General features: G+C 38.0%; 3 protein-coding genes across 5 annotated transcripts; 2 read left to right on the forward strand and 1 right to left on the reverse strand.

Annotated features, from left to right (window-relative positions):
- The first annotated feature begins 15,250 nt into the window (after window positions 1-15,250).
- LOC131352102 (neprilysin-like) lies at window positions 15,251-49,783 on the forward strand. 3 transcript variants are annotated; one of them, XM_058387999.1, is made up of 25 exons: window positions 15,251-15,392; window positions 18,460-18,785; window positions 18,971-19,045; window positions 21,060-21,239; window positions 23,637-23,672; window positions 24,031-24,192; window positions 30,655-30,738; window positions 31,166-31,261; window positions 31,351-31,469; window positions 31,891-31,956; window positions 35,715-35,849; window positions 37,524-37,625; window positions 38,166-38,302; window positions 38,886-38,979; window positions 39,234-39,362; window positions 41,785-41,883; window positions 42,176-42,253; window positions 43,772-43,875; window positions 44,075-44,133; window positions 44,220-44,339; window positions 44,980-45,113; window positions 45,743-45,808; window positions 46,512-46,607; window positions 47,237-47,313; window positions 47,395-49,783. In XM_058387999.1, exons 4-25 carry the CDS (start codon window positions 21,098-21,100, stop codon window positions 47,492-47,494), a joined length of 2,235 nt encoding a protein of 744 aa, XP_058243982.1. In that variant the 5' UTR covers window positions 15,251-15,392; window positions 18,460-18,785; window positions 18,971-19,045; window positions 21,060-21,097; the 3' UTR covers window positions 47,495-49,783. The 3 variants fall into 3 exon arrangements, with proteins under 3 accessions (XP_058243982.1, XP_058243980.1, XP_058243981.1); XM_058387997.1 differs by lacking the exons at window positions 18,460-18,785; window positions 18,971-19,045 and having other exon boundaries at window positions 15,254-15,392; XM_058387998.1 differs by lacking the exons at window positions 15,251-15,392; window positions 18,460-18,785; window positions 18,971-19,045 and adding an exon at window positions 20,638-20,912.
- Window positions 49,784-57,006: 7,223 nt separating this feature from the next.
- On the forward strand, window positions 57,007-60,717 carry LOC131352250 (extracellular calcium-sensing receptor-like). The gene is made up of 6 exons (XM_058388219.1): window positions 57,007-57,178; window positions 57,263-57,554; window positions 57,636-58,436; window positions 58,556-58,786; window positions 59,236-59,359; window positions 59,819-60,717. Exons 1-6 carry the CDS (start codon window positions 57,141-57,143, stop codon window positions 60,715-60,717), a joined length of 2,385 nt encoding a protein of 794 aa, XP_058244202.1. The 5' UTR covers window positions 57,007-57,140.
- Window positions 60,718-67,269: 6,552 nt separating this feature from the next.
- LOC131351518 (extracellular calcium-sensing receptor) lies at window positions 67,270-71,528 on the reverse strand. The gene is made up of 6 exons (XM_058386933.1): window positions 71,452-71,528; window positions 70,951-71,239; window positions 69,511-70,341; window positions 69,187-69,417; window positions 68,724-68,847; window positions 67,270-68,177 (listed from the first exon to the last, which is right to left on the reverse strand). Exons 1-6 carry the CDS (start codon window positions 71,526-71,528, stop codon window positions 67,270-67,272), a joined length of 2,460 nt encoding a protein of 819 aa, XP_058242916.1.
- Window positions 71,529-72,089: the final 561 nt, after the last annotated feature.

Below are 72,089 nucleotides of genomic sequence, written 5' to 3' on the forward strand. Positions count from 1 at the left end.
AGCTTTAGTGCACTTTAACAAAACTTTAACTAGTCTCTGGGAGTCTTTTGGAGGGAAAGGTGGGTGATTAGTTTGGAGGTGATAAATACCTCCTAAAAAACAAAAGGCTTATATACTACCTTGTGTAATATTGATCTTAAGACATACTTTGAAACCCTTTCCAACATGAGAACACAAAACAAGAAACTTATGAAAATTATTACATTTCTAAAGTTTCTCGAAGCAATTTATCTGTCCATTCAATAATTATTTTAATTTTTAGACAGCGTGTTTTTTTTTCTGTTACTGTTGTTATTCCTTGAACTGTTTAATTAAATGTAATTGACATTTTTTTTCTATCTCACCATGTTTTTGAGAAATCCCCCCATAACACTTTAAGAGACTTATTAATACACTTTATGATGTTTTTCCCCACTAGAGGGCAGCACTTTCACATTGATGATGCTTTTTGATTTATAATTAAAAACAGTATATGGTGTCTAAATAAATAAATAGATAAATAAATAAATAAATAAATAAATAAATAAATAAATAAATAAAAGCTTTATTTTACATCTTGATTTTGGAGATATAATTCTTTCTAGCCGAATAAGGCATCAATTTAACACCAAAAAGTATCCATATCTCTCTCTCTCTCTCTCTCTCTCTCTCTCTCTCTCGCTCTCAGTCACTCAAACCTCATCTTTCTCACTCATACAAGCCCAAGCAAGCAGGATGTAATATTCTGTGGTCAGGCAGCCAGAGTCTCATTCTTGTTCTCTATTCAACATAACATCACTCCCTGTGGATTTGTGGGCTGTGGTTTCCTGCTTCATGGACAACGTCTGCATAAAAAACATTGATTGAAATGACAGTGCCAGCTCTGGCACCGAGCAGAGGTAATAACGCAACTCCAGGCTTCAGGGTGATATAGCTGTCATCCGTCTTTGCTCTTGTTTCACGTCCTCGATAATCATGTTTCTTAGCCTCCGCTGAGGTCTGTGTGTTAATAAACACTTACACATGTGTACAATGTTTACACTCTTCACATACTTAAATGATGCTCACATAGCATGATGGCATGTTTAAATCCTCACACACAGTGTTCCTGGGATAGACTCCAGATTCATGCTAACCCTGCCCAGGATACATCGCTTATTAATGATGAATGATTGGATATCATGCGGGACTGATTTCGGCTTCCAGTTTAACCCACACAACAGCGAAGAGCTGATAACTGTGTTGATATGAACCGCAGTTGAATCTCGATCCTGATTGGTCGAAAGCTGTAGATAAATTTTCTATAACAGCAGCTGGATTCAAATCGCAGGTGTATATATTAATGCACTCATTGTACTATATTATCCTTTCTATAGTGACACTTCATACAGGGGACTTTACTGTAAGAGCCTCCAGTGCTAGCGCTTTAAAAATGTCAGAAGCTATAAATAAAGCTATAAATTTAAGATTTAGTCTGAAAAAGGAAGACTGACTCAAGAATCCAAAAAACATCAAGTCTTTACTTCAGGTCTTGGATCAATTCATACCTTTCACCAAAGATTAGACTGATTTCTAGATGAAGGAATTACTTCTTGTCAAATCTTGTGCATGCAATTAGAAAAGACAACACAAATGTTAGCTTTGCAAACTCTCAGTTAAGACCAAGGCATATTTAGCGAGCCCACTGCCCCAAAGCTGAGACAAGTCCAAATATAAATGCCAATAAATCCAAGTGAGAAAAAAAGTCTGTAAACCAGACAGGAATACACACTCAGATTAAGTCCTACAACCTTACAGAAAAGTCTTTTTTTGTGCATTATTAATATCAAGAGAAAGTCTCATAAAAGAATGACAGTTTACGGCTGCAATCAGGATGGAGCGTGTGATTGACAGACAGACAGATTGGTGCAGCGGAAGCAGTAATGCGGTCTATGTACCGGTCTGTTGTGGTGAAGAAGGAGCTGAGCCGAAAGGCGAAGCTCTCGATTTACCAGTCAGTCTATGTTTCTACTCTCACCTATGGTCATGAGCTTTGGGTCATGACCAAAAGGGCGAGATCCCAGATACAAGCGGCCAAAATGAGTTTCCTTCGTAGGATGGTGGGCGTTCCCTTAGCTCTGTCACCCAGGAGGAGCTTGGAGTAAAGCCACTGCTCTTCCACATCGAGAGGGGCCAGTTGAGGTGGCTCGGGCATCTCCCTCCTGGACTTCTCCTTGGGGGAAGAGACCCTGGGGAAGACCCAGGACACGCTAGAAGGGACTATGTCTCTCAGCTGACCTGGGAACGCCTTGGAAGTGTTGGAGGAAGTGTCTAGGGAGAGGGAAGTCTGGGCATCCCTGTTAGGCTGCTGCCCCCGCGACCCGGCTCCGGATAAGTGGGAGACAATGATGATGATGATGATGATGACGTTTACGGCTGCTATAAAATGGATAGAAACTTCTTGCAATTGAACAAAGCGTAAAATTGCTGTTGTATTTGTAAGATTTTGGTGTAATTCTGGTGTTAATGGAAAATAATAATAATGTCTATGAAGTAACAGTAATTTTGCATCAGGCCACATGACAGCACCATGTCACTGATGATGATCTTACGGCATCATCCAAGACCAAAGGTCTTTCATTCCAAACATATTTAATCATTATAGATGCCATCTGAGTTCTAGCAATTGTGTAAGACATGGCAGATACTTTGGATTTAGGATATTTCTATTTCTATGACATTTGAATGACAAACATTGTCTCATGGTTCTATATAGAACCTAACATGGTTCTGTCCCTTGCTTCCCATATGGAAACTGAAAAAGATTTTTTTTTATATAGAGCAAGTTTAAAGAGTTTATTGTACAGAAAGATTGCAGGTGAAATAGTTCTGTTTAGAATCCCTTGGGGGTTCATTATTACCATAATAATAATAATAATAATAATAATAATAATAATAATAATAATTTAATTTTTTTTATTTAATTTAAAAAACTTAATTTTTAAAATTTTTCTTATTATTATTATTATTATTATTAACAACAAATTTAGCACAGTATAAGTTTAGTTCAACAAACACAAACAACATTGTGTTATGAATAAATTGTCTATATTTTTGAGAACAGTGAAACTCCTCCCTCTTATTGAAGACTTTCATCATTTCACTTTGCATTCTTTCACAAATTTAATCGGCTATTTGACCTTTTCTAAAATTCGTCATCATGAACACGTCATTTCAAAACCTCATTAGAGATTTTGTTTAAATCAATTCAGTTCAATTTTGTTTGTTCAGCGCCTTTAACAATGGACATTGTCTCAGAGGAGCTTTACAGAACATAAGAAACAAAAACATAGTGCAAAAATAGTCCTAGAATTATAAAACTGTTTTAATATAACATCGCTTCATCGCTCTCCAAGGTTTCTACACATTTTTTATCAGGAAAAGGTTCTAATGGCCAAAGCATTCTATAGAAAACCCCAAGGAACCACATTTTTTAAAGAGTTTTCATGAAAGAATCCTAACCCATGTTTTCTAATTCTAGTCTTATAAAATCTATATTTTCTTTGCACCAGTTTGAAATAATCAGATTCCTTCCATCAACAGCGTCGTGGTGTAATGATGTGTAATTAAGAGAAAAGTAGATTCCTTTCTTCACTAACATTTGCAAAAAGAATGAAAAGGTCTGCCAGTGGAAAATTCTTCTCGGTGCATCTTGTTCCAAACTGCCCTTAAGTATGTGTAATTGTAAACGTATCTGAGAGCTCTGCTCCAGGTATGGATCAGAAACGAGTTTTCTCACCATTTAGCAAAATTGAGGTTGAATTAAATCCCGATTAAAATGCTTCAGTATTGTTGTGTTTGTGCCTGCTTTGTGAAAAATGACTTGTAGGGCACAGCTGTTGTTAATGAGTGTTTCTGATTCCTGATCCTGGAGGCCCCGGAGACCTGCAATGATTTAGTGTTTCCTGTGCTGTAACACACCTGATTAAACTCATCATCTAATTAAAGCCCTTATTAGTCCCCAAAGGTCTGACAATGCAAGCTGGGACATAACAAAGCCCTCTCTCTCTCTCTCTCTCTCTCTCAGATGTCACTATTAGTGTGTCTGTATCCATGCCCATTCAGTTCTCTATTTAAAGTGGATCAGCTCACTCATCACAAGAGAGAGAGAGAGAGAGAAAGTGAGAGAGAAAGAGAGACAGCAATGTGACCGGTTGCCAGATCAGCGGTGCAGCCACAGGAATGCACACGGATAGCTTTCATCAGCCACTGGCCATTTAACACACTCAGAGTGATGAGAGAGGAGAGCCGGAAAAATGCCCAGCCTTGCAGTCTGGACCTCTGGGATTGTTAATGTAGAACATTCTTGCAATAACTATTTCAACATCAAAATCCTAAAGCTTTGTTTCCCAGTTCCCGTTTTGTTTTTACACCAGATACAATTGATCGACAAGGCCGTACGACACATGAGCTTCGGATGGATGTGTTAAAGCTCTAGCTCCTATCAGTTTATTGTAATGTTTTTTACTGATCTAACACAACCAGGTCAACTCAGGAATGCTGTAATTAGATGATTAGATGGATGTCACAACCCAGCACCTCACCGACGTGCCACTCCTAAAAAACCGTGAACTGGAGCTTCAGTTTCCTTCTCTCATCCTGGAGCAAGGCTGTTTCAGCTGTTTTCCTCTTCGAACACCACCAGTTGTACTGGGGGTACAAAATCTTCACACAATTAGCACAATATGGATTAAATACAAATCCTTTTTATTATTCTGATACAAGATCATTTAATAATGACTCTACCAAACTGCATTCATTTTCTGACCTCAGTTTTAGAAGATTCTATCAGTAAAATCGGTCATTGGATCAATACATTATGTCATAATGGCTGATGAAAGGGTCGTTGACCAGAAGATCAGGGGTTCAAGCCCCAGCACCACCAAGTTGCCACTGTTGGGCCCTTGAGCAAGGCCCTTAACCCTCTCTGCTCCAGGGGCGCCGTATCATGGCTGACCCTGCGCTCTGACCCCAACCTCCAAGGATGGGATATGCGAAGAAAGAATTTCACTGTGCTGTAATGTATATGTGACAAATAAAGGCTGTTTCATTTCATTTTCATGTTTCACTTCAGCTAACGTTGTTGATTTTAATTTTCTAAGGTGCATCCTGGCCTACAGGCATGGCCAGACAGGACTCAATCACCCACAATACACCTGCTCTCCCACCTTCACAGTCACCAGTTTTCTTCTGTTTAGTATTTAAGAAATGCGTAAGATTCTGAATGAATTTCATAGCACTTAGCTAAGAAGTAAGAAGTCGTATACTGAACTAAATCTAAAGTTTACAAAGTCCCACTGTGAAGTCAGAAAAGATCCACCAGCACCATGTGTTCAGGATTATCATGTCCTGAATCTTAAATCAGCTCATACACCACAGAGAAGCTTATTTTATTTCCAGATGATCGCTATAGAAGGCTCGAGTCTAATGCAGGAGGTGAGAAAACATCCACATTGATAGCAAGCAATTTTAGGCAAACAAGCATTCTCTCTCTCTCTCTCTCTCCCTCCCTCCCTCTCTCTCTCTCTCTCTCTCTCTGAATCAGATGAATCAGATTTTAAAAAATCACACTTAAATCATTAAATCAGATTTCTCCTGCAGATCTAGTCCATTATCAGCCTGCACTCTATATCAGAAACTCGTAGCTGTGTTTGCTTTATGGCCCAAAACATGACACAGAACTTTATTTTGCTGTCAGATGAAAGCTATTGAAAGATTGAGCCTAATGAAACGGATGAGAAAACATCAACACTGGCATTCATCAACCCTTCGTTTCACACCATCCATTCATACATGAGTCACTTTTCCTCCTCCATTATTTACTATTACTTACAGGTTTTTTTTTTAGACACAATTATGACTCATTAGCAAATTTATTTTGTCACAAATTCCTCATACAGTATCTCTGTCTGTACAAACCCCCAGCTTAGCACATCAGTTCATTTCATGACCAAAATGTACTACGACACTAGCTATAAAAAACCCCACAAAACATAAACATATATCAAATAAAGTCTATGTTCTAACAAGAACAAACATCATCACCATTTGTCCTCAAGCAGCTCCCAGCGTCTTTACAGTAGAGTGTAATCGAATGGTCAGTAAGAATGAGTAAATATTCTTCTTAGAAAAGCAAGGAATTAGCAAGAAAGTTATTTTTATATCACATTAACTGTTAACGTGTGTGAAAAGAAGCACAAGAAATGTTTTGTTGGTGCAAAATAACCAAAAATATCTTCTTCTTTTTGTTTTAAGGGTATATAAACTTTTGCACTACACTCGTGATTGATTTCCTGTAAGCATTTTTAGTATCTTTCTCTTCATTAAAGAACGGCATGTCCTACTTCGTTTATCTGTTTACAGTTACATCCATCATTGTGAAACATCTGCAGCCCTTCCCTCAACATTATTTTTCCTTAAGAAAAAAAAAAAAATCCTAATGTCACTCTTTTATCTTGCAGACTTTCTTGTGGTGGAGAGTTCACTGTTAACTGTCTGTTATGGCATACACAGCTTTATTTTTATCCATTTATAGTTGCATTTAATGATGTGGTAAAGCAGCTCTAAACAGTCACCATGGCTTTATTCGTCTCTCTCTTGAAGCTAATAAGACATAAAAACTGCAGCTTGTTAATGAGAATCCATAAATATCTCTCTCCTGTGCCGTGACAGCTGGTACAAAACACTGGGACTGGAGACTCCTTGACTTTCAGTTTATCAATGAGTTTTAAATCAGTTTATTATTTTTATCATCTTTAGAAGTAGAACATCCACATCACAAGTGTTTTGTTAATAAAGCAGAGCTGTGGTGTAAACATGGCTTATATCTAGTTCTTTTATTTCTTTCTCAGGCTTTTAAATGGAAGCTTGAGGGATCATGGGTAATGTTGGGAATCTGGTTAATTCTGATCCGGACTGAGTCATCTGTGGTTTGGTTCAGTTGTCTGTGTATGTGCTTTATACAGTACAGTCCCTGGTTGTTCTTTATACTGTATGTTCTTGTGTCCACTGACCCCAAGAACCTGATGGTTTTATAAATATCAGAGAGTACCGTAGTGCTGGAGTGGGTAAAATAACACAGTGCATCATTACAGCGTGCTCCACACAGCAGACCAGGCACTCAGACAAACACAAACTCCACCTTCATACCGGTTGTTTGGGGTTCTATAAAAAACCCAAGCATACTTTAATATGAAGAGTTCTTTGGGCTAAATGCTGTATAATAATAATATGATTATTATTACTATAATTATAACAAGAACTTATAAATGATTGAACCCAGAAAAAAGTTCTATATAGAAACTTTTCCCAGGTTACAAAAACAATGCGGGGTAAATTTTTAATTTTATGCCTTATGAAGGGTTCTATATAGAACCTTTTACTGGTTCCAAATATGAAGCACCTAATAAATCCCTTTCCAGTTCTATATGGAACCTTTTAGAGCCTACAAATATGACGGACCTGACAGAACCTATTCACCGGGTACAAACATTTTTTTGATCTACATAGAACCCTGTAAAGTTCTATATAGAGCCTTTGCACAGGCTACAAAGGACACTTTAGGGTTCTTTATTAAAACAAAACCCTTAAAAGCGTTCTCTATAGAGCCTTTTAAGGTTTACAAATAGAACCTATTCACAGGCTACAAAGATCCCTGTGGGTTTTCTTTCTTTCTTTCTTTCTTTCTTTCTTTCTTTTACTAAAACTTTTTTTCGATCTCTAGAAACTTTTCTCAGGCTACACAGAACCATGTAGGGTTATTTTTATAATTGATCCAGTAAAATGGTTCCATATGGAACCTTTTATGAGTTCCAGGTATGAAGCAACTAATACAACCTTATGGTTTCTACTGTGTTTCCCTTTTCACAGGCTACATATACCTTTATAAACATAGCCTTTAAAACGGGTTCTATATAGAGCCTTTTAGGGGTTCCAAATATGAAGCACCTAATAGAAATTTTATATACCTATATAACTATATACTGTATATAAAACCTTTTCACAGGCTACAAAGAGAACTTTAGGGTTCTGTTTTTAATGAAACCCTTAAAAATGGTTCTATATAGAGACTTTTAGAGGTTCCATATATAAGACAACTAATAGAACCCTTTACATTATTCATTTACATTATTATTTACGTTATTTTTATTCATTCCCAAAGAATTCCAAATTCCAAATATGAAGCACTGGATAGAATCCTTTATGGCTCTATATAGAAGCATTTCTTTTAAGAGTGTATGGAATTGATATTATTTGTAAGTATTGTATGACTGGAAGAGGTTTATATAATTCCAATGTGAAGCCTAGGCAAAGTGTTATATATGTGCAGGTACAGTATGTGTGAATAAACATGTGTTTTATGACTAAGAAAATAAAAATTGGTAGTAAAACTTTTCCCAGGCCCCTGAGAGCGATTGTGACCTGTGGGTTATAGGTAACTCATGGGACTGTAGACTTCAGGGCAGTGCAGCCAGACGACGTACGTATATACACATGTATGACTTTATATATAAATAATTTATGAGCCTCTATTAATTCCACGCTCTGTTTTGCTTTAAAACAGACCTTGGAAAGGCACATGGTGTTTATCCATGACACTCTGTACCCTATAGGTGGTTGATAAAGCTGTTGGTAGCTGTGAATATGCAGTGTATGTGAAATATACAGCAACCAGATGCTGTAGGCTCATGAGCCCTTCTCCTAAGCCACCAAGACCTCTCAGCTGGGCTGTGAATCCAAGCTTTGTTCAGGCTCTATTTATTAGATTAAACCTCAGATCCCATTTAATTAGCGGGTTCACCACATTGACGCCATCTGGTTTACGAACAAAACAGTGAAAAATTTATACACACGCTATATAAAAGAGCTAATTTTTCATTCATAGTACTTCTGACTTGTGTATTCTCAGGCTGAATTCCCGAGGCATGTTGTTCGGTCAGGTAGCCCACAACAGATCCACTGGCAAATAAGCCATTCACACAGACGAAGCCCATACAGAGAAGTAGGTAATTGTCTCTAAATGGCCTACACACAAACAGCTTAAACACTAGTACTCTCTGATGCTGGCATAGTTTAAGCCTAGTCTTAGACTAAATTACACTGTTTATGGTCATTTTGTATTGGAAAGCCAATTTTAGACGCAATGTGTGTCCAGGCCTGAAGCAAGAACATTGAGCGAGAACTTAAGCAAGAACAAGCAATTTTAGGAAAACAAGCATTCTCTCTCTCTCTCTCTCTCTCTCTCTCTCTTCTAAACAAAAAGACATTGAATCAAATATCTCCTGCATGAGGAAACACACCTTGTGCAATTCCAGCCATGCTACACTTTAAATCACAACCTCATAGCTGTATTACTTTATAGCCCATGGTGCCTGTGTGATAATGGACCTGCTATTACTCCAGCCATAAAAGCTGGACTACATGCAACACACTATATCAAACTTTTATACGGTGGCCGGGAAGTGCCAAACACAGTTAGAAACACAGGAAAAAACATGAAAGCAAAGTAGAAAACATGACAGCAAAATCCAAAACAGCACAACAAATTCCAAACACATTAATCTGAAAGTTGAGTCATGTCACCTGAATGACTGAGAATCTCCTTGTCTTGAGGAAGTGAAATATTCTCCTGAAAATTCTTCTGTATTCTTTTTTTTTTTACTTTCAGGATTTGCTGTTTTTTGGTTCCGTTGATGCATTTCCTGGGAATCAGATTGCCTTTCCTGTGATTCAGTACCTTGCTGTTGTGAAACATGAAGATGAAATGAAGTCAAGATTCATATGTGGATATTTGCTTATTTTCTTGAGTAGCATTAACTCTATTGCGGTGTTGTATGTAGACGCCCAATAAAGTCAGACCACTGATAACACATTTGGAGAATGTATTCCAAAATTTTCAAAAGACACATCAAGAACTTAATTTTGAGACTTTTCCTACATTTACAATATTTGCCAGACATCGTTATCTGGAACTACTTCCATGAATTTTTATACAAGCGAGGGTTAAGGAGTCCAGAGGTAGCAGCCTGGCAGTGGTGGGATTTGATAACACAACCTTCTGATCTGTAGTCTAATGTCCTAAACACTCCCCTTATAGCGCTTATTTTGTTAGATACATTTAAAGGTACACTTTCTCTATGATATAGTATAGTTGCCAGGTAAGGAAAGGCTAAGTTCAGGCGGACAGATACAAAACACATGAGGCAAAATCAAGGTCACGGGCAAGCACAGGTCAGGCAATCAGCAAACAACAATACAGTGGTTAAGATAAAATACAGAAATCAAGAAAGACAGTAACAAGATTACAAGTGGCAATCAAACACAGTAAGAAGGCTTGGTATAAATAACACACTGTGTATACTTTGTAGTAAACAGAGTTTACTGAGATTCCTTACAAACAATGGTGTGAGTGAAGTGTGTGATTGAATGCAGGTGTGTGCAATCAGTGTGTTGGTGACTGTGAAAAGGAAGTGTGTGTGTTTGTCATGGGAGACGCGTTTGGGTTTGTGGTTTTAGGTGACGTTACAATGCCCATGTCTAGAGTTCAGTCATACGCTTCGCAAGGAATTTAAAACGGAAGTTGTGCTCATCAGTATTCCGATCCGAAGTGCTACTCGGACAGCTGTGTGCATGAGGCAGAGTTCTCTGAAAACAGGCTCAGTTCCTGAAAATATTATATCTTGGATAAAAAAAAAAAAACAGTTCCGGTGAAGGTATGAGTTACACAGAGATCAATCTGAAAGAAAAAAAGAAAAAAACCACTCGCTAATAGGCTACTAAAACATTTTTTATTTTATAGTCAACACCTTATCTAGATGACCCTGATCCCATGAAAACCTTGGATGATATCTAAAAAAAAGAAAAAAAAAATGAGGGTTGGATATCATTCAGTCATAAGAGAAAGGTTTGAAGTCTAGCCGCAACAAAAGCCGTAAGCGCACGTGCAAATTGAGTTGTTCTGAATTTGCATGTCTGAGAGCATGTGGCCTGCATGAGTTTCGGTGAATTTATATCGTTGTCATTTTTACCGGGATTGTGGGAATAACAAACGCAAATATTCCCTTGGACATATGCTGTAACTCAGAGGAATGGATAACAGAAGACACACACAATGTTCTTCTTTCAAGACATCCCAGAATTTTCGAAGCCATCAAACCTTTGATCATTCGGCATCTGATTTGTATGTTTGTACTCAGGAGGATTTTTTTTTCCGATAACCGATTTCTAAACAGAGCTGTTTCGACAGGAACTGAAAAAAAAACCACACAACACAAATCAGACGATGTTACCTTAACATTCATACTGTATGATGAAGAATTTCACCCTGTGGTTAGCGTGGCTGTTAATTGATGTTGGCACGACACTTTCTTATTTTATGCAGTAATTTGACAGTGATCGAAAGCCACTCTGAGAAATCTTCCTCTCGGCAACTGCAGAAACAGAAGCACATGCCAGTATACTAATACCAAACAGATCGACAGGACACAGGAACGGAAAGAGTGCTCAGCTTCAGCCAAAGCCTAAATACTCCAGATCCCTAAAGGAATGCCGGAACAATTAGGGCACAAAATGCTCTGAATGGTGGGGTGTATCTGAGTTATAGAGTAGGGTACAGTTGAGTAGAGAGAGTATGGTAGTAGAGTCAAGAATATTAAATTAGAGTAGATTAAAGTAGGGTGGAGTATAAGAATAGAGTATAGTAGAGTATTGTAAATTAAAATAGTGTAGGGTAAAGTAAAATTGGGTATTGTAGTAGAGCAGAGTAAAGTAGTAGAGCAGAAGAGTATAGTAGTAAAGTAGATTAGATTAGAGTATAGTAGAGTAGAATATCGTATAGTAGTAAAGTAGAGCAGAGTTGAGCAGCACACAGTAGAGTAGAGAGTATTTTATTAATCCACAAGAGGAAATTCGGTGTCACTACAGCCACAACACAGTCGCAGCAGGGAGGACTGGGACTTAGAGTAAAGTCTGGTATATTAGTAGAGTAGAGTATAGTATAGAGTATAGTATTGTAATAGAGTAGAATAGATTAGAGAAGAGTAGATTTGAGCAGAGTAGTAGAGTAAAGTAGGGTATAGTAGTAGAGTAGAGTGGATTAGAGTAGAGTAGAATATAGTAGAGCAAAGTAGTGTAGTATAGTAACAGAGTAGAGTTGAGTATTTTATTAATCCACAAGGGGAAATTTGTTGTCACAACAGCCATGGAGATTTCTGTGTAGATTAAACAGAAAAAAATATTACAGGTTTAAAAATCTGGGACTGTGTTTATAAAAAAAAATGTACATTGGCTATAATTAAAGTCCTAAATAAAGCAGTGGCGTGAGTGTGTGTGTAAGAAATTGCAGTGACAGTAAGGAGAAAATCGTAAATCAGTGGCTCCCAATCTCCAGTTCTGGAAGTACAGGAAGTGAGACTGGACTAGTCCATTCTCAAATACCTCAGTTCTACACTGAACTGAAGTGCCACGTCTTCCACCTCACTCTACTGTTGGTGAAGTTTCCCCACAAATGTTTTCAAAAACGAAAAGAGAGAGAGACTGAAGAGAAGAGAGAAGAGCGCTCCGGATCTGCTCTCTGCATGTCCTCATGGCTGCTTTAACCTGTGGCATGTCGCTGACTTTGCATGTTTAAGTCCTGTAATTGTCTCTACCTTCCGCTGGACCCAGCCATCACTCCAAACGGACTCCAAATAGATGGAGCGTGTTATAGACTCCTGCAGAATGAGATCATTAATATTGTATTTGTCATTTGTAACCCATTATCGGACGCAATGCTTGCATTTGGAAGTAGTTTTTATAATAAAAACGCTGAAGGATAAAAAAGTGAAAAAGAATGATGAGTTTGGTTACAAAATCAGACAAAAACCTGCAGGATTTTAGTGGCAAAAAATACAGATGCACATAAAATAGATCATTTAAAAATTCAGCATACAGTACAGGGGAAAGTCCTGTCAGGAAATGTAATATTACAAGAAAATATTCCTAAACCTATTATAATGAAAACAAACACACCTTAATATTTTTTTCTACATATGGGTAATGTAAGATCTGCTTGGTTATGAGTGGGATATGTGTAAAAGTTCATTCTTGGGTACTCTTTGTTTAACACAGTTTGCTTTTTCTCTCCCATTATAAGTTCCTAATGGGAAACACAAAGAGCAAGAAGACATGATCTTATCTATTCACATCTGGTTGCACTGAATATGATGCCAGTGAAGTTAGAGAAAAATCGGAGCGCAGAGTCACAGAATGAAGATCATTAGTATTGTCTCTCTCTCTCTCTCTCTCTCGCTCTGTCCCTGTTTGCATTAGTGAAGTAAAACAATAAGAAATGAATGTTTCTTTAATTAATTTTTTAAAGGTTTATTGTTTTGATTAATGTTTTTTAACAGCTGCTCTGACATTAATGCAGCTCCAAATCGCAGACTTAGATGAATTAATGCCTTATATTTGTAACATATGTTTATTATCTATGTACTATGTTATTGTTACTATAGTAACGAGGGACTTATATGACAGGAATGCCACATAATCAAAAAAATGAGTATGATTTCTGCATGGAAGGAGTCTCCAGTGTCAGTAAGTTGTCCACAACAGGACAGACTTGAGAATAAAGGACTTTCTATTTTCTGCCTAACATGACGTTAAAAAGTGATGAACCTGAGGGGAGATAAGAAGCGCATTAATAAATGTAAAAATGTTAATTATTGGGAACAATTTCTGTTGTATAAGAGGAAAAAAACACTTTGGAATGTGATGTTATAAGGATAGAATCATCACTTTGGTGCTGTCTTGACATTTTGACATATTCATTTGAAACCATATTGTTTAATGACGAAATATTCAGCAAAAGTAATGAAGCATTAAAAAAATAATGACAATATTTGGTAATAAGGAGTTCTAAATTGGAATATAAAATGAATATAAAAAATATAAAATTGAGATCTTAATTTATAACAATAATCTTTTTTTGTGATTTATTTATTTATTTTTATTTATTTTTTTTACACAGAAAGGGTCATATACAATTATATACCATTGCTTCTTCACAATAGATAGCTCAAAACTGACCCTCTGAACCCCTCCAAACACCCCCCACCCCCCAGCGGTTCCCCAAGTCCAGGCCACTTTACAATAAAATTGCAATCGGAAAAAAATGAATACAGAATTCAAAATATACCACAAAGTAAATTCTACCATCTTGAAGTTTTTCTATCAAGCCATCTGCGACAACTTTCCATGCCTCAAGGGCTGAGGCTCTAGCTTTATTTCTTCTGGCTGTTGAAAGTTCTAACATTACTATGTCATGAAACTGAAGTAGCCAGTGTCGCGCAGATAAACATTGTCATCAGTCTTGCAGAAATAAGATATCAGATTTAACGAGACATTAATAATCACAATATATCATAATAGTTAAAAATAATGGCATTGAATCTTGCAACAGCGAGTCGTTTATATGGAGTTATGAAATATTAAGCTGAAATAAGTCGAAATAAGGAACTGTTGAGTTACACTGACTACATCACATATTTAAATACTGGGCTATGAAGTAATAATAAATATGTAATATCCTGGAATAACGAGATATTAGGTCAGAATAACGAGCTGTCTTGTCAGAGTAATGACATCATGTCTTGAAAGGATGAGCTACTGAGTCACAATCACATGATATGATGCATTAATAACAAAATAAAGAACTGAATCCGAAATAGGATCGTTTTGAAGTTAAGGATAACTATTTTGAGTTCAGGAGAAATGAAGTGGGAAGCGTGGTGAAATAATGAGTTGTTCAGCGGAAATTACGACACAGCGATCCTTCAGCATTTTCGCACAACTTGCAGGTTGCGTAATCAGAAAAAAACAAAAAAACAACGCAATACAGGGGGTGAAAAAAAAAGCCAATAAATAAACCTGAGATAGAGATGTGTGTTAATATATGCGCACGCGCGCGCGCGCACGCATAGAGAGAGAGAGAGAGAGAGAGAAGTGTGTACTCCACCTCAGTGCATGCTGAGAGCCACAGCTCAGCTCATTCATCTCACAGGCGGCGGCTTGCAGAAGGACGCAGCGATGCGCGCCGCCACAAGTTGAGCGCGAGCTATGTGCGTGTAGCAGGACACGGTGTGATCGTCAAGCTGCAAGGACGGAATCGTGTAGAGGAGAAACCCCGACTCAGAGCGCGCGCGCCCGTGTGTGTGTGTGTGTGTGTGTGTGTGCGCGCACGCGTGTGTGTTTGTGTGTATGAAGCTGAGCTCCTGAGCTCGTGCATCTCCCGGCTCTGCTCCGCTCCGTCTCGCTTTCTCGCCGGATTTGATGGATGCATGATCGGGAGGTGATGCCCATTTATGTCATCGATCGCAAATTTCCAGACACACCTGGTAAGTCAGAGTGCATGCACGAGTTGTTGTTGTTGTTGTTTTTTTTAAAAACACTTAAAGTTTTGGATCTTCAGGAGCAATTAAAGCAACTGTAGTTGACACCCAATAAGCTCACATCTGCTTATTTACTTTTAAACACTTGGCTTTGGGTTTCACACGTTCCCCCCCCCCCCACTTTTCACGTGCACTACGTGTGTTGTTGTTGTTGTTGTTTTATCTGATTGTCTCATGCTCATTATTCACATGGCTTTCAAATCAGATTTTTCTCACATGAATCATTCATTTCTTTTTTATTATTATTTACGTGTGATTACACGTTGGCGTGAAATCACGTGTCAAGGTGTAAGACATGAACATGAACATCCTTTTCTCACATGGTTAACGGAATGGAAGGTGAAGCTCGGGGGCATCCTTCATGAGGAAGCTAAAGGGTTAGTGATAATAAGAATAATAAGGGTGAAAACAAACAAACAAACAAACATTGACTCTAAATTTGACGTTTGAGAATAGAAGTATGCAGAGTGAAACGTAGACGCTTGATGACTACTACCATAAAGGGCATGAATAGCAGTGTGATTAGTGGTAGAAAACAACAACAACAACAAACGTGATTTTTTCATAATACTGATTTAAAGACTAAATCTATTAATAAACATGTATCTAATTGAAGGAGAACTAAAATCTAAAAAAAGGTTTTATAAGATGGAACTTTGGTCAGATTTTTAGTTTTGGAATCAGTGTGTGTGTGTGTGAGGAGAGGGTTCTGAAGATGTGTGTGACACATGTATGACTTCACACCTCACTGCATGCATGTGGGTGAGTGTGTAAATTCATTCAGAGTATGATGTGTTTCATGGGATAGAAAGAGAATGTGTGTGTGTGTGTGTGTGTGTGTGCGGAGGGGGGGTTATAACATGATTACACATTTGCTTCATGGTGAAGTCTGTGTGTGAGAGCATGAGGGAGACTTTATACATAGCCATGCTGTGTGTGTGTGTGTGTGTGTGTGTGTGTGTGGTGCTTGTAAGTGGTCCTTACAGTGTTACAGTGAGAGGTGAGGAATTCACATTTTTACACATGAATAACTTCCATGGGATTTTTTTTTTCCACCACAGGATTCATCAACTTTCACAAATGATCTTTAAACACATGATTTTTACACAATCCTTTTGTTTTATTTTTCCCACACGATTTTTCTCTTTACACTGAAAAACCAACACACAGACTAAACCCAGAAACCCAAAAGACCTCTAATGTTTTGTCGAGTAACATAAAAATCTATAATTCTTACATAATAATTCATTCCAAACCTTCGTTTTTTTTTTCTTTTAGTTCTGTATGAGATTTCCTTTTCGGTATTAACTGGAGCTACCCCAAAAGCCCTCCAACCACCACCCCCTCCCCAACACACACACACTTCCCCTCGCCTAGGCATGAGGCAGGCCAGTGCTTGCATACTTCAGGTGATATCTTATCCAGGATGATCAGTGTGTGTCAGAATGGTGGCTTGGCACACAGTGACACATCCACCCTCCACACCCACTATCATATCTCGTTACACAGAGCTTTCCCTGCTCACAACGCTCACCCTCGGGTCCCAGCGGCACCTTACTCGAGAGCTCGGATAAAGTCGGAAAACAAAAGAGAATATCCTGACTTTCGAGTCTCACAGAGTTTCGGTATCAAACCATGGAATAGCATTGTGTGCTTTTATCTTGGTATATGACTTTCGAGTATATGCCAACACTCTAGCAGGCAAAACTGTGGAAATGGGTGGTTGGTGCGGATAAAATTCACAAAGTATGAACATTTAACTATACAGTGTTACAAGAAATCTATGAACTCTATCACTTGCATCATAAATGGAGCCCTAAAGTGACTCTTTAAATAGACTTATTTTAAAAGATAGATTGAAAAGAAACCAGTGACTCCATATTCGATGGTTCTTTCTTCATCATCTTCTTCTTCTTCTACTTCTTATCTCATTTTTTATTATTATTCCAACACACAAACAAAAACAATGTGCTATGGATATATTGTATACAGTATAAACAACAAAACTCCTCCCACTTATTGAAGTGTTTCATCATTTCACTTTGAGTTCTTTCCCAGATCAACTATTAGATCCTTTCTAAAACCCATAAACACCAAAATCCCAAAAAAACCCTCTGGCATCGTTATCCACATCGAGATAAAACTCCAAAAAGGAACGGCACCCATTTCACCTTACAATCTGTGTATCATAGAACCATTTTTAATATAAAAGCTTCATCGCTCTCCAATGGCTCAACATTCAACAAATCTTTTTCGAAGGGGTGAAGGTTCTAAGGGCCAAGACCAGAGCCCCAGGGTTCGATAGAGAACATCAAGGAAGCTTTGTTGAAAAGTGGAGGCCTATTAACTGTCTTTAAGATAATTAAAGATGCATATAGATATTTTGGCCCAGGGTTAACTTCTCGTATAAATTTATTTGTTTATTTTAATCTGAAAAATTTTCATTCATTAAAAATACCATGTTATGAAAATAATAAGGATGTCAGAACATGGAGAAATGAGATATTAAGTTGAACTCATGGCTTTTAGATAACAAGGTTTTATTTACATTATCATCAAGTTATCTTCCGCTGTTGTAACTTATCCGTTTCAGAGTTTGAGGTGTTGTGTGTTCTGAGATGCTCACCATGGGAGTTATTATTTGGGTTTAATGTAGCCTTTCCTGCCAGCTCGAACCAGAGCTCTCTCATAAACAAGGTGTTTCTGGATGTTTTTGTGTGCCATTCTGTGGTAAACCTTTGAGGCTATTATGTGTGAAAATCTCAGGAAATCAACAGTTTCTGAAATTCTCATACACACACACACACACACACACACGTATATGTAAGGAGAGAGACAACTCCAGGGAGAAACTGTAGTGTATTTACGTCATTATTGAAGATCCACTTTGTACACAACAGAAGACAGAATGCTGAAGCGTATTATCCGGTATTTACTGGGAAAGGAATTTCGAGGAGTGTTAGTCCGGACCCTGGGAGTTTAAAAGCTTAATCAGTGTTCTCTGCACTTTTAGAACCCGTCCTTCATGTGCTGTACAGCTGCTGACTGAGCGAACTGAAGATACGGGACGCTTCTCCTGCTGCTCCGTTCAGGAACAGAACAAACACCTGATAAAATCCCTCCAAACCCAACGAAGCTTCATCTGCATTTTAGCACTCGATTCACAGTCCTGTAGCGATTTATAAACTTAGAATGAAATCGGGTCATCTTTAATTATAGAGCACAATGAAAGAAAAGCAATCTGGGAAGCAATACAAAATGAGTGAAATGAGAAGAGAGGAGAAAATACGATACTGAAGACTTTAAAAAGACGCACTGAACAGAACACAGCAGCAACAGGTTTGTAGAAGAAAGCAGGCTGTGTGTGTGTGTGTGTGTGTGTGTGGACAGCAGCATCAGTGGCCAAAAAGATAAGCAGCATTCCTGCATAATGGCAGATGGAAGGTGTGTGTGTGTGTGTATGTATTTATATATATATATATATATATAAATTTGAATAATCACATGTGAAATCTGTTTTTTAGAGACTTTGCCATTTCCTTACATGCAGTGGATGTTTTTCACAGCTTGACTTCAATTTTAACCCCTTATTACCTCAGGTGAGACGTAATCACTTATTATTCACCTCATTTACTTTTATATGCTCTCATCCCATATGACATGGATGTGATCTTTCCATAAGCCGAAGCCTATGATGGAAATCTAAAGTAGTTACTGATTAAAAAATATATAAATTCCGCAGATCAGTTTATTTGCACATACCCTGCTTGATTAATTTCCATTGGCTTTTGGATTATTGCAGAAAATCAACTTGGTGATTTGTTCATCATGACAATCTTCAGAAATGATCATCTCCACACAACTTTGATGAATTCTAACGTCCTGAATACCATCACGTAGTCAGGGTATAACCTATAAACTACACCATGGTCACATGACTTCAACATCACCAGCACTGAGTTTAAGACAGATCTACCTGCGTTAAAAAACATCTTCCCGTATCCACTCTGTTCCTTTTCTGGATGAATCTGAATGAATGAAAAGTTGAAATTGTGTAAGAGCGTGTTATTAATATAAACACAACCACAACAATGCTGTACTTGGTGAGTTTTCCTGTTCGGCGTGATGATGTTTAACGTCCTCCACAACATCTGTAGTCCTGTTTAGCCACACTTTATAGCAACCGTATTTTTCAAGACATGTAAAAAGCTTAAAAAATCTCGAGTGGGAAACTACAGATGTATTTTATGTCGTAGAATAAAACGTGACCTTCACCACAGACCTGATTTCAGCCCGTTAACCAAAAACACATTCAAAAATCTCATTGATGGAACAGGAAGCGCTAAAATGTGAGCTGGGTTTAGGACTTGTTCCTGCAGCACTGTATAATTAGAATTAAATATATAAAAAATGTAAACAGAGTTCGGGTTAATTTCGGGTAAATGCTGTGTATCTTGCGCAGACACTTACTGCATAAGATATAGTGTATTTTCACTGGATTTACATTTATTTATGGAGGAAAAAATATAACTTTGCAAACAACCAGCTGCACAATTACACCAGCTCGAATTTCCATTTCATTTACTGAGTAAATAAGCTTAAAAAAGCATATATTAATACTCAACTAATAACTTACAGGATTAACATTGGTCTATTTGTGCAACAATGTAGTTTAGCTCAAATGAGACCATTGAATTCTTTAATCTGATTGGCCAGAAGGTGTTGATTGGTTTTCTGTTAGTGCAGCTGCAAATCATAGGTTTATATTAAAGCGCTCATCCCACACACACACACACACACACACACACACACACACACACACACACACTCTCCTAGTTTAGAACAGGCAGTCGTTGATTGCTCACTTCAGGCTACACTTTGAAGGGGATTAAGAGTGAAGGATTATGGTCTTTCCATATCTTAAGCTTTCACAGGAAATGATAGGGCTTCACGAGAGGGAATCATCTCCATGAGTCTTGATGGAACTCCCTCCCATCTTCCTTCCACACACACACACACACACACACACACACAATAGTTCTGAGTCATTCATTTTTCAGTTTGCTTGTTTGGGCATTTTTACTTTCAGTATATTTAAATATGAAAGAGAGAGAGAGAGAGAGAGAGAGAGGGATACTCCCAGTAGCCTATTTCACTCCTCCTTCAGACTTTAAGAGACTTTGTACCTAAGCCAGAGTTCTCTCATGTCATACCTAACACAGCAGGATCATCCCATCGGCGAAGTTAGATCCCTGCTGGAGCTTGTAACTGTGTGTGTGTGTGAGAGTGTGTGTGTGTGAGTGTGTGTGTGAGTGTGTGTGAGTGCACGCACCTGTCTGAGGGATCAAGGATTAATTGCCTGTTGAGATAAACTTAACAACTTGAAGCAAGAACTTCTCATTTGTCCAAAGGCTGGAAAGGAAACCAGTTGTGTGAAGCAGCAAGATTTCTTTCCTTTTTCCAGAGGTGTGATCTTTCGAACCCAACCGGTTCTACTCAAGAGTGGAATTATTTATTTATTTATTTATTTATTTATTTATTTATTTATTTATTTATTTATTTATTTATTCTTTTATTTATTTATCTCTCTCCCTTCATATCTGCCTGCCTTAGGTGAATTGCCACAGGCTGCTCCAGAAGGACAGCACACAATGGCGGAAAACAACCTTCAAAAGAAGAAATCTCGATGGACGTCGTTGGAGATAGGCCTCCTGACCATCGTCTCGCTGCTTTTCGTAGTCGTCCTAGCCCTCATCATCCTCTTCCTTACACACAGCAGTAGCAGCAAAAGTGGTGAGTACTTATGAGAGTACAGATGCTGACTTATTTACTTCAGAAGAAGCTTGGTGGTGTTCTCTGATGCCTTACTCATTCAGACGAATTTCAAGGATTTACAGGATTAGGGCTGCTTTACGTTCCCACGAAGAACCAAATCCCCTTCAGTGGTGGGAAATTTGCTGTGCATTGTGATTTCCTTGCTTATTTGTTGTGTTTTTCTCACGCATGGAGAAAGTCTCATTGTGTGATGTGTATGAGAGATGTTCTGTAAGGATAGAAGAAGGGAGTAAAGGTCTGAGAGTCTGGATGCCTATATGGCTTAATTATCTGCCCTCACACTCAGGGCTGTAAAGGAGCAAAATTTTACTGAGGTCCATAACACAATACTGAATGTCTGCTACAGCAGACGCTCAGTTTAATTCGATATGCTGTCCTTTTATTCTTCCATAAACTGCTCTGACTCTAGTTTATTATATTAAGCTACATGTTTCGGTTTACAAGACAGACCATGTTACCTGTGGACCTCAGACCCCTGAAATAGGAAAATTCAAAACATCTTAGAGCTTTGTCTGAAGTTTGCTTCCACATTTCGTCAACATTCCTTTTATTTCGTCAATTTGTTGAAACGTAGCTTTTTATCGGCCTCCACATTGAAAACACAATTTCTTAAAAAAAAAAATCATTATTTTTCCTTGCAAATTGTTCCAAATTGTCACAGGAAACATATCACAAAAAGTAATCCTAATAAATATCCTATTTAAAGAAATACACAGTTATGAAGCCTTTTTCTAGATTTATTTGTTTACTGATTTCAAATGAGAAAGTATGCCTTATGTTTGTCATATTATTAAAATGTCCTGATAATACATTTTCCTTTATTCAGGTTATATTCACTGGTTAATATATAGAGTTCTTAGCAATTCAGTGTTTAACACGAGGTTACCAGATCTCCTCAGATAACTTCACAGGCATCTGGTTATGATATTTCTGATATTCACGAAAAGATGTAATTCTTCAGATGGATTTATCAAGTAACCTCACACACTGTTTGTCGAATGTACAGAATCATACACCTAGGTAACAAACCTTCTATTAGGTTGCCAAGTCAGAAGGATTTATATGATTGATGGGATAAAACGGTAAAGGCAGTAATGGCTTGGTCAATAGGAGTGGGATTGGAAGGAAAGGTGCTCCTGTGAGTCAGTAATGATAGGTATGGTTGGATGGTTGGATAAGTAAAGCTCAAAGAGCCCTGAGGCGACGCTTGAGAGTGGAAGGACGAGACGGTTTTATGGTCTGTTAATGGCGTGGAGTATGGCTGGTTCTGGAGCAGGACACTGCAAAGGGAAGCAATTAATGTATGGCTTTAGCTCAGAGGAAGTTTGAATAGACAATCATGGTCACCAGGAAGGTTAATAAAAGTTAATCTTTAGCAAAGATGTTTGTCTGTAATATGCTATGATTCACTAGAGTCATCTGTTAATAATTCATATATGCTAAGACAGTGAAGCAAACTTACAAACCTTACAAACTTTATTAAAATTAGATTAAAATGTAAAGAAATATCAACATGACAGTAAAACATTTATTTATCTTATCTACCATTTTAATGTAGCTGCCTATGTTACACTGTGATTCAAAAAAATCATTTATGAATGAATAAATTTATTATTATTATTATTATTATTATTATTATTATTATTATTATTATTATTATTATTCCCCAGCGCTGTTGAGTTCTCAATTTGTCAGAATATGTAATAGCTCCTTTGCAGAATCTTGAATGTGAAGGGGAAATCTATGGAAGGAGTCTCCAGTCTCAGAGAACAAAACATTTCAGGACATTTTGAGTTGAGACTCATGACTCAACACACTGGGGTTGATTAGTTTGCGACAACTGCATGCACTGACGTGTTTTATCTCCTCTGTAGCCTGAGGGGTTCATATAAAATGCACTTAAAGACTAAAAGTAGGGCTGTAGAGGAAAATAATACGAGGTAATAGTAGGTATAATCTATGGGGTTGGGAATAGAGGGGACGGAATGGTGAAGGGGGGGGGGGGGTTGAGGAGGGTAAGGTAATAGTGGTACTATGGAGGATTTGGTAGATTAATAGTAGAAGCTTTAGACATGCAGAAATTTTAGACATTGAGAACAATAGTTCTGGTTTATTGCTCTATGCTACTGGAAATGTTCCTTCCAGTATATTCCAACTGCTATGGAAACATTATTGTATGGATTTTTACTGGTGTACCACTGAAGAGTCCAATTTCGCTTATTCATCATCATAAGTCATTAGCATTTATGCTAAATTATTAATAGTGTTTTTGTGAACGTTGCCTTTCTCATCATTATACATTAACCCATGTGCTCCCTGGAACAGTGACTTCTTGTGTGTCTTGATCTCTTCTAGATGGAGTTTGCACTACAGCTGACTGCACACGGTCGGGTAAGCACTTTTACAGAGCATCACAAGATGTATGAGACATTCAACATTATGGGATAGAAAGTAAGGTTTAGCAGCTGCCAATTAACAAGCATTCTTCTGGACTTGGTATGGTGTTTCCCTAGTTTGGAAACTCCAAAAGCTAAAACAAGCAAAAAAATGAATTAGAAAAGAACAATTCAGGCTAAATGTAAATATATCACAATGCTGATAGGTAAGATTTAGAATATTTTGGTGGTTGGGCAAATATCTCCTTAATAGCAACTCATTAATAACAAACCTGCTAATGAATCCATTAGCAAGGAATGCTGTGTATGTGACACCCTTCAGATTAGCTTGATACTATTCCTTGGCATTTCAGCATCTCGCCTCATTGAGAACATGGATCCTACAGTAAACCCATGTGAAAACTTCTACCAGTACGCCTGCGGAGGCTGGCTGAAAAAGAACATCATCCCTGAAACCAGCTCACGCTACAGCACCTTCGACATCCTCCGGGACGAACTGGAGGTTGTGCTTAAAGGTACCTGCCTACTGGTTAATTGTTGTTAATGAGCGCTTGCTTGATGATCTTTTTTTTCCGAAATCGTTTTGGTCGATTTTGTTTTCAATGGCTGTTTTTAGTTTATGGGTGAAATTTTAAGTTGTAAGTTTGAATAGTGGTTTAAAAATCTTAGTCTTATTAGTTCTAGCTTCACTCATTTATTAACAGCTGTGAACTATAGCCAGCTGTGGGTTATAGGAATCACAAATAATCCTTTTTTGCCTCCCTTTCTTCAAGTTTAGCTTTTAAATAGCAAAATAAAGCTCACTATCAACTGGACATATAAACAAATACAAATGTATTATTTGTAACAAACAGATAATGTGCCCTAAACAAATATAACTACAGATATAGATAGGTGGCATACAATTCATTTTTCCAGGAAGCTTATCAAAAAGGCAGATATAAAGGTTTAGATTGTCAGATATAAAGCTTGTAGGACAAAGAAAGTCTGATGAATTTACAGCAATGCATCATCAATGGTTATTCATTCATTTATATTATCGATTAATAACCACCTGGTCAGGATTGTAACACCTTTAATATTAACTGTATATTGGTGAAGGTGCAAGTGGAGATCAGACCTGGATAATGCTTATCTCATCAAATTACTGCTTTTGACTAGAACAAGTGCTGTACCTATTTCCTTGAACATGTCTGTCTGTTAAAATAGAGACGAATGTGAAATGGCCAGAAATATACATTACATACAGTACATTGCCAAAAGTTTTGGGACATCTATCTTTACCTGCACATGAATGTAATATGGCGTTGTCCCGCCCTTTGCAGCTATAACAGCTTCAACTCTTCTGGGAAGGCTTTCCACAAGGTTTAGGAGTGTGTTTATGGGAATTTTTGACCATTCCTTTAGAAGCGCAAGTGTCTTGGTATGAAGCTGAAGAATTAAGAGTTCCTTTCACTGGAACTAAGGGGCCGTGTCCAAGCCCTGAAAAACAACACCTGAGTTCAATGATTTGGAGGGGTGTCCCAAAACTTTAGCAATATAATGAAGTATATTATATTTATGATAATCAGATTTGTCAAAATAAGTCAGCATTTCCAGTTGTCCAAACCTAGTTTGGTGATGTGAAGTGTCAGGGTCTTTCGAGGTGTCAAGATACAGGAGCAGATATGAACTGAAAGGCTGAGCTTTGAGATGGTGCTTTTGTCGAACTCATAGAAATGTGATAGCATTTGGGGTGAAGCCCGCCATTGTTCAAAGATAAACAAATATGAATATATGGTTTAATTTTTTTGGTGTCTACTTAATGCCATATAGCCCGAGTCCATCAGCACCACCAATGATGGTAAGAAAGATGGTCTTGTAGAATCGAGGCTGGGGCTGATTTTTTTCTGGACCAAACTGTAGAAGTTATATAAATCACAGGCTGTCACATATTTTGGGATAGAGCAGTGAGAGAATTATGGTTGTTAAATAGTAAAATGAAATTAATTTCTGTCTCAAACTTCCCCTGAACTCTGAAAGGTCAGACATTGCCATTAGGGAGTATGAGAAAATTTCCTTTCTCCCATAACCTCTATCAGCAATCATAATTTACTATGCAAATTTCTTTGTATACAAAGCTTCTGTTGGATGCTGATAAATTACTGCAATTAGCAATATCTTAACGAGGCTGTAATATTCACATAAAACAACAGAGCAACTCTAAAGCTCTGAACTTATAATTAAATAAATGGTGCACTTGGCAACTCGCCTTACCTTAATTTAATTTAAGCGACATTTTTCTTTTTGTGTTCTGGCTAATTGCTAATGTGTCAGTGGAATACATATCGTGTGCATGACAAACAGTGTGAAATGAAAATAATTACTCGGGGCTGGGACTTAACCAAAGGGGTCACGACTTCCTCAGTGAAACAAGTTCTGCAGCCAAATCCCCTCGTTAGCTCTTCCACTGCATTGGTCTTTTGAAGCATTAAAAGGATACTTGATGTTGAAATAAAAGCATATTTAGAGGCTCTGTTCGAGGTTTGGATGTAATTAATGCCTAGGTCTTGGCTGCCTTGGCCACCCTTCATACACTGATCAGCATTTGTTTATAATTACTACAATAACGTCGGGGCGTCATGATAGCTTCGGGCTGCGTGTGGCTTCAAATGATTTATGACTTTACATGCAGTAAATAAGGATGATTTCATGTAAAAGAAATTTTCTGAGGGGTTTTTGTTGTTGCTATAATAAGAATATAGACACGGATCATCGACAGAATTCTGAATGAGAGATATTAAAATTCATCTTGGACTCTGCGATCTGTTGACGCATCACAATTTAGTTAAAGACTCGATAAAAGGAACCGAATCATTAGATACCGTATCAGTAATATTAATGATATGACAAATGATATGATGCTAGTAAGTCCATAAATGCGTCTTATCTCGCTTGTTTAATGTGCGGCGCTACTAATAACCATCAGCCATTGTGATATTTGTCTAGATCAAGATTATCAAACTTTTTGCAGTTTATATAACTATAAAGATTACTCCATAGAGTATTTCAACACAGCTTTTCACATGCTAGGCTAATTATTTAACTGTGCACATATTTAGGCTCCTTGCTGTATTAGAACTGTTTATTCCAGAACTTTCCAATGACAGAACACGTTATATCCAAGTGGACATTATTTCTAGGCCTGACTGTTTTTGAGATATTGAGGTTTGGATTAAACCCATGTGTGGTTACTAGTACTACTATTACTACTACTACTACTACTACTACTACTACTAATAATAATAAAACAGGATAATAACTAGGAACTCTGGCTATGCTTAATGGACTTCACTCGGAGAAATGATAATCAAGAACGTTAATGGGAATTGATGGGATAATTTGGTTACAAAAATGTTTGGAAAATGAATCATAGGTAATAACCGGCAGTTATCATCCAATACAAATCCAATACAGTCATAAAAAAAACTTTTATTTAAAATAATGTATTATTTTTTATGTGAAATAACTGCAGTATTATTAGTGCATAGACCTTCTGCTGTCTTCCATCCAAGGTGTAGCAACTTCTGCGCTCAGGTATGAGAGCAATAAACTAAAGTATGTTGGTGCCTCGCTGAGAGACAAGTAGCAGCTGCACATGCCACTAAATAAGCAATAAAACAGAGTTAAAGGAGTTAAGGTGAAAAAGAGACAGACAGTCAGAAACCCAGCAGAGAGGGAGAAGAAAAAAAACAACAAAGATGTATGTAAATCAGCGTACTATTAAGCGTCCTATTCTTAGCCTCCGAGGAAGCGAGAAGCGCTAATACTTGCCGGATAGACTTTATATTGAGAATGCCGTGTCATGTCCTTTCAGACGTGTAACTCTGAACTGCACTATGAACTCCGCAAACTCTGACAAGCTGCCAGCCAAGGGGATAAACTTTTGCGTGCCATCATAATCCTCAACCTGCCAAACTGACATTTCTATTTCTACATCTCAGACTTATTAGTGTCTACAAGAAAAGTTTGTGCTTGAAAAAAACGAGGTGTTGGAGCATTGCCTGTGTGAGTCTGAATAACAGCACAGAGTTTACTGTTAGAAAATAGATGCCTGTTACGGGGGTAACGGTCACGGCCGATGTCTGGGGTGTGAGGTTATTGGTATTGTAATGTAAAGTTAATCACAGCCACTCTGAATCAAGTGGGTTTGGAGTTATAATGAGGGTGAATGTTAACCAGATGTCAAGAAGAAGAATTTTATTATTTCACTGCAGATTTTGAGAACTGTGCAATATGACTACCATTACCAATAATAATAATGATGATACTAATATTACTAATAATAATATTTAGATGACTGCCCTTGAGATGTTAAGTTCTCGAATCCTAGGAAGATACAAAGCTGTTACATCTGCCCTGAAGGAAATTCCACCAAATCACAGGTCTATATTGATGCCGTCATTCTAATCATTTAACATTTCTATAGAAAGAGTGGATTCACAGGGATTTATGTATCAGATACCCCAGGTATTTTTTTTGTGGAAGGAGTCTCCAGTTTCAGCATTTTGTATCAGTCCGAAGTAAAGCTGTAACTTCAATCTTTCTGACCAGAGTCCAGAATCCAAAGATGGATTTGAGGTTTCTCACTAGGAGAAAGTAAATGAATGACTGCTGAACAGGAAATAACTTCGATAGACAGACAGACAGACAGACAGACAGACAGACAGACAGATAGATAGATAGATAGATAGATAGATAGATAGATAGATAGATAGATAGATAGATAGATAGATAGATAGATAGATAGATAGATAGATAGATAGAACTATATTATCGTTGCAAAGTACAGGTACACAGCAACAAAATGCCGGTTAGCATTTAGCAGAAGTGCAAATAGTAGAAATAGTGCAAATGAACAATTGCAAATAAATATGCAAATATGTACATCTGTAAATAAGGCTATATTGCTGTTGTTCTTTCGGTTGCTCCCTGTTTAGGGTCGCCACAGCGGATCTTTGGTTCGCATGTTATGATTTGGCACACGTTTTACCCCTTCCTGGTGCATTTAATCCGGGCTTGGGACCTGAGAGTTTAGTGGCTGGGTTAGCGCCCTGCTCGGGAATCAGACCCGGGCCCCGGCAATGAGATCCTGCCCCTGGACCACCAGGAGGCTTAATAAATAAGGCTATGTCAGTATGTGAATAAAAAAAGTATGTGCACGTTGTATTTACAGCATATAATGTATAAAGTAAAGTGTAATGAAACATTACACTTTACTGTTGTTTCACAACAATCGAAAAGTACAACAAAGTAATTGTAATCATTGAAAAGTCGCTATGGTGAAAGAAGGAATAAAACATTTTTATTCATGAGCTGTTATTACACAAATAATCAACTCTACTATATGATACTAAGAGTAACTCCACTTCTAACTTTATACGATTTTCCTCTACCAACATAACTCAGTGTTTTTTAGTGTCTTATATAACAAACTAGTTGAAAACTGTTATTCAAAAGCGCTCGTCTCAAATCCGGTGCTTTCCGTATCGTTTGTAAGCCTGTTTTTGTTTTGGAATTGAATTATGTAATTAATTGTGGGTTGTACAAGTCAAATATGAAAACATAAGGTTGCGAGCATGACTGAGAGAGAGGGACAGTTTTGAAGCTGTAGGGGATCCAGCCACACACACATCGGGTGGCCTCTAATCCGATCACACACACATGATCTTTGCCCTTTTTTCAGGAAGCGTTCAAACGCAAGCCCAATTAAAAGCAATTCAGGCCCTCAACACTGCAAACAGAACAGAGCGAAGAAGCAAGAAGCCAAAAATAAGCTAAAGGCATACTGATTAGGACATTTTTTTTGAGTCACTACATAAATAGTGATTGTTGACACTGCAGTGGTAATTGTATATTTCATTTTCATTTCGTCTTTCAGCAGTTTCACGGTTGGCTGATCAGCTGGCAAGCGCTTTTTAAAAATAATAATCAACAACTTTGTACTAACTCTCAGTGCTGGAAATAAAGTCATGCAGCGAGCAGGAAATGAGGCTGGGAAGCCATGGTGTGTGTGTGTGTGTGTGTGAGGATGCGAAATACATGATTTAGTTAGGACTTTATTCACTTTAAGGATGTTTCCTTTTCTAAAGAACTTCCAGTTTTGCTTCAAGCGCTCCTAGCATGATTTGCAGAGATGATCAGCTACGTTTAAAACAGATCTCCAGTGCAGACTCCAGACCAGCAGTGTATTTGAATAGAAGCCCATTTCAATCAAGAGCCTTAATGAGAAAGTTCTGGATAAAAGCAGCTTGGATGAATGACTGTTGAAAAACTGGTACATGTTAATGGTTCATGGTTAATGATGAGTTCCTGGCGAGTTCAACTTGAAATGATTATGTTTTATTTAACCCGGGTCTTGTTGGGTCGGGTGTGCTACGTTACTGCCTTTAACTAGTGGCCTAGATTTTGAACAAATGAAATACAGTAGCTGTAAATTTGACCTAGGAAGAATAAACAGATAATTCTCCATCCAGTCTCTTTTAAAACTTATATTTGTGTCTTTCTATATATTATCAATACACAAATATCTGTGAAATTATGTGGAAAATCTTTCCATATCCTCTGATGTTTTGATTTTCTGCCACTAGATGCATCATTGACAAAATCTGTTTTTATTTTTTTTACACACTGAACATTGAAATTCAATTCAAATTTACATTCAATTTTATTTGTATAGAGATTTTAACAATGGACATTGCCACAAAGTAGCTTTAAAGGGATATAAAAGTTTTTCTTTTTGAAAATTTGATATATTTGATATATTTATCCAAAATGATTGACCCTGAGGTGTTAGGGGCGAGGAAAAACTCCTGGACATGGTAGGAGATGTGATAATCAGCTCATTTAATGATCGTTATTTTGATTCGGTTTATGAACCTCTCTCTCTCTCTCTCTCTCTCTCTCTATCTCTCTCTCTCCCCTCTTTTTCTCCACAGGTGTGCTGGAGAAAGATGATAACCTGAGTGGTAGCAGCTCTTTAGCCAAAGCCAAAACCCTCTACAGGTCTTGCATCAATGAAAGTGAGTGTGGGATTCCTGGAAAATCAATGAGAATGTCTTATATTTAATTTAGATTTAAATTATATATTATAAATCTAATGTAATCTAAATCTGTAAAAATATTATATTAAAATATTCAATTACCAAATCCAAGAAGTTTTTCGAATGATGTCACTTTTTTCATTTTTATAACACTGCAGTTACTGAAGAATTCATGGTATTTACGATTAATATTTATTTGGTATAAGACAAAAGGGAGTGAATGTTTTATTAGGGATAAGAAGCTAACCACAAATCAGCAAATTGTTAAATTTTAGTTTTCTTGAATTTCTTGAAAAAGGTTTTGTTTAAGCTATACTAAGACCACAACTTTAGTGAGGTTGTGTTGTCAGCGTCCAGGGAAGGTTTCTATGGGCGTTGATGCAATTTCTGAATGTTTTTATGACAGGTCTCATTGAACAGAGAGGTGGATTGCCTCTGATCTCAATGCTGCCGGATGTCTTCGACTGGCCCATTGCAGTAGACAACTGGGACACCATATTTGGTATCTGATTATGTTCTTATGTTATGCATTTGATTCTGTGTCACAGACTGAATTAAATATCTTTTTATCTGTCACATCTGTTTTTTTAGGGGTCAACTGGAGGGCAGAAGATGCCATAGCCAGACTGAACGAGAAATACGGGAAGCAAGTATTAATTAGCTTTTTTATCGGCACAGATGACCGAGACTCCAATTCCCATATCATTCATGTAAGTGTGCACTTATAGGCGCTTTTTGTTTTTCTTTTCCTTTGACTTTCCCAGCTTTTATTTTATCTCCCTTTGCTATCCTTTTCTCTTTGTTTTTTTCTTTTTATGCAGTGTCTTTTTTAGTCTTTTCCTAGACTTTAAAGTCATTTTTTTCCCCCATGGCACTTTGGCAGCTCTCGTTTTCAGCAAAACAATGTTTATTTAAACAACGAGAACCACTTTGCTAGAGCCAAAGACTCACAATCGCAAAATCTCCATGAACAAATAGTGCCTCTGTTATTGAAACTTGGAAGAGATTACATGTTTCTTTTTTTATTTTAATCAGGGTAACTGATACTTTTTTACCACCGCTCTCGATGCATTGGAGTTCCTGTGTAGAATGAATGGTATGATTGTGTGTTCGTCTGATTCTCTGTACCAGTTTGACCAGCCAAGCCTTGGCCTGCCCTCCAGAGACTACTATGCCTGCACGGGGCCCTATGAAGAGGTAACTTCACCTGTTAGACCAAAACTGCCGCTTTGTGTCTCTGTTCCTTTCTCTTTTTCTAGCGCAGATAGATACTTGTTTCATCCTACAGATTTATCGGAGTTAAAGGAAACTCACACCTTGGACAACAAGTTCTGACTTGTTGAGGTTGCTAGTGAAAAAAGATTTTTAAAAAAGGTTTTTCAATTGTTTTTTTTTAAATAGTTCTATGAAGAACCTTGGAACATTTCTATGGCACAAAAAGACAATAAAAAGTGTAGAAAAAAATGATTTTTTTAAGAACCATTTACTGAAAGGTTCTTGGTGAACCAAAAATGGTATTTTTATGACACTGTGAAAAATCCTGGAACATATATTCTATATAGAAATAATATTCTATTCTATATATTTTATTTCTATTACAGATTCTGCTCGCTTCAAACATGATAATAAACATGAAGTTACATTACATTTATAGCATTTGCCCTTTTCCAGAGCGGCTTACATTTAATACATTTGAGGGTGAATGGCCTTGCTCAGGGGTCCAGCAGTGGCAGCTTTTTGAACCAAACTAACAAACCTTCCGATCAGTAGTCCAACACCAACAAAAGTCACTAAACTAATAAAATCTACAGCACTTAGAGAGCAGTAATCTCCCCAGTTATCATCAAAAACCTTATCTTGAATTTTTTTTTTCATTGTCTGTACCACTTATCCGATCTATACCCGGGCCACGCGGAGCCTGTGCCTATCTCAGGAGTCATTGGGCATCAAGGCAGGATACATCCTGCCCATCGCAGGGCACACACACTCATTCACTCAAACAATCACACACTACGGGCAATTTAGAGACTCCAATCAGCCTAGAAGCATGTCTTTGGACTGTGGAAGGAAACCGGAGCAAACCCACCAAGCACATGGAGAACATGCAAACTCCACACACACAGTGAGCGAGATCGAGACTCAAACCCAGGATATAATCATTAATATATATTTTAATTATTAATCATGAATTCCTATAACATCATTTTCTGCAAGTTGTCCATTATACAGTAGAATATCAAAAAAAAAAATTCCAAACGATTCTGAACAATTTCCGCAAGTCACATGATCAACAGGATGTAGTATTGTACGGATTTGAACGAAAATAATGTACACTATATTGCCAAAAGTATTCGTTCACCTGCCTTGACTCGCATATGAACTTAAGTGACATCCCGTTCCTAATCCATAGGGTTCAATATGACGTCGGTCCACCCTTTGCAGCTATAACAGCTTCAACTCTTCTGGGAAGGCTGTCCACAAGGTTTAGGAGTGTGTTTATGGGAATTTTTGACCATTCTTCCAGAAGCGCATTTGTGAGGTCACACACTGATGTTGGACGAGAAGGCCTGGCTCTCAGTCTCCGCTCTAATTCATCCCAAAGGTGTTCTATCGGGTTGAGGTCAGGACTCTGTGCAGGCCAGTCAAGTTCCTCCACACCAGACTCTGTCATCCATGTCTTTATGGACCTTGCTTTGTGCACTGGTGCACAGTCATGTTGGAAGAGGAAGGGGCCAGCTCCAAACTGTTCCCACAAAGTTGGGAGCATGGAATTGTCCAAAATGTCTTGGTATGCTGAAGCATTCAGAGTTCCTTTCACTGGAACTAAGGGGCCAAGCCCAGCTCCTGAAAAACAACCCCACACCATAATCCCCCCTCCACCAAACTTTACACTTGGCACAATGCAGTCAGACAAGTACCGTTCTCCTGGCAACCGCCAAACCCAGACTCGTCCATCAGATTGCCAGATGGAGAAGCACGATTCGTCATTCCAGAGAACGCGTCTCCACTGCTCTAGAGTCCAGTGGCGGCGTGCTTTACACCACTGCATCCGACGCTTTGCATTGCACTTGGTGATGTATGGCTTGGATGCAGCTGCTCAGCCATGGAAACCCATTCCATGAAGCTCTCTGCGCACTGTTCTTGAGCTAATCTGAAGGCCACATGAAGTTTGGAGGTCTGTAGCGATTGACTCTGCAGAAAGTTGGCGACCTCTTCACACTATGCTCCTCAGCATCCGCTGACCCCGCTCCGTCAGTTTACGTGGCCTACCACTTCGTGGCTGAGTTGCTGTCGTTCCCAAACACTTCCACGTTCTTATAATACAGCTGACAGTTGACTGTGGAATATTTAGGAGCGAGGAAATTTCACGACTGGATTTGTTGCACAGGTGGCATCCTATCACAGTTCCACGCTGGAATTCACTGAGCTCCTGAGAGCGACCCATTCTTTCACAAATGTTTGTAAAAACAGTCTGCATGCCTAGGTGCTTGATTTTATACACCTGTGGCCATGGAAGTGATTGGAACACCTGATTCTGATTATTTGGATGGGTGAGCGAATACTTTTGGCAATATAGTGTATATGATGTTATATAAGTTACACAAATTATAGCTTGAAATTAAGGTATAACATACATTAAGCTATTTAAATACTTAAACATACATTTAAGTAAATCATTAATAAGTGCCTGATGTAACTATTTTGTGCGTTTTATGCTAAACAAAAAGAAATGACAGGGTAATCTTGTAAAAAATGTTGCCTCATATAGATAGATTAACGCACTTTATAAGAGAAAACATGCACGTATTCTCACATTTTAGAAGGAATTCATGTTAAAACTATAATGAATTCAGAAAGTACGCTGCTGATTCTCATGCTAAGTTTCTCAAAAGCTCCTGGTTACTTGCACTTGACTGTAAAGTTTCGAGTTATAGAAGATAGATACGCTCTGGTGTCACCCAGATGAGGATTTCTTCCCTTTGAGTCAAGTTTTCTTCCTCGTATCATCTCAGGAAGTTTTTCCTCACCACTTTATCATTTTTATTCTGAATTTTTATCGACCTGTAAAGCTGTTCTGCAATAATGTCCATTGTTAGTAATGCTAAACAAATAAAACTGAATTGAATTTCAATGTATGTATATTTTGCAAATTTTCTAAATGATGGAACTGAGTTTAATGCTAATATTATGTTGGCACCCTTATCGTAGCATTAGCTCTCTACACTATGTAGGTAAATCTTAGTTCTCCCTCTTCTATTCCAGACTGAGTTCAGATTAAGCTCGTAGTTTGTCATCTTTGGATAATCATAAATGACATCATTGTCTTGCTCTTGGTCCCTTGAGTCCCAAATATCATTCTAATAACGAAGTAATAACGAAGGAAGTGTACGTTTTCTTCATCCATCATCCTTCGCTTTAGTCTTTACACAGACAACGTCAGGCGCCATCTGATTATTATTCAAATTAGATCTGCGTCTCTAATGCGTTCCAGTTCCAGCAGGTAATTAGTCCTAACATGACTGGAAATGAGTCGCACACCGTAGCTCCGTCCCACAGGACACGCCGCAGCGGATGAAAGAACTTGGAGTGGACTTTTCCTGTCCTGTGCTTCAACTAGTCAGGACGCATCAATATTCATAAAGAGTGTGAAGTGTCCCGAGGGAAAGAGGCAGAGACGGAAAAGTCAGAGAGGATAGACGGAGGGAGGGAGAGAGAAAGATAAACCCAATTAACTGGTATAATGCCTCATGGGAGATCTGGAAAGCTTCCTAAATAACTGGGGAGCTAAACATCAGGAGGTGTATACTATCTAGTTTATAATTTAAAAGCATATTCACCCCTGCTAACACCCCTTCTCTCTCTCTCTCTCTCTTTCACACACACACACACACACACACCGCTCTCCCAGTAGTTTGTTTGAGGAGTGTCACAGGTGTGTTGGTGTTTGTTCACAGGCCTGTGTCACATATAAGAACTTCATGGTTGATCTCGCTGTGCTGGTGCGTAATGACAGAGGCTTGGAGGTGAACGAGACAGAAATCAGAGATGAGGTGAATCGAGTGATGCAGATGGAGAAGGAAATCTCGGATGTAAGCATTCATGATTTTTCATGCTTATGCATTTTCTTTTGCATATTTGCATATTTGGTCTTTATAATAAAAAGCTGTGTCTGTCCTCAAGAACAATTGGTTTTGATTAGAAAGCATTTTTTGTAAATGAATGAAAAATTGTTATAATTGGAAATATCTAATACACACTTAAAAACAGGTTCCTCTGGGTTCTTTATAGAAACCTGGGGTTCTGTACATGGCCATTTGTACTTTCCACCACCAAAAAAAGAAATGGTTCTGTGTAGAACCCTTGATGAAGCGATGAAGATTTTATATTAAACGCTTCTATAATTCAGGAGATTGTATAAGGGGAAATGGGGGCCATTACTTTTTGGAGTTTTATCTCCATGTGGATAATGAGATGTTTTGAAATGACGTGCTTGTCAATGACGAATTTTTTTGATAAAAGATCATATAGTTGATTAAATTTGTGAAAGAATTGTGAAAGTGAAATGATGAAACTCTTCAATCAGAGGGAGGAGGTTCACCGTTAGCAAAAATATAGACAATTTATTCATAACACAGTTTGCATTTGTTGCATTTTCTTGTGTAAATTAGTATGTAATAATACCTATCAAAAGTGTTTTATATATATATATATATTCCTTTCTTTTCTTTTCTTTTCTTCTCTTCTCTTCTCTTCTCTTCTCTTCTCTTCTCTTCTCTTCTCTTCTCTTCTCTTCTCTCTTCATTTTATTCCTCTCTACTGCAACTTTTGCTAACCGCCTGTTTACAACCCAGCATGTGGTTCCCCTGCTGTATTTTTACATGGGTGGACTCCAGGTCTTGTAAAAATCCTTCATGTTTCTTTTAAAGATGAAGTCAGAGATTAAGAGGCTGCTCTCCACGGCTCTCGCGTCCATCAGCTGTTTCTCTCTGCTCTCAGAGCTCACTTCATGCCTTGGAGTCTTTTAAGTGTGTTATAGCGTGAAACAGAAACCTGGAAGAAGTAGAACCAGCTTTAATATGGCTTTTATACGGACACAGAATGTTTCTTTGGGGTTAAAGCGCAAAAGAGGTTTGATTAGTTTTCTAGAACAGCGGCTCCGACAGAGGAGCAGCCGCACATCACAGGTTTATATAAAGCCGCTTGTTATCATTTCTGTCATTGCAGTGTACACAGGCACTTCAATAGGTTTAAAATTGCGTGTTATTCTTGACATGGATCTGTTTATTTAACATTTATGAGATTATTTCTGGAATTATTCAACAGAGTCCACCCTTTTTAACAGGGGTTTCTGCTTCGCTGTTTCTCAGTAACCTGATAAGCTGCATTTTTTTTTTATTTCAAGAGAAACAGAGAGTTTGATGAGCTATGACTCTTTAAAATGCCGTCATTTAAGCGCTAACTTGTTTCGTGGATGTTTCACAGCATTAAATGTAGCTAATGTATGAAGTTCGGGGTAAGATGAATGAAAGGACGTACTGATTATTTTCCTTCCGTAGCTCACACAGTGTAAAACAGAACATTACCTTCTACTCAGTGATCACAAATAAGAAATGACAACTTCAGACGTAACACTTCAACACCTCATTGGACGGACAGATGGGTGAAAATGAAAAGATATGGATTTCCACATGCTCTTATCCTCCAGCCGTTTTGTTATTCGCATTTCAAAACCCTCTTCCTGCTGCTTGTTCTTGTTCCTGCAGGCTACCGACACACCAGAAGACAGAAACAATCCTGTTCTCCTCTATAACAAGATGCCCCTGGAGACCCTCAACACTAACTTCACACTTGAGTTCGAGAAAACAGTATGAAACATGATTTTTCTGAGGATTTTATTTTTTATTGATTTCTTTTGAACACTGGAAATTACAGTAAGTGACTGAGTGAGAAGAGGAAATTTTAGATTACTGATTACTGCAATGTGCAGAATCCAAGTATAGAGCTGTATAAGAATATGATATTTGATGAGAAATATATTGTATTTATGTATAAATGGTCAGATTTAGACTAGTTTTGTCCAGTAGGAATTTTATCCACTAGATATATATTTTAGTGAATTATTTGGCTTATTTTCAGTGACTTGAATGTAGTATAAATAAATAAATAAATAAACTTGCTCATGAACACTTTGTTTTGAAATACTGAAGCATTAGCATCACTGAAATATACTCACATATGTCCAAAATCATGGTCAGTTAATTTTTTTATTAAAAATGGAAACAATCTGGGTGTAATTCATATAGCAAAGGCAACTGAGATTAATTTTCTCTTTAACTTAATGATCATTTCTGTATAATATTTTTGAAGTGTGAATACAAGACCTCAGACTGTTTATTCCTTTCCAGGTTTTTAACTGGACTCATTTTACTAATAAGATTATGGATACAATCAACCTTCCCATTGAGGACAGTGAACAAGTGATCCTTTATGCCCCTAACTACTTGAAGAGGCTCAACCCTGTCCTGGCGAAGTACACAAAGAGGTGAGTTACTTAGACACTGAACAGTGAAAAACAGTGAAGAAGATCCCAGGTACACTGGGTCATCGCTTGGATATGAATGTGAGATTAGGATTAAGGCTCTTTTATCCGATGTATATCAGAATATTGTCTGAGAATTTGGGATAGAAGGTGACACACATGACACAGTATTCTGCCACAACGAGGCTTTAAATCAAGCTTTCTAGCCAGATATCTTCCCGTCATTAGGGTTAAAAGGTCTGTTTAAAGACTCTTCCAATGCTGGGATACATAACAACCTGTAGTAACATTTACATATATACATTGCATTACGTTTATGGCATTTTGCTGACACCCTTATCCGGAGCGTCTTTTGTTGTATCTTACTTTATTATTTTTATTATTACTTTTTATTCAACTGAGCAGTTGAGGGTTACTCAAAGTCATGGGGTTTGAACTCACAACCTTCTGGTCAGTAGCCCATCATCTTAACCAACAGCACTGTGGGTCATGTGACACCTTCGTAGCTCTGTCATAGAACTGTCTTTACGTCAATAAATTATCTGCACACATCATTTTCTGCAACTGTGGGTGTTTTTGTTTCCAGAGATGTCCAGAACTACATTGTGTGGCGTTTCGCTATGAACATGGTGGTTGGCCTGAGCAGAGCGTACAGAGACACCAGGAAAGCTTTTAAAAAAGTTTGTATCATTTCTTGTTCACTCTAACTGATAGTAGGGACTTGGATAGATGGCTGTACTACTCGTAGATAAAAAAAAAAAAAAAAGATTTTTGGTTTATTTCTCTGAAGGAACCAGACTAGAAGTAAAAAAAAGAATTTACACATTTCTTGTCCATAATGTTGGATTTTCTTCTCAATCTTTCCATTTCTCATTCTTAACCTGCTCTTTCTCTCTCTCTCTCTCTCTCTCTGTCCTGTCCTGTCCTTTCTCAGGCCATTTCTGGTACCAGTACAGAGGCAGCGATATGGAGGCAGTGTGCGGTCTATGTCAACAACAACATGGACAATGCTGTTGGTAGACTGTATGTAGAAGAAGCCTTTGCTGGAGACAGCAAGGACATGGTAAGTTGTGGGTAAACTCGCTGCTCTACAATGTTTGTGTGCCCATGTCTTCTGCTCACATTTAGCCGGGTGTCATTTGCACCGTGTCGGAGAATGTTTTACAGTTCTTGGAAAACCTGTTTGTGCAGCACACACAGCTATGTGTAGGCTGACGTTTGCTGCTTTCGTTTCCTCGTTTTCTTGTAAGTTGAGCTCTGCACCACCTGTCATAAAGCATAGCCCTTAACACACCATTAATCACTGCCTGCTTCAGGCCCCAGGACGACTAGCGTGTGCCCACTTTTCCTCAACGCAGCACACAGAGATACGTTTCTGATGTGCGGCCATGTTCGGATCTTCTTGCAGATGAATACGAGTTTGGAAATCAGAGAAGTTGCAATTTTTTTGCCCTAGGACAATATCTGTGCCTTGCTGCAGCATTTTGGTTAATCAATGCTAATCGCCGGACGTAACTGTGAGGCTTGGATTGCAGCTGTTAATTTGTTGCTAATGTTTTTTTGCTGATGTCTGAAATATTAAGAAACTTGCTCAGGTTTAGTAGAAACAATGAAATCACATACAATTTTAACGTAAACTATACAGAATGTTTCTTCTTCAATATGACTGACAACACGGCCCTGTTGTTTTTAAGTGTACTCTGATCTATATAGATGTTAAATCAGCACAATCATTACAGCCACACATGACATACACACATGGGTTTCTGTTAAAGGTGAAGTTTGTGAAATCCGAACCGTTGCCTCTGGTTGTACAGATTAGAAATCGAAACATTGTTGAGTCCAAGCAAAACACGATACGTAGTAGTACAGCATCAGAGATAAACAACCTTTCGCTGTTCAAACTAAAACCAGGCGTGCGAATACTTTAAAAGCACAGAAGAACACGCTGTAACGAATGGCAATTCTTTTTTAATTTCAACAATGAGTCAGGTCAAATACATTTCTGTAAATAATAACCCAGCAGCTCAGTCAATGAAAAATATACGAAGTAACCCGATTACTGATGTAAACTCTACCCTAGATCAATATTGACATGAGTGTAGAATTTTACTGATCCTACAGTGCACAATTTTCTCTTTTTTTTTCTTTTGTCCTCATCTATCCCGTTTGACAAATATCACTTCCAACGGATATATCACGACATGTCGAGACACGGACCCTTTTCATCATCACGTACATTCATGAAACTTGTTTTTGTTTGGAGCCTATAACTCATTCACTAGTATAAGCTCGTCTGTCAGCTGTTGTAGAATTTATTTGTACTGCACAGTTTGCTCAAATAACCTCATGCCTGTTTTAGCATGTTGAGTTTGAACTGTTATTCTAAGAGTTTCCTGTAAAACTGGCATTGTAAAACACTTTATTGTTGGCTTTGGTGAGAAGACTGTATAGTTGGTATCGTTGCCACACCAGGCCTTTACTGTTAAGATCGGGCACCAACGGGATACACGAAGCAGTCTGAGTAAGCAACACAACTCTACATCCAGCTGAGCTAAGCGGATAGTAGACAAAAGTCAGAATCGTACCTCACCAGAGGAAACGAAAAAAACAGGATAAAGCACTTAAAGCACACTGAATATTGACCTGGTTGCACCTTCAATATACATTAATAAGCCCCGCCCACAATTCACAGCTTAAGGAAGACTGTAACGAATCACCAGAGAGAACTAATTAACATAAACCTACAGTCACTTCCAAGCAACACTACAGAATCAACAAAGCTACACAATACTCAAATTACATCTCTAGGTCTAGCTGAGTGAAGCAGATAGCACACAAAAGTCAGAATCCTAAATTACCAGAAGAGAATAAATTCATGATAAAGAACCTAAAGCACAAAGTGAACAGTCATGTCATAGATTCAGATCAAGGCCCAATTGTGAAATCAGGTTTCTCCAAATTTTGAATTACTCCATTGTAGTTTCCACCAAATGGCCAAAATGTTCAACTCTCCTCATATCAGATCGGAGAACATTTTGAAATGTTTGTTTACAACATACCTTTTTGGCAAACTACTAACTGGATTTCTTATGGCTTGCCACTCTTTCCTGCTGGCTAATGTCCTGTAAGCACAGTCTCCCCACTTGTCTGTGAATCTTTCAAAATCTCTGAGTTTTCCATAGTTTCTTGGTTCTTTTCCATAGCATTCTGGTCCTGAACTTTTTATTAAATATTAGGTTGATCGCTGAGACATTTACAGTTGGGGATATATCTCCAGAACCATATCGTTCATGAGATCGACTCTATTCAACTAATTCTATGACTTCCCCATGGCAGCTCATTTAGGGATTTCCCAGTTAAGTCAAATTACGTTACAGAGTGTAACATGACAAAAATGTGGGAAAGTTCAAGACTGGGAGGTGAATAATTATGCAAGGCATTGTGATTAACTATCCTCGTGTTATATCCTGTCCTTGGCTCAGATGGACGAGATGATCGCTGGCATCAGAGAGGTGTTTGTGAATAACCTACAAGACCTATCCTGGATGGATGATGAAACCCGGAAATCTGCGGAGGAGAAGGTGAGTTTCGATCTGATCTCTGACACAGTCACTAAAATCCTAACAATCATTTCGTTTTGTTAATCCTGATTTATGTGTGTGGTTAAACACATTCCCCCATCACTCTTTAGTCATGTCTTTTCAAACAAACGCTTCCTGTATAAATATTGACTTGTAATTTAATAAGACTTTGAGGCTATAGAAATCCAGCCATTGAATTAAATGAATTAAATCCAACAGTCTGTGTGCTTTCTAATATTCTATAAACAAATCAATGAAATATGACTGATTTGTATTGTTTTATGTCTTGCAGGCCCGAGCTATTCGAGAGAGAATCGGCTTCTCGGAAAACATCATGAACAATACGTATTTGGACGAGGAGTACAAAGAAGTGAGCGGTGATCTTTTATATAATGAGAATAATGAGTTCATACCGAAAATAAAAAAGTACTTCATTAGTAGGAAGTTTACTTTGGGGAAACAGTTACTGTAAGACTGGAAGTTTCTACACATCAGATTTCTTTTACAGTCGAAATTGGTAAAAAAGTGGTAGTCGGGTCCTCTAGGGTCCCCCAATAGCATAGCATAGTCATGGGATTCAGACTTTAATATTTTTTTAAACTTTTTCCAAACAAGTTATCATTGGCTTCTTATAGTTATTGGCCTGTTTGACTGCCCACTTAACTGAAATGGGTTTAATCCAAACCTTAATAAATGTCATATTTGACCTCTTGTATGTTCTGTCTGTAGAAAGCTCTGGAATGAAACCTTGCGGCGTCCAAAAAATATCCAGAATACTTTTGGACACATTTGAATAATGTGCCTATTATATGCTTATCAAAAAATCTGCACTGATGAAGCCAGTGGAATTTATTCATATATCTTTATTTCTAGGTTCAAGGTTCGATAACAACTGTATCGAATGTAACACAAATATACAGTGTTGTACAGTCATGTGCTACAAGGGGATAACTATCTGCGAGTGATCCAGATCAGTTGTATGTCTATATATTTTTTCAGTTAAACAGAAAGATTACTTATACAGCGAAACCTTGGCATATGAAAAATGTATATGCAGATAATCCGCTCCAGCCACCCCAAAACATTAGCAATATTACCAATAAGAAGTGTATGTAAACTGTATGACTGCTTACAAATAACTGACCCAAGCCAAGCATTCAGTGTCAAGGGTTCTTACAGGAAGTCGTGTCACCAAGCTTGGCTTAAAATAGAACAGACCACCCACGCTACCAATCTGTCAACAAAAAAAAATAAAAATCACCTAGCTTTTGAATGCATGGTGAAGGCAATATTGGTATCATGGGTTCAATCTTTCCAAACAGCTTTCACTGACTGAAAAAAAAAATTGTAAACTCACTTTGCTTGGCTTTGCTTGGCTTTCCACTAACACAAACAAGTTCTGAACGGTTCCCAGAAGTCGGGTTTGTTCATATGCCAAAAATGCATCGTATGCTGATGCAAATTTCTTGCAAAATTTCAACTCTTGAAGCAAAAGTTTGTAAGGGAGGGCTTTCATATGTCAAGGTTCGACTAAATTTATTTCTTATTTAGATATTTTAGATATAGGTTAACTAATTTCTTGGAGTTTAACAAAAAAAAAAAAACCCCTATAAAAACCATATAAGAAAAAAACGAAACAAAACACTTTTCTAGTTTTTCTCATGTCATTCTGAGCAAACACCAAAAGGCTCTACATAGAACTCTTCAACAACAATCTCTTTTAGCTTTAAATGAATCATTCAAAAATCCCTAAGGAACCTTTTCCTCCTAAATGTATACACCAGTTGTTTTAAAGCTGAAATGAAATATGTGAGTGTATACTGTATATTTCATGCACACATATAGTATTGTATTTAAATAAATTCAGCCTTTTCTTCTAACATTTTAGCTAAACTACAGTCCAGAGCAATACTTCGAGAACATCCTTAAAAATCTGGAGTTCGGTCAGAAGAAACGGCTGAAGAGGTTGAGGGTGAAAGTGAACAAGGAAGAGTAAGAAGCACTTTCTGCTTTTAATTTAAAGATTTTTTTTTTTCTGTACCTGTAATAAATGACTTTCAAAAATAGCCAGACATTCTCTAAGTTTAGTGCCTGCTATAAAAATCCCTATTAATGAAAGAAGAGTGATAAAATATTAATATGACATGTAGGCTCTATTAACGTTTAAACGTGTTACGGTTTTAACCCCAAGGTGGATCTCGGGAGCAGCGGTAGTCAACGCGTTCTATTCATCCAGCAGAAATCAAATAGGTACTAAAAGACGTATTAGTAATGGATCCCTTGCTTTTATGAATTCATTCACATCAATAACAACTTTCTTGTTTTTTCTCACTTAGTATTTCCTGCCGGTATTCTCCAGCCTCCTTTCTTTGGTAAAGGACAGCCCTGGTCCCTCAACTATGGTGGCATTGGCATGGTGATTGGCCATGAGATCACTCATGGCTTTGATGATAACGGTAAAGTATCTGATCTAATACTGTATGAACCTGCTAGCTGTCTAGTTCTTATTCAAGAGCTGCTCACCAAAGATGGACAGAATTAGACAAACCAAAAACCCAGTAACACCACTAGCTGTGTCCAGTGAGAGAGACTTAGCAAAGATTTAATCAAGCTTTTGGTTATGTGGTAGCTTAGTGGTTAAGGTGTTGGATTACTGATGAGAAGGTTTGAGTTCAAATCCTAGGCGCACCAATCTGCCACCACTGGGCCCTTGAGCAAGGCCCTTAACCCTCAATTGCTCTTGTATAAAATGAGATAAAATGTAAGGGCATCTGCTAAATGCCAGAAATGTAAATTTTATGGGGAACATGCTGATTGAGAACAAGTGATATTGTGATTAGAAGTCTGGGGAAGGTAGAAGATCATGTGACTGGTCAAATGACTGAGTTGTTGTTGATTTTTGGGAAATGGGGCTTATCTTGTGTATAGAGCAGAGTGTGAATACTCTGACGATTAGTTTTATTCTGTAAACATCTTCTTCTTCTTTATCTTCTTCTTCTTCTTAGTAGTAAGTTCCATATGCCAGTACAATAACAATAAATAACAAATCAAATTCCTGACATCAATGTCTCAGATCAGTGATTTGTTCTCCAACAGGTCGTAACTTTGATAAAGACGGAGACCTGAAGGACTGGTGGACTCCATCCTCAACACAGAAGTTCCAGGAACTCTCAAAATGTATTGTGGACCAGTACAGCAGCTTCTCCTGGGACCTGGCCAATGGACAAAACGTAAGCTCTTATCATGGAACTCACTGGTCCTCCACTGAGTACTGGACCTTAGTAAAATTTTTGTCATTTATTGAAAACCTGTTATTGTATTTAGTTCATAGAGTGAAAAAAATCTGTGATATCATTTGTTGTTGTTTTAATGTTACAATGCAATGATGAATAACACCTTTTTGGCACATTTGGTCCTTTTGCCCAGTATAGGGTTGTTGCTAGGTTGAAAAAAAAAAGAAAAATGGAAAAAATGGTGCTGTACATAGAAGCCCTTGATTAATTGCTAAAGGATAATTAACACAAAATCATGAATTGCCTTATAATCAATTTCAGTGACCAGAAATTATAGGCTAAGTTTTTGTGTAGCTACTTAACTGACAGCTTTGTGTATCTACTGATTTATGCTACACTCCATCATCATGTCAGGCCTAAACAAGTCACAGAAGATTCTCTTGTATGTGTCATTGCACCAACATTACCTTCTGCTGAGTCGTTACCAGCCTTCTCTGCTGTCACGTTATCCTCAAATCGTTTTCCGAGTAATCAATCGAGCTGGGATTTTTCAAAAAATGTAGAAAGAGCTACAGATGACTGTTATTTTCTGTCTCCCTTTCATCCTTTTCTTTTTCCATTTTCAGCTGAATGGAAATAACACGCTTGGGGAGAATATAGCAGACAATGGGGGCATTCGCCAGTCTTATCAAGTAAGTGCAGTGCGTTGTGGCCTTTGTGTCTTTGCTGCCTAATTATTTTGCTGGTGCTGCCTGGGGAAAAAATGTTTTGCAAAATTTACATAAGGAATAAAACACTTGAACATTTTACATTTGATTGGTACAATTCGCAGACACTGCAGGCTACTTCTGAAAATTAGCGTGTTAATGCAAACTTGTAACTTGAGTTAAATCTGGCACAAATATCAGAGCTGATCTTATGACCAATCAGAATTGAGAATTGTGCTATAAACAACATTGCTGTGCTATAAAATGCGCTGCATTTGGATTTATATCAAGCAATATTATAAAATCATTCCAAATTGACATCTGTAAGCTGTAATAGATTCTATATTTTGAACATTTTTATTATCCGTATTTATTAGTGTATAATTAAAATATGAAAATATGTTTGGCAAAGTAGGACAATGTAGGAAAACATTTCAGGACACACAATGAACTAGTTTACACTGCCCTTATTTTGGATGCGTTCCCACAGCCAGGTTGTGCTGAGGGTGTCTTAACTTTGGCCTGGAGCAAAAGTTTAACTGGAGATCATATACTGTACAGTTCATGCCAACATACTGCACACCAGATGGGCAGATCCCCAGAAAACTGAAATAAACCTAACTAAAGAAACATGCAGGGTAACGCTACTCTTAATCAGACCTCCAGCTTATGAAAGTGTTTATTTCAGGCATACCAGAACTACATCAAGAAGCACGGAAAGGAAGATCCATTGCCTGGAATTGATCTTAACCATGAGCAACTCTTCTTCTTAAACTTTGCTCAGGTGAGATTTAAAGCTATTTACCATGGACATGCACTATGGGTGCTTTCAATAATGTAGTGTTTAGTCTCTTCCTCTTTATTGTGCTACATTTCTGAAGGTAAAAACATTCAGGTATGGACAAAAATAACCGGTCCAAGACCGTCTTGGATCGCAGACAGCTAACTAAACTGAGCTCAAATTGAGCAAAACTAAGAACTGTGGAAAGTAAAATGAAAATAAATACTGCATGTAATAGACATATATGATTTATGCGTTAATACATGTTAACGTTTAATAACAGCCTGTGTTTTTTGAGCTCTGTGCATACACCTTTAGTCTTACAGGCAACTTAAGGTTCAAACCAGATTAAGCACTGCATTTCTTCCTAATGGTCTGAATTTATAGATTTGTTTGCTTTCTTTTATATCATTACATATGACGACAGTTTTATGGTTGTAATAAAATTCATGCACGTGATTGAAATAGTAAGAAAAGTGTGGTTCGTGTTAGTGTGTCTTCTCTTGTAGAACATTTTTCCTAAATAGATGTTTATGAATCGTAAATTCCTAATCATACAAATGATAGATCTGAATAAATTCATTTTATTAAGTATAAGAAATGAGGCCCATTGACCTCCTTTGGTTCTGCAGGTCTGGTGTGGAACGCATCGACCTGAACACGCCGTCAACTCCATTAAAACGGACGTCCACAGTCCAGGGAAATTCAGGTACGTCCATCATTTCAGGAATTGATTTTCCCAGTTTCAAGCTAGCGACTGAATGATATCTGGTTTGGATTCTGCCTGCAGGGTTCTCGGATCTTTGCAGAACTTCCCAGAGTTTGCCAAAGCTTTCAAGTGCCAGAAAAATGACTACATGGTGCCTGGAAAGACGTGCCAAGTGTGGTGATGATGCCACCTCCAGGGACAATAAGGGCATTTAACGAGCCCTGAATTCTCAGTTCTGACTGTAGGACCGCTTTGGTCCCAGACTGGGAACATCTGATGTTCTCCACAGGGTAGACTGTCTTCAGCCGATGCATTTCAATCATGTACAGACATGGGGTGCTTCCTTAGGTCCACTCCTACATGTCAATTAATCAGTAAATTTTAGTCTGAACAGATCATCATGTGATCTGTGGTGATCTTATTGTTTATAACAAGGAGAAATGTAAAGGTATTGTCATATATTTAAAACTTTTTATGTTAATATCAAATCAAACTGTGAATCGGGGAGATCAGTAGCATTTTGTATGTTAAAGATGTATCTCTATACGTTTAAACGCGGCAACTTTAATACACTTTGGTTAGATGATATTTGTAATATTTTACAAAAGAAAAAAAAAACACATACTGGGCTGAGAAAGGCAGAAATGTTAAAGAAGTATAAAGGTATATTAAATGTAGGGTAACGTTACAGGTTTTACAGTATTAGAAATCACAAATTTTTGAAACATTATATTAATATGGCTTAGATTGCACTGGAGGTTATACTGAGAATAATGCATCATTTGGGAAATTTGTTGAAAGGCTACAGGTTTATAATAAATAAAGTCACTGATCTGATGATTTTACAAGAGCTTGGTATATCATGGTGCAAGCACTCGGCAGATATTTTGAGATCTGATGCTGTATGATGATTTGATATGATGATGTCTAATATGCCAAGGTGTATGGATTGTGTGTTTGGAAATGAGGTGTGTGTGTTAAAGAGTGTGACAAATCATTCTACATACTGACCGCCAATGCCATCAATGAGAGACTGCCTTAAGATAATCCAGTGTAAGCATTTTTCTTTTATGTTCAGCGTAATCGACAAAAACACCTGCTACTTATGCCAAAGACGCGACAAAAAATACTATCACCCTGTGACCTTGTGCAAACTGTTATATTTTTAAGAAAAGCAAAATGTTAACATTAGTAGGACTGTATGTCATCAGGTATGGTTAACTCTATAGTGGCTTGTTTCTGAGTTGTAGAAAATATACAGTACAGTGTAAAAGTCTTAGGTGCCATATGTTTTTTTAGATATATTTTGATTGAGAGCTACTGTATATCTATATATATATATATATATATATATATATATATATATATATATATATATATATATATATATTATACCACAGCTCTGTTGAATTCTCATTAGGTGTTGATCTATGAATCTATGAAAAATCAGAGATTTATATTTGTATCAGAAATGCTCCAAACTGTAGAATCACTCTAGAACTGATCTACTGAAGTGAGATTTAAGAAACATTATAAAGGGAGTCTCCAGTGTCCAGTAATATCTATAGGACATTTTTTATTTATGCATCAACCTGCATTTTTTAAAAAAATAACAATAAACAACAACAACAACTTTTATAGCTACAATAATTCTGATAACAAGAACAAACCTGTCACGATTCGATACGTATGAAATGTCAGCATATAGACGATTAATTTGCTGTGGTATAAAAGGAATAATACACTTTTATGGGAGACATTTCAGTGGTGACAGGAAATCTGCTGAAATATAGCCACTTTGTTTGGTTTTACTTCCAGAAATAAGTCTGATGAAGCACTGCGTCTCTTACACGCAGGAACAAGTTACCGGCTGATTTCTAACCATTAAAACCATTTAATGTGCAATTTTCAAAGCAAAGCCAGGTCATGCTAAATATGAATTGGGTTTAGTTTATTACTATTTAGTTTACATTCTAGTTATTTTTATATATTTAGATACATTTCATTCCTTTACCTTTGAAGGCATTTTTTTTTTTTTTTTACATGTGCCTAAGACATTTGTGCAGCGCTTTATATTCCCCAGCTATTTCTGCAAGTTTTGGGCTTCTGTTATTGACAAGCTATGAATAATTAATCACTGGATTTCTGACTGAAAACTTTGTATGTTACAGATGAACACAACAACAACAAAAACAACTATGGGTTAAAACCTGACAACAAACTAAACCTTGAAAGTGATTTTTTTTTTTCTTTGTTCATTTGAGAGCCTCAGTTTTCCTCCATGTAGTTTTGCTTCACTGCTTTTGACTAGGCGAACAGTTGCGCCTTGCTCCGAAGAAATCCATCTCAACTTGTACCCATGCAGACAGATATACCTCAGATGCCTGTATTTAGATACTTTGTAATATTATAAGAGCATATTAAAGAGCAGAAATTGTTTAATTAATAAATTGGCGATGTTAAAAAAAAAGTCTGGTGTCCCCTTTGATGCACAGCATCTCATTATCATCATCATCATCATCATCATGCTCTCTCTCTCTCTCTCTCTCTCTCTCTCTCTCTAGCTGTCTCAATTTCAAAGTACTTTATTGGCATGATCGTTAGCATACAATATTGCCAAAGCATCACACTAGAAAATAAAATTAAAAATGCAATTAAATTAAATTAAAAATTTTTTAAAATAATATAAAAAAATATATAACAAAATAAAGTGAAATACAATAATAATAATTATATATAAAAAAAAAACAGGGTTCAGTAAATGAGGGCTATGTGAGGGCAATTATTTACATATACATAAACACACTACAGTTCTAGCATTTAACAGTGAGACGTTAGCATTCCAGATAAAATGATGTGCAACAAGTTTATTCGGTCACACACTCACAAGAGGGCAATGTCAAAGAAGAGCAAAATATCTGCCATGAAACCTGATAGCTGGGTACTGTGACAGGGTTTAAAGAGCAGCTCGAGATGCCTTTTTGCTCTTACCATACCACCATTTTCAATCACCATCTGCATTCCTAGATCTAATAACTAATAATGAAGATTCACCCTACATGTTATTAAGTTGATGGTAGAAACTATATAGAGGTGTATAATTGGGTCATTTGGGTCACAGCTCTGATAATCTAAGCAGATATAATGCGCGAGACCATTAGTTCCTAGAAAAACTGAATATTAGAAAGTCTTTGTTCTATAGCAGACTGTACTGGATCATATGTACATATTGTCAAGAATTTAAAATCTAAAAAAGTCAATATAGCACTATAGAGCGAACGTCATGCTCAGAAATGTGTTTAAATGTAGCTTTAAATGTAAAGAGGCATATTTTGGCATATACAGTAATTAGAATTATGTTTAGAATAATCTGATTGTATAGTAGAAATATTTTGCTTGATATATTAACAGTTAAAATGAAGCTCTTAGTGGTTTCTTTTTTTTATTTATCATTTTTGCTTGACATTAAATGCATGCGAAGGATCGTATACAGAATCTGAGAGCACGATCCTGAGGAAAACACCATACAGGAATCTTTGAAAGCAAAACAAGAAACCGCATCTGCTTTGCCAAGAAAATGTGAATTAAGACAAATAAATAGAATAAGTTTACAGAAAGTGACAAGTACATTTCGCTAAACAATGTAAAAGAGACAGAGTTTAAAAATCCCCATTGTTTTCTCTGGTATCTTATTTATAGCCTACCAGTAAACCTCCCACCACTAGCTGACCTCTAAATCTAGCCCTGATTTCTCTCTAGTGTCCAGTAGACGAGTATGTTTGTGTCAGATGTGTTTTGACAGCTCCCTGAATGAAACCATATCAGGGTTTTCGACTCACATTTTTGACCCAGGCCACGCTTTTTTTTTTTTTTTTGGTAAAACACACAACTACCGGAACATTTATTTTTGTTTAACGTCAGCCATGATGAAAATAAGAGATAATAAGGTATAAGCATGTTTTTATTACATTTTTATTTCCTGTGTTGTTTTTTAACATTATTATTTTTTCCAGTGCTGTACTTGCTGCAGGCTTTATTAGCTCTCTAGAGGGGTTTTAAATATACTCCATTCTGCCCACACCTGATTAGAAGCACATTTGCAAGCATGTTGATGGCAGGTCAGAGAGGGGGCTGAAATTTGAACTGCAGGCCATGGATATCCCCATAAGCACTTCATCAAGCCAACAGCTCAGCAGGACATGCAGCTCCATGTAGCTTCTACTACTTCTTTCTAATAGTCCACACTCTCATTACCATCAACACACCCACTCACGAACAACAACTCCATCAACCCCTGACCACCACACTGACCAGAAAAATAGGTTACATGGGCTAGCAATCAAGTACAAATGACCAGTTGAAAATGTCATGGAACTTTTAGAAGTAATCAACTCTTACACAAAAGCAAGATAAAGCGTCTGGGCTTTAGATTCGGGAGAGCTTAGAAAGCCGAGGCAGGTCAAGCTACCCTTTGGCAGTCTTTCATTTAAAGTCACTTACACTTGAAATATCGCAGGTTTTTTTTTTTTACCAAAGACAGAATCATTACCCAACATTTTATATCATAATGACTCTTTTTATAGGATACACCTGACTGACTCAAATCCGCAGGTTAATTTGTACCCGTGGTGAGTTTTTCTAAAGATTGGGAAAAGAACAATATACAGCGTAGGACAGGATGTCTCCAAAAACAGCTATTGGCTTGTCCTGTTCTTATTTTCTTTCTTACACTTTATAAATAAAATATATCTTTTTTACAGACACGTCACTGTCATTCTTGGACCGAGAGCCTGTTTATTTATGAAAGCCTGTTTTCTGAATGAGCCACGTTCGTTTGATTGATGACACAAACAAAGCGGGTTCATTAAATTCATCGGACACGAAGTGATCCGTGAAGATATACACATTATATCTATGTTTTATCACATAGTCTGTTTTCGGATCATCTTGTGCAATGTGACTATTATAATCTTTAAAAAAAAAAAAAGCCTCACCAGCTTAAAACCTTTACTCTAACTACTAAATGATTGACCGTATAAACTGTAGAAAACAATTTGTCCCCGAAACACTTCACAGACAAATTCCTGGGCTGGAAGTTGAAAATGTTCCCAAAGTAAAGAGTGGAGGGAGAAGAAAGCGAGTGAGAGCATCATGATCTTGTTCTCGTAAAAGGAGAGAACAGATGTTTAGGGCAAGCAGAGAATTTGTATCTATATAACGCTAAACCAGACCCCTGTGCCAAACTCCTTTATTCTCTGCAGGAATTCTCTGCTCTTTCACTTGACAGGATTCCAACCATATACCGACCCCTGGCTGAACCTGTGGGGTGCAGAGTTATTGGCATCTAGCATGTGGTGGCACGAGGCCATGGCATGTCTCTGAGGCTGGGTACAGCAGCCCACAATCCACACCTCACTGCATTCCATCAATAACAACCATCTCTAATCTGTCACACACACGCTCTGTCATCTAGCTACAGAGATTCTCCAGGAAAACACACAGAGTATGACAGATAGATAGACAGACAGACATACAAACAGATAGATAGATAGATAGATAGATAGATAGATAGATAGATAGATAGATAGATAGATAGATAGATAGATAGATAGATAGATAGATAGATAGATAGATAGATAGATAGATAGATAGATAGATAGATAGATAGATAGGTGCCTTTGCATTAGTATTTAAATCTACTCCAACAGCCAGTGACATTTAGTCAGACTCAGTTTAAACATAGAGACTTCAGTACAGCTTCACAGCCCCCAGCTCTTCTCACCTGACATCAGGGTCTGATCTCACTAATGCTCTTGTAGCTGAATGAATGAACACAAATCCCACAGCCACGCTCCATCATCTAGTGGAAATCCTTCCCAGAAGAGGAGAGTGGAGATTATTCTAACAGCAAAAGAGGAATAAATCTGGAAAGGGATGTGTAACCGGCACATGTGGGTGTGAAGGTCAGGTGTCTTTTAGCCTTATAATGTATGTAACACGTAATGTATAAAAGTGTAATGACATTATAGATATATATATATATATAATTACAGCAATATTACATTTAATAGAATTGAACTGCAAGCACTCGAAAAGCGATTGAAATATTCAGGCGCTGAAATCTCTTGTTTGAACACGCTGCACTTTGCGAACATCCCACATACAGCGCTAAGTGGCACCATATACGTAGTCAAACACTCACTAAACACAAGCCAAGTTACAAAAGCCTATTTGCCTTCACCTTGCTGGAGACCTAAATACACCCACACCGCCCCAAAACAAGCCAAGCTCATCTTACAAAACCGCTAATGGCCAAAAGAGCCCAGTGGTTCCTCTGTCACCATAGCAACAGCATCCTTCCTAACACTCAATGTTTTGGAAGTGTCTGGCTCTCCACAACCCTTTACTTCTTTACTCTGAAAAACACTCACAACACTGAACAGCAACCACTTCACACCAACTAGAGCACTGAATACGAGAGAGAAAGCATGTGAGGCAGGGAGACTAGGACAGATCTGTGTGTCTGTATTGGTACAGGCTGATTTCAATTTGCTGTGCTGTTGCAGTGATTTAATACAGCTTGAAATGGAGCTCCTGTGAGAAGTAAAAAATGAAACCTGAAGCACGAATTTTATTCTCTAGTCTGTAATCAATAGGTTGTTCATTAGCATCCCTGCATGTGTTGACTTGTGAGTAACAGCTTGCTAATTAGGCCTAGGCTGTTAACAGCATCAATGCAAGAAGCACCAGCTGTCTCTCTTTAGTATATGAACCAAACAGGTAGCACTGCATTGTCTGAGATGACGTAAAGGAGTAGGTACACATGCTGGTTACTGATATAAAAAGCGTTTGAAGATTAGTGACAGTCTTTTGGAGGCTGTGTGGCCTTCGGCTGTGAGCAGGCAGACGGGTCGATAAGGTAAGAACTTCCTCATTTCATCCAAGCTTGCTCTTTGTACACATGGTCAAAGAGACAAATTCAAATAATTATAAAAACCACATTGCCTGAAGAGTTTACAGTTTTATGTATGAAAGCTTTATTTAGGCAACCTACGAGCCTAAATAAAAAGAAAACATTACCCTATTCTAAAAGAAATGAACATGTATCTGATTTAAAATTGTGTTTAGTAAAACTCAGGTGCAGTTTTTGTAGGTAGATTGTAGTTTCTACACAACTCACAGCCCCCTTTAACCACAATTAGCACCATCGGAGGTTACATGAGCTTGGATGGACGTATCTTCTGCTCTCACTGCACATTTTATACATTTTTTAATACACCTAAATCCTGCCCAAGTTGTAGTTAAAATAGTTAGGCTAAGTGTTGGCTAATTAAAAAAAAAAAAAAAAAAATTAACTAATTCGTTGGCTTTTTTGACTTCAGTTTTAAAATGTAATTATATTTTTAGATGTTGTAATATTAGATATTTTTGTTTAGTACATAAACTTGTATTATAGCTAGTATTGATATATAAATGACCGTTCTTGATTGGTTCATAATTGTGGTTTTTCATTTTCATTTGCACAGGTGAACAAGTAACTCAAAATTTTATTTATTTATTTATTTCAAATAAAGTATAAGAAGATTATACAATAGAATCGCTTTCAGTAAGTGCTTTGTGTGATGCGCACACACACACACACACACACACACACACTCATTTGCACAGTTTATCTCATGACATCTTTTTGGAAGTTGGAGGAAACCTGAGAACACGGCAAACCGTACACAGACGGGGAGAACATGTGGAACTCCACAGAGACAGAAACCCGACACCAGGATTGAAGCTTAAATACGAAATTTACTAGGTGTGACTTCTTTCAGAAGATATTTTATTTTATTTTTATTTATTCTTCCAATCAACACTTAAGTGCATTAAAATGTAACAAAATTGTTTTAAGCTAAAATGTAACAGAGCCTAGTCTAAAAATAACTTTTAAAGGATTGACCTTGTGTTTAAACATCTGAGGCGAACATGTCTCCATAAAAACGCGAGCTCGGAATGTGAGTAGGTGCTGTGAGAGTGGGATGCAAATTTCCATCTGATTTCCATCTGCACTTTGTTTTTTGTTTTTTTTTTCTTTTTCGGGAAGAATGCTCTGTTGTTGTCTTGTAGCATACCAGACCTGTGTAATTGAGAGTAAACAAACTTCCAAAAGATACACAGCAAAACTTTTTCCAGCACACATACACACAAACACGCTCTCCACACCACCTTTAACTTCATTCTAATAAAATTTTTACGAAGCACAATGATTTAACCAGCAAGATCTATTTCTGTTACTGCATAAACCACATCATGTCTGAAAGTCGGTTTTATTTACCACACACACACTCGCAGGAAGCGAAAGGTTACAGTAGATAAATTTAAAACACATGTCCATACACATTACGGGCAAGATTAGCAAATTTAGATCAAATTTAATAATAAACTTATTGTGTCTGATTTTTCTGCACCACTTCATTTTTTGTCATGTCGATGCCATGCAAACTCGAAATGAATAGCTTATGTGGCTTTATTCATTTCATTCAAGATGAAAGAGATATACATACATTAATGCAGTACTTGCAAAAGTATTTACCCCCTTGAACTTCTCCTTGTTTTGTAGTGTTACGACCTGCTACTGAAACAGACTTCAATGGGATTTTATATCATGCATCTACACAAAATAACCCATAATACTGTTATATGGAAAAAATAATGTCTGCCTCTCAGAATAATGCCTCTGACTAATGCCTCGAATTTGCTCTATGGCTTTCTAGATGGCCTCCATTGGTTTATACAGTATATATTGTTTTAATTCTGATTAATTAATGTTATTGGCTCTTTTGTGTAGATTCATGTCATACAATCCAAATGAAGTTCATGTCGCTTACGGGATCCACTACAAAATATGAAAAAAGATCAAAATATATCACAGATATATACTATATGTGTGAATGTTAAATGCTAAGATCTGCAGTGTGAGCTTTGGCTGTTACAATTAGGGATCAGATTGATACACAGCCACATAGGAAGCTGTCCTCACCCCAGCAGAGGCACCATCAGCTGGTCTTCAGCTTTCACACCCTCCCCTTTCTCCCTTTGGATAATATCTCCAGCCAATTATCAGCGCAAAGTTCCAGTAAACCACTAAATTGCAAAGAGGAAAGGGATCATGCTGCTACAGGCCTAAGAAAAATGGACTAATTAACCCTGAAATAGCTGTGATTGTACAATTTGGTATAATTGTCTTAGGCTTCCCTGTGGATCAAGAAGCATGCTGACTAAAAATAAATGAATACAAAAAAAAACAACACACAGCTACAGTATATTCCATACACACTTTGTATGCGTCAGTATAAACTTACAGTTAATTACAGTTAATATGGAATGCCAAGCAGATTTATTTATTCACCCTGTTCATTTGTGACACTGTACAATAACAATGCACTTTGCTCCTGTTTTGTAAGGTCTGGAAAATTACTCTAGGTCCACCTGGACTTTCTCCAATTATCCCAAATGGTTTTTTTGCTCTGGGCAAATTTACCTCTATTAAATGGGAGACACATGTTGTCCTCTCTCTCTCAGCAGGAGATGTATGGCCCTGCGTTCCTCTTCCTTTCAGTCTCTCTATCTATCGCTCTCTCTGTATCTCTGCTCAGGTGATGGCTGTGGATACCTGGCTGTGGGCACTAGGGCTCATGACTGGGCCGGTCTGGGTGCACTCTGTGGGACTCCTCTGCACTCTGCAGACCAGACCTATCTCTGGAAGCCTGTATAAGGAAGGTAATGTAATTATTGGGGGTCTCTTTCCTGTTCATTTTGGTGCCCCTGAACCTGACCAGATGTTCACACAGAGAGTGCAGGGAGCCCATTGTCAGGGGTGCGTATACTTATTTTCTGTAAATATAAGCATTGCTATCTTTGTTATTACGGTTGTAACCTTTACAATCTCTTTCTGATTCAGGGCGGACTTGAGATCCTATGGTTGGCTCCAAACCATGATCTTCACAGTGGAGGAAATTAACCGGAACTCATCTCTGTTGCCCAACTTCACGCTGGGTTACCTGGCTGCAGATACATGCTTGGCCGAGAGCAGTACACTGAGTGCTGCGCTGGCAATGGTGACTGGGCAGGTGGAGATGGTGTCTGGGGAACAGTGCACCATGGCTCCCAATGTTCCCATCATTATTGGAGATGCACGCTCCTCTGCCTCCATAGTGGTGGCTGACACTTTGGGTGTTTTTGACATTCCTATGGTAAATGGCAAATTGGTGAAGTGTACACAATTTTCCTCCTGTTTTGTTGCTAATTTGTCACTTTGTGTTTTATCTGTACAGGTTAGCTACTTTGCTTCTTGTGCATGTCTCAGTGATCGCACCAAATACCCCACCTTTCTGCGCACAGTTCCCAGCGATGCCTTTCAGGCTAAAGCCATGGCCCGACTCCTGCGCCTGATGGGCTGGACCTGGGTGGGTGTGATATCTGGAGATGATGCATACGGAAAAAGTGGTGTGCAGCTACTTCTACAGGAACTGCAAGGTTCTGGGGTATGCATTGATTACTTAGAGATCATTCCTAAGTCCTTTGCACCAAACAGGATGAGAAGAATTGTGGAGAGAATCCAGAGCTCTAAAGCTTTGGTAGTGGTGACCTTTGCTATCAGCCCTGATATGGAGGTCTTGCTGAAGGAAGTGGTGAGACAGAATGTGTCTGATAGACAGTGGATTGCTACCGAAGCCTGGAGTACTTCCAGCCAGCATGCTGCTTTGAGTCCTTCCTGCTTGGCAGGCACTCTTGGTTTTGCTCTAAGGCAGGTTGATATCAAAGGCTTGGGCTCTTATTTGACCCAGCTGAATCTAGAGGAGTATCCAAAAGAGCCACTGGTGCAAAGTGTTTGGGAAGAGTTGTTTGGATGCAAATTTGATGAGCAAACCCAATTGGGACTTTCAAAACCCCAATGCACAAGCTTGGATAAAATTAAAGAACAAGTTGAAACCTACTTTGATATAAATTATAATGTGTATAAGGCTGTGTACGCTATTGCAAATGCTATTCAGGACATGCTGGCATGTCAGCCTGGCAAAGGACCTTTTGCAAATGGAGAATGTCCTGATACTAAGTCAATAAGACCCAAACAGGTAAAACTACAAAATGTAAGAATATACAAAAATGTCCATTCTAGAAAAAACAGTCAGATTTCTATAGACTTTAACTTTATAATTTGTATTAAGAAGATAAGTGTGTGACTGTTTGACAGCTTCTACACTATCTAAAGGCTGTAAAGTTCACAACACCAGTGGGTGAACAGGTCCAGTTTGATGATAATGGGGACCCAGCTGCCTCATATGACATAATTAACTGGCATGTAGGGGCTGATGGAAAGGTGGAATTCTTGCAAGTGGGCCATTTTGATGCGATGAGAGGACCTGAGCGGGATTTTCAACTGAACCTCGGGAAAGTGTTCTGGGGAGGAGGCTTGGGTGGAATGGTAAAAAATGTGGTGGTTCCTTCCATGTAATAAATGTTCATAAAAAGATAAATAGAGGTTATTTTGTCAACCAGTTATTCCAGAGAACTATTTAATATTTTGTACAGGTCTTAATAGCTTTAATAATTTTATTTTTTTGTCAAGGAGAGGGACAAAATAATGAATTATATACTGACAGATACGTAGTCTGGAATCAAGATATTTTGACTGCAGAACTTAATTATCATGACTGCTAAAAAGAAACAGATCAAATGATGAATTTTAGGTGTATATATATAAAATACACTGTAGTCATCTTGCCTCTGTATGAACATGTATCTAAAATGAATGATATATGCATGGTGCTAAAGAAAGTAGTCTGTCAGTTTCTGCTCCTCTGTAGTAGGTGTATATGTAACATCTGGAACATTTCGTAAACGTTAACAGCAATTTCTTCATCTTCTATTCAGGTCCCGGTGTCTGTGTGCAGTGAGAGCTGTCCTCCTGGCACCAGGAAAGCTGTGCAGAAAGGAAGACCTGTCTGCTGCTACGACTGTATACCATGTGCATCAGGGGAGATAAGCAATGTTACTGGTAATGTACAATAGTGTTAAATAAAAGAAAAGTTTATAATCCTAAGTTAAAATGGTGCTAAAACTTCTTGATTCTGTAAAACTATGACTGAAAGAACCCATAGATTAGGTTCTAAAATCTGATTTTGAAACTATTATACTATCCTTGATGCTGTATGCATCATAATACTTTAATTCTGTATTACTCTAAAACCAGTATAACTAATCCACTGTTCTTTCTATAGAACACTCTAATATTATGTATATATCCATTCTGTTGCTTAGCAACCAAAATTTACTGTTAAAAGAATATATTACATGGTGGAAGAATTGTTTATAGAGAATATTATGAATAGAAAATTCAATTATTTGACTGATGAAATCCATATCATTCCAGATAAAAATTATTACAACCTACCATACACCCTCTCATGGGTTAAAGTTTTATTTGATCCCAGTGCATGTGCATGTTTCTTTCTAGACTCTACAAAGTGCACCAAGTGTCCTGAGAGGTTCTGGTCCAACATTGAGCGGACAGAGTGTATCCCAATGATTGTGGAGTTCCTGTCCTTTCAAGACAACATGGGCATCATCCTCTCAGTGCTTTCAGCTGCTGGAGCAGCTCTTACCATTACCGTCCTGGCTGCCTTTTTCCATCATCGAAACACGCCCCTGGTCCGTGCTAATAACTCTGAACTGAGCTTCCTGCTACTGCTGTCACTATCTCTTTGTTTCCTGTGTGCCCTGGCTTTTATTGGCCGGCCAGCACCATGGTCCTGCATGTTACGCCATACACTGTTTGGGATCAGTTTTGTGGTGTGTCTGGCTTGTGTGCTCAGTAAGACTGTGGTGGTGCTGGTGGCCTTTAGAGCAACTCTGCCTGGCTCAAATGTGATGCGGTATTTTGGTCCTGTTCAGCAGAGGGCAGGTATTTTCCTCTGCACACTGATACAGGTAGGGATCTGTGTGTTGTGGCTGGTTCTGGCACCTCCTTTGCCCACTGAAAGTGCAGGAGGTGAGCCTGGGGCACGGGTGGTGCTGCTATGTGCAGTAGGCTCAGTGGCAGGTTTCTCCCTGGTTCTGGGTTACATCGGCCTTCTGGCTGCTGTTTGCTTCCTGCTGGCCTTTTTCGCTCGGAAGCTTCCAGATAATTTCAATGAAGCAAAGTTCATCACATTCAGCATGTTGATCTTCTGTGCTGTGTGGATCGCATTTGTTCCAGCGTACGTCAGCTCTCCTGGGAAGTACACAGTAGCTGTGGAGGTCTTTGCCATCTTAGCTTCAAGTTATGGCCTTCTGCTGTGTATCTTTGCCCCAAAGTGTTACATCATCCTACTCAGACCAGATAAGAACACAAAAAAGAACATGATGGCCAAATAGGATGGAATAGTACAGATTTTCTCATAGAATTTTCCAGAAATTCAGATGCAGATTGATAGATTATGGTAATTGAACGCATCAGAAATTTGTCTCTAAAATTTATAATGTGTTATTCATGTGAATAAATAATGTCCCACATACTGTAAGTGTATCACATAGAATATGTATTTCCTTATCTTTCTGCTGCCTCTCCAAAGACAACCCAGACCACACATAAAGGCAGACGTTGCACAAACACTCCTCTTTATCTCGCTGACATGGACTAAACATTTTTTCCACTGATATGATCTGATAGAGTGCATATTCAGCCCCACTTCAGAGTACTGTAGGTTATCAGGAGGCACTTCAGTGCTGAGTGCCTCGCAGTCATTACTGACCCAGTAGGCCTAAACAATGACCCCAGTAAAGTCACCCTGAATGGTCTCATTGTTGTTCCTGGTGAGAATGTCCCTGGTGGGAGACAGTGAAGGAGGAGGAGTCATATATGACCCATCTCCGGTGCACTGCAGAAGAAAATAAGAGAAATGCAGGATTTGGTTGGTATGAAAATTTTACTGTGTCTCATTTACACCCAAATTACTCTTTATTCATCTGCTAATCCTGAAACACTATTCCATTCTTTTCTCTACATGTAATAACACTTTTGTTGCTCTAATGTCCTATATATGTACACGATATGATATTTAGCTATGGACTTAATCCATATAATAAAAAACAATGCACAGTCATTTGCTTAAATATCAACTCTATGAGCCATTTATATTTATTACCTTTGAATTACCTCTTCATATAATATCAAGGTGAGAGTGGAGTCTTAAATACATTTACATGAATTTTATAATTACTTTTGTTATGCACTCAATTTTCTTTAACGATAGTGTACACTCAAACCAGCATGAACGACACATGTTTTTTGTAAAGTACAGGATGATCTATCATGTGATTAAACTGATCAACCTATGTGGAGTCTCCATGACTGGATATATAACTTAATTTTGATACAATACACATCAAAATAAAACCATGATAAATTCAGAAATGATGTTCATGTATACGACCCTTTTAAACTTTTGACTAAACCGTTATTGGAAAAATGATTTATTATCACAGACACAGACATCAGGTGTCATCCAGATGAAAATTTTGATCTATTTTGGGTCTGATTCGTCTAGTTTTTTCCTTTCCTGTAATCCTGCATATTCAAGCATTTGAAATCAAATTGTAATCGTTTCCTTTCTATCTTTTAAATGTTTAGAATTGTCAAACTTCCTGTTTATTGAAACAGTTCAAAAATGTCAAAGCTCACCCCAGACCATGCTGTATGAATAACAATCTACATAAACTACTTGTCTTGTATGCTGTTTCCAGAATATCTCTGATTTCTACTAAATGAATAAAAACAAATTTTTTGTTCCACTTCTCCATCTGGTGATGATGTAAGATCACATTAATGAGGAACATGTCATACATTTTATCCGTTATACGTTTAATGTGAGACGGCCCTGAAGTTATCATATCACTTACAGTGAGGGAAAAAATTATTTGATCCCCTGCTGATTTTGTACGTTTGCCCACTGACAAAGAAATGATCAGTCTGTAATTTTAATGGTAGGTTTATCTGAACAGTGAGAGACAGAATAACAACAAAAAAATCCAGAAAAACACATTTCAAAAAGATTATACATTGATTTGGATTTTATTGAGTGAAATAAGTATTTGACCCCTTTGCAAAACATGACGTACTTGGTGGAAAACCCTTGTTGGCAATCACAGATGTCAGACATTTCTTGTAGTTGGCCACCAGGTTTACACACATCTCACATCTCAAGGAATTTGGGCCCACTCCTCTTTGCAGATCCTCTCCAAGTCATTAAGGATTTGTGGCTGACCCTTCAGCTCCCTCCACAGATTTTCTATGGGATTAAGGTCTGGAGACTGGCTAGGCCACTACAGGACCTCAATGTGCTTCTTTTTGAAGCACTCCTTTGTTGCCTTTGCCGTGTGTTTTGGGTCATTGTCAGGCTGGAATATCCATCCACGACCCATTTTCTCCTGGCTGAGGGAAGGAGGTTCTCACTCAAGATTTGACGGTACATGGCTCCGTCCATCGTCCCTTTGATGCGGTCCAGTTGTCCTGTCCCCTTAGCAGAAAAACACCCCCAAAGCATAATGTTTCCACCTCCATGTTTGACGGTGGGGATGGTCTTCTTGGAGTCATAGACAGCATTCCTCCTCCTCCAAATACGGCGAGTTGAGTTGATGCTAAAGAGCTGGATTTTGGTCTCATTTGACCACAACATTTCACCCAGTTCTCCTCTGAATCATTCAGATGTTCACTGGCAAACTTCAGATGAGCCTGTACATGTGCTTTCTTTAGCAGGGGGACCTTGCGGGCGCTACTGGATTTCAGTCTTTCACGGCGTAGTGTGTTACCAATTGTTTTCTTGGTGACTGTGGTCCCAGCTGCCTTGAGATCATTGACAAAATCCTCCAGTGTAATTCTGGGCTGATTCCTCACCATTCTCATGATCATTGAAACTCCATGAGGTGAGATCTTGCATGGAGCCCCAGACCGAGGAAGATTGACAGTCCTTTTGTGTTTCTTCCATTTGGGAATAATCGTACCAACTGTTGTCACCTTCTCACCAAGCTGCTTGGCGATGGACTTGTAGCTCATTCCAGCCTTGTGTAGGTCTACAATCTTGTCCCTGACATCCATGGACAGCTCTTTGGTCTTGACCATGATGGAGAGTTTGGAATCTGATTGATTGCTTCCTTCTGTGGACAGGTGTCTTTCATACAGTTAACGAGCTGAGATTAAGTGCTCCTACTGTAATCTCAGCTCCTTACCTGTATAAAAGACACCTGGGAGCCAGAAATCTTTCTGATTGATAGGGGATCAAATACTTATTTCATTCATTAAAATGCAAATCAGTGTACAACTTTTCTGAAATGCGTTTTTCTGGATTATTTTGTTGTTATTCTGTCTCTCACTGTTCAAATACACCTGCCATTAAAATTACAGACTGATCATTTCTTTGTCAGTGGGCAAACGTACAAAATCAGCAGGGGATCAAATCATTTTTTCCCTCACTGTATGTTACAGGAGCTATAAACTGTTAATCCTTCAGTAACCTCATCTTCTTTCTTTTGAACTTAATAAGGCAAAAATAAAAAGTGTTGCTTGTGATGTTGCTGAGAAACAAAGCTCAATGTGTTTTGTTTGCCCTGAGGTGGAAAACTCACTGACATTGAAGGCTCCTTTTATAAATGTTAAAGAAATGTGTCCTTAGTGGAACCATATCAAAGATTAGACACATTTTAAATCAGGTTTAGATGATGGGTCACATCCACTATAGATGTCCATGTGAATTAGATGTTACTAAGATGTTGGACTTCTGATCAGAAGGTCATAAGTTTAAATCCCAGCACCACCAAGCTGACACGAACATGAGCAAAGACCTTTAATCTGCTCGGTTGTACATGAAATAAATATAAGTTGCTTGGGATAAAGGTGTCTGCCAAATGCCATAAAAATAAATGTAAATTAATCAACACCCCAGTACTGTGGTATAAAGAATGAGTGGGTGGTGTCAAGGAACGCAAAGGCCCATTGGTTTTGCTGATAGACATGCAGACATAAACATACCGTATTTCAGCTTAATGCATACATCTATCACAGTAGTTTATTTTTCAAGCAAAGTGTGACTAACGTCTGAGATTTTAATAGCAAACTTCAGCTTGACTTGACTGAAATTCAGATCCTTCATGATCCTAATTAAGCTCACATCTGGTTGACACACAGCTGAATTACGGCTAGAATAAAGACAGTAAAAGCTGTCCCTGGATAAAATCCGTTTCTGGACAGTTCAAACAGGCGTAGCAGCTGGAGAGGCAGTAAAATTCCCACAAAACCTCCAACGGTGATCATCATTTTCCCTCAAAGCAAAAATAATGGTTTTATACATATTACGTGACGTCCAGGAAGAGAGTGAGATGCTGCACATTGTCCAGAGTTACCTTTTTTAACTAGTTTCTGAACAAATAATCTATAAAATATTCCATATCTGCATTTTGTACAATTATGTTAACTAACCAAGTGAGTTATAATGAAGGAAAACCTTCCATCATTTACAGCATACAAAGAAAAGCCAGGTTACTTAGCCAAATGCTGTGGTAGCCAGCTAGCTAGCTCACGTTAATCTGTACACAAGTTTAGCTACATCTGCAACTATCTAGCAAAAAATGCTCCTTATATTTTACTGAATTGTTTTAATTTTGCTACATTCTTTTGTACAATTATATTAACTTACCAAGTGAAAAATCAACATCACCAACAGTAATGGAAGGAAGAGTCAGCTAACTTAGCCATATGTTTGGGTTTCACTAGCTGGCTAGGTTTGTTAGCTAGCTAGCTTGCTAATTCTTGCTAATTCACGCATATAAGCCTAGCTACGTAGCTAGCTAGCTAGCTAGCAAAAACAAAGCGACATCAAAGGTTTAATGCAGAGCTTTACAAAGCTTTAAAAGCTAGGCTAACGCATTAGCTAATGTCTTACCTGTACATTTAGCAATTTACACCAAAGCCACTTGATTATTTGGACCAGGGAAACTCATCTGTCTCAAACACTGCTAGTCAGGATTAAACACGTCACCTGAAATGTAGACTTTCTTTAGCAAACTGCTGTATGTTTAATGGGTCTTGAAATGTAATTATTTAAAAAAATTTTCTTAGTAGCTGACTTACAGTCTACTGGTGTTAAATGTATTATTATTATTATTATTATTATTATTATTATTATTATTATTATTATTATTAATTTTTTTTTTAAAACTAATGCTGATTTAAAATAAATGTGAAATAGTGGAATATTTTATTAAAAAAATAATTAATTAATTAATTTATAAACTTAAGCAGAGAGATAAATCATACATTTAAGTAATGAAGTAACATTTTGGATCTAAATAGTCAAATAGCTAATAGAATACGGACGTGATGATATTTGCAAATAAAACAAATGATTAGTCTAGTGTAAACTGTGTAAGACCTTGACATTTCAATAATTGTTATGATTATTGCATTTTCATGGGTTCATATTGCCATTCATCAATAGAATTTTTCAGCCTGATTATGAATATCGTTTGGATTTAGCACGGTTACCCTGGAGAAGAGCGACTTTTCTTCCACTTTAGAAAATCTTACCTTTACAGCCATAAGTTTAACCTTCACGGTATCAGAATCTCTCATCATCAATGACTGATATCGGCCGCTCGTCAAGAGAGCTGTAATATTCAGTCACCTACCCCTGTCTTTAAATATTTTTTCTCAGCTAGTTAGCATTTGCTTTGTTGTTGTTAGCTGCAGTGTACAACTAGTAATGAGTTTTTATGTTTATTTTGTTTTATTAGTTTACTTATTCCTCCTCTTATATTGATTTTTTTTTTTTTTTTACAGAACTCAGCACCAAGATCACAACAGTTTTCCCCTAAATGTATTAGTAAATTGTAGTAAAAGGATATGATTATCAGTACTGATGCATCCCTAATTTCATCCTTACTATTTAGCTTGACTTTTGGTCATTTTTACATTTGGCACTCTTATCCAGAGTGACATATATCTTTATCTGATTTTTTTTAAAAAATACAACTAAGTAATTGAGGGTTAAGGGCCAGCAGTGGTAGCTTGGTGGATCTGGTATTTGAACTCACAACCTTCCAGTCAGTTGGCCAACACCTTAAACGCTAAGCTAGGGCCATCCATTTTGAAAGCTAACATAGCACGATGTGCTGTGAAAACTGCTGGGGTGCTAGAGCAGATCTTAAGCATTAAATGTTGCAGGTCATCTGATTTCACTGCAAACAGAGCATCTGATACCTCCTGAATAGGGCTGATTTTATACTTGCAGTGGAAGAGTAAACCACTACTCCAATACATTCTTACATATGAACAGAATCAAACACATCTTCGGTTTTATTTTGACTTCTAAATTCTTCGAAGTGATCAAAGATGTTGAGCCATAACTCAATCCACATTTGTAAAACACATGCTGAGAGCTATGTTGGATTTGCACTACTGTTCATACACACCAGCAATTACAGATGATGTCCAGAACACAGAGCAGAGGACTGTGTCGTGACTTCAACCTCACACCAGGCAGCTGCTTGACACTACACTGACTGATTTGGATCTGATGTTTCTTCTTTTTTTTTTGACTCTGATCCTTTATTTGTAGTTCATGTTGGTTAGAATTGAGATGGAGTGGATGTTACTGAATCACAATGGAACACTAGTGACCCCTGGTGGTAGGAACAGGGAGCATTGATTTCTCAGTCTTAGACAAAAATAATAATAATAATAATAATAATAATAATAATAATAATAATAATAATAATAATAATAATAATAATAATACTTTTCATGAGACCGACCGAATAGAAAAAGAGTCATGAGCTAAGCCATGAAAAATTTGAATTGAATAAATTTTATATTTGAATTGAATACATTTTAAACATGGAAAGAAATTAATAATAAAAAAAAACAAAAACCAGACATTACCTCCCACCTTTTTGAGACATAAGATATTTCTTAGTATTCTTTTCAGGCATAAAGATAATAATGTAACATTTTGGGGCAAAAATACATAAAAGGACCCCAAAACTGGAGGCTAAAATAGCAAATATCTCTACTGCGACTGTGAACTTTCCAGGAGAGCTGACATAAGATGGTATGTAGGCAATCCAAACTGCACAAAATATGAGCATGCTGAATGTGATGAATTTGGCTTCATTAAAATTATCAGGCAGCTTCCGAGCTAGAAAAGCCAAAATAAAGCAAAAGGCAGCCATGCAGCCGATGTAGCCAAGCACGCAGCAGAACAGTGCCACTGACCCGAGGTGGCATTCTAAGATGATCCGGTCACGATACAGCCATGTGTTCTTCACCGGATAAGGAGGATTTGTGGTCAACCAAGCCACACAAACGGTACACTGTATGGCAGAGCAGAGGAACACGCCGAAGCGCTGCTGAGGAGGACGAAACCAGCGTGCTGCGTTATTGCCAGGCAGCGTGGCCCTGAATGCCATGAGAACCACCAGCGTCTTGCTGAGCAAGCAGGAGAGACAAAGTGCGAAGGTCAAACCGAAGGCGGTGCGTCGGAGTGGGCAGGCCCAGCGAGATGGCTGGCCTAGAAAAGTGAGGGCACACAGGAAGCAGAGAGAGAGCGATATCAGTAGCAGGAAGCTCAGCTCTGAGTTGTTGGCCCGCACCAATGGCGTGTCTCGGTGACGGATGAAAATGACAGCTACGGTCACTGTAGCAAGTACACCCAGGATGGAGGTGGCTGCAAGGGCCATACCAAACCCCTCAGTGTAGGACAGAAACTCAATCTGTTTGTCCACACAGCTGTCACGTTTTGGGCTTGACCAGAGGTCCTCAGGGCATAGTGCACACTCTGGCTGATCTGAGAACAAAGATGAATACGTTTAAAGAGCATCATGGTGGGAGTGCAGTACACATTAAACAAATGATCTAAGGGACATTTAACTGAACACAAACCAAATCTAAATATGACCATGAAACCATGCCTATCTTTATCTATCTTTGTTCATAGAATTTTTGCAGAAAGTATAGAAAGTTAAAAGCCAAACTTTGCTTAAATATTTTTTTGTTTCAGTTCTGGCTGGAATTCAGGCACAGAGACAGATTTTTTCCAGAAAGCCACACATATTATATATGATGGGAACTTAATGTTGATTTATAATAATTAAATATGCGAGAGCTTGATTTAGATCATAAGTCAGTGAGGATTTAATGATACAGAGAGCAGAAAGAAATAATACTTTCTTGTTGTGTTAATGTAAAGTTACTGTGAACTTTTCAGAAGTGCAAAAATATCAGATCATGGAGGGTCAGAGCACCTGCTCGGAAGAAATAAATGAGAGACTACTATAGTAAGGCACTAAACTGTGCATTCAGTTTATGAACACTTAAGGATTTGATGACATACCCACTCCATTGCTGATACTTCCCTCTGCACAGGGCACGCAGTCATAGCAGCAAATGGGTTCTCCTTTACGCGGGGCTTTCCTGTAGCCTGGCTGGCAGCTGGCTGAGCACACAGACACCGGCATCTAAGAGAGAGAGAGAGAGAGAGAGAGAGAGAGAGAGAGAGAGAAATACAGGGAGGAATTCAGATAGAAGGTTCTCCAAAAATACACATACACAACATTTTACATTTTAGATCAATCTCATCAGGTCGAGGTCAAGATTCAAAAAGGGTTTCAGCTGAATTTAAAAATAAAATAAGATACACAAACAGAAGACAGTGACTGAATGGTTGATATAAGTAAAATGAGTGCGTTTTTTGTTTGTTTGTTTGTTTGTTTGTGCCATGATTGTGGAGATGTAGTGTATTCTGTGAAGTAAGTTGTGCAAGTGAATCAAAAACGAATTAACCCAACTAAATCTACCTCCTTGGATCCACCTGGCCATATGATGGCATCCTGGTAGAAAACCAGCTGCTGCTCTGCAGGGAGAGAAGAGTCGAAGCGTCCGACTGTAACAAAGTTCATTGGCCCACCTCCTGGCTTCTTCTGCCAGTTTACGATATCATAAGATCCTGCAGGGTCTCCAAACTTATCAAATTTTACAACGTCGCCAAAGACGTTGGTAAAGTTCACCTCCCTCAGGTATTTTATCACCTGGTGAGACAATATTCTTGTTAAAAAGGGATGAACTCCTAAACTCTTGTGCCACTGGAGATAGAAATGAAGATATATAAAGTTTAGAAATACCTGCCAGGGCTGTAGAGTGTAGATATCTGGACAGAGTTGCTTCTCAGCACTGCTTGCCTGTGTCTTACACATAACCAAGTTGTGTAGTGCATGTGCTGCAGCGTACACAGCTTTGTGTAAGTTATAGGTCACTCTGAGCTGGGACACATCATTATAAATCGTTTCAGTGTCCTGAATCCTCTCTTTTCCAGTGCATGTGCGGTTGTATGTGACCTGGTCAGCCATAGAACCAACCGGGAAGCTTGTGTTAAAAGAGCATTGAAACTCTGTTTCCCAGAATTCCCGTGCAGACGGGTTGTAAGGCTCGGAGAAAGGCTGCAGGCTTTGTAGGAAGTCTTTAAGGCCGGGGATCTCTGCTCGGCGTATAGCGAAGCCCATAGTGCCACTGAGAAAGGGATATTTATTAGATATGAGGGTGGAAGTAACCCAGGCCTCACTGGCCACCCATAACCTCTCTGTTACATTCTGTCTTAAAACTTCTTCCACTATAGGCTGCATGTCCTCCTCAGTTGCAAACGTCACAAACACATGTGCAGTGGAGTCTTTAATTGTTTGTACAATATCCTGGATCTGTTGCTGAGTGGGGACTTTAGGAATGATAACCCGAAAGGCCACACATGCACCCAGATTGATCACCTCAGCTGTGAACATGTCAATGCCGGTATGTCCATAAGCATCGTCAGCGCCAAACGTGCCCACCCAGGTCCAGCCGAAGTGCTTGACGAGGCGGGCCATGGCGCTGGCTTGATATGTGTCACTAGGAATTGTACGGAAAAAATAAGGGTACTGCTTTTTGTCACTCAGGCAAGCACAAGAGGCAAAGTAACTGATCTGGGAATTCAGACAGAGAAGAGAAAAAAGGGAGAGGGTCAATTAGGGAATATTGCCTTGCTTTGTTTATATTTAGAGAAGTAAATCCAATAAAATAGAATTGCTTTATGAATGGAATTTGCTCTGTTGACTCTGTTGTTAAGTTGTAAAGTTACATGAACTCTATATCTGAACTTTTTTTGCATTTCATGACGAAAAATGTCTATCATACATTTCTCATGTGTGATCACATATTAATAAAACAGATGATGGGAGTTTCTGTAACTGATTAAGCACTAAATGCAAAATATAAATGTGTTATTTTGGAACAGTGTACATGATGAAAAAGCAGGAAAGTAAGTGAGATGATCTGGTCAGAGCAGGTTTCACTACCTTGTGCACATCAAGACACACTGTACAGATTTCCCACCAAATACAGAATATTAATGATCTATGTACACGCGTTAGCAGTAATGAACACTACATATTGTATTATTTTGAATTATTCAGACAATATGTAGTGTAAAAGAAGCAGGGGAAGAAAAGTAGGAAGGCAGAAGATGTTTCACTGATATGAAACATGATCACCTTCATGAACACACTTTAGTCTGATCACAGCGATGATCTCACCAGTGGGACCTTGAACAGATTAAGCAGTGTTGAAACAGCTATGGATAGGCTGGATCCTGAGTCTCCTATGACAAGAGGGATGCTCGGGGATGAACATGCCCCTGTGCTGTTCCTCTTCAGAGGCTGAGAGACCACAGACAAGGCGGTTCTTGCAGACAGAGCCACTGTCCAGCATGTGTCATAAATCCTGTATCCCAGCGTGATGTTGGGCAGCAACACAGGATTTTGATTAATTTCCTCTATGAAGAAGATCAGGGCCTGAGACCAGCGTAAAGCACGCAGGTTTAACCTACAGAAACAGGACAAGGGACATAAAAAAAGTTGGAAATAATATGATTTCTTTAGTAAAACTGTATGAACAAAATCTGAATCAAACACTGATTCAAAAATACATTACAACAAATCAAGATTCATCTTTTGTCACAATTAGGGAAAAAGGAAAAAAAACAAAGCATCAAGCAGCACAAAGTGATTATTTTGCTCACAGACAAACGTTTTTACCCCCTGCATTTCCTCTTGTCTGGTGTGCTCATGAAGTTCAGTTCCTGCTCTACACCTTTAGAATGGATGGGAAACATGGCAGCCAGAATCACCTGACCATCCTTATGGACCACTGCAGAGTCCAGGTCCTGCCAGTGCTGACAGTCTGCCTCAGAGAAAGTGCATGTGGGCAGCAGGAGAGACAGCAGCAAGGCCAGGACATGGAACACCAGCATCCTGACCTCTACACTGCACCGACTGCGCTCCTGTGATGACATGATTACTGCAGAATTTTATAGAGCTAAATTAATGAAAAGCCTCTCTGTAGGGAAAAAGGGGTGACATAGACACAGGCAAAGTCACGCATGCGTAAGTTCATGAGAGAGAGAGAGAGAGAGAGAGAGAGAGAGAGAGAAGAAAATCAAATATATCACATCTGAGTGCTTTTGGTATCTATCTATCTATCTATCTATCTATCTATCTATCTATCTATCTATCTATCTATCTATCTATCTATCTATCTATCTATCTATCTATCTATCTATCTATCTATCCATCTATCTAGCTATCTACTTAATGACACTGATACACAGGTACATTTATGTCTATATTATTTACTTTATTTGCAATTAATTTACCATGTAGTAAATGACATACAA

The sequence above is a fragment of the Hemibagrus wyckioides genome, linkage group LG04, assembly GCF_019097595.1.
Source record: "Hemibagrus wyckioides isolate EC202008001 linkage group LG04, SWU_Hwy_1.0, whole genome shotgun sequence".
NCBI classification, from domain to species: domain Eukaryota; kingdom Metazoa; phylum Chordata; class Actinopteri; order Siluriformes; family Bagridae; genus Hemibagrus; species Hemibagrus wyckioides.

Coding starts and splice junctions, on each gene's coding strand:
- LOC131351518 (XM_058386933.1), bottom strand. CDS start 71,528: ATGTTTCCCATCCATTCTAAAGGTGTAGAGCAGGAACTGAACTTCATG. Junction 69,418..69,510: donor ACACTCTACAGCCCTGGCAG/GTATTTCTAAAC, acceptor TTGTCTCACCAG/GTGATAAAATACCTGAGGGA. Junction 68,848..69,186: donor GGCCAGGTGGATCCAAGGAG/GTAGATTTAGTT, acceptor TCTCTCTCTTAG/ATGCCGGTGTCTGTGTGCTC.
- LOC131352250 (XM_058388219.1), top strand. CDS start 57,141: ATGTTCACACAGAGAGTGCAGGGAGCCCATTGTCAGGG. Junction 57,555..57,635: donor GTGTTTTTGACATTCCTATG/GTAAATGGCAAA, acceptor TTATCTGTACAG/GTTAGCTACTTTGCTTCTTG. Junction 58,437..58,555: donor AGTCAATAAGACCCAAACAG/GTAAAACTACAA, acceptor ACTGTTTGACAG/CTTCTACACTATCTAAAGGC.
- LOC131352102 (XM_058387997.1), top strand. CDS start 15,332: ATGCATGATCGGGAGGTGATGCCCATTTATGTCATCGATCGCAAATTT. Junction 30,739..31,165: donor CAGGTCTTGCATCAATGAAA/GTGAGTGTGGGA, acceptor TTTTTATGACAG/GTCTCATTGAACAGAGAGGT. Junction 37,626..38,165: donor CACTTGAGTTCGAGAAAACA/GTATGAAACATG, acceptor ATTCCTTTCCAG/GTTTTTAACTGGACTCATTT.